The sequence below is a fragment of the Pseudophryne corroboree genome (genome assembly GCF_028390025.1).
Source record: "Pseudophryne corroboree isolate aPseCor3 chromosome 3 unlocalized genomic scaffold, aPseCor3.hap2 SUPER_3_unloc_26, whole genome shotgun sequence".
Lineage (NCBI taxonomy): Eukaryota > Metazoa > Chordata > Amphibia > Anura > Myobatrachidae > Pseudophryne > Pseudophryne corroboree.
This window is the reverse complement of record NW_026967515.1, coordinates 848037-920125: the sequence shown is the minus strand read 5'-3', so window position 1 is coordinate 920125 and position 72089 is coordinate 848037. Positions and strand designations below refer to the sequence as shown.

Sequence of the window (72089 nt, the reverse complement as noted above, 5' to 3'; positions counted from 1 at the left end):
CTCAGTGATACAAGTACTAGGCCTCATGGTGTCGGCTTTCGACATGATGGAGTATGCTCAATTTCATTCACGCCCTCTACAGATATTAATCCTCTCCAAGTGGGACGCCCGTCCTCAGCAGATCAGGTCTCACATGATCTCCTTGACTCCGGAAGTCCATCTGTCACTGAGCTGGTGGCTACAGGACCGACAGTTGAGCCGGGGCTGCCTTTTCTGGATCTCCAACTGGGTCCTGCTGACAACAGATGCCAAACTGAGAGGTTGGGGTGCTGTTTTGGAGCAACACTCTCTCCAGGGTTGGTGGACCAAGGAGGAATCTCTTCTCCCCATAAACATTCTGGAATTAAGGGCAGTGCATTAACACTTGCCCTGCCTCTGGTACAGAACAGTCCTGTTCAAGTACAGTTCAACAACACCACCATGGTGGCACACATAAATCATCAAGGTGGCACTCGAAGCCACATGGCAATGCTGGAAGTATCAAAAATCCTCCATTGGGCGGAACGCCATCTGCCAGCGTTATCGTCAGTGTTCATTCCCGGAGTCCTCAACTGGGAAGCGGATTTCCTCAGTCGTCAGGACATTCATGCAGAAGACTGGAGTCTTCATCTAGAGGTCTTTCAACTCCTAGTAGGGGCCTACCAGATGTGAACCTGATGGTGTCTATCACACAATCACGAGGTTCCGGTCTTCTGATCAAAGACAAGGGATCCTCAAGCAGCGTTCATGGACGCACTGGCAATTCCATGGAACTTTTAGCTGCCATATGTGTTCCCTCCAGTGTCACTCCTGCCCAGGGTACTATGGAAGTTCAAGCAAGAAAGAGGAATACTACTCCTAGTCCCTTCATGTGGTCCAGACGGAATTTGTTCTCAGACCTGCAGGGTCTATCAATAGAGTGCCCTCTTCTACTTCCTCAATGTCCATACCTCCTCATTCAGGGCCCTTGTGTCTACCCAGACCTGGCCAAACTGGCTTTGACGGCATGGCTCTTGAAGCTTCACTCCTGAGAGCCAAAGGATTCTATGAGGTGGTTATCCAAACCATGTTAAAGGCCCGTAAACCGTCTTTCATGCGGATTTATTATAAGGTCTGGAATTCTTACTTGGTGTGCTGCTAAGAATTACGATGAATGCAAGTTTAGTAGTCCCAGACTTCTGCCATTTTTGCAGCAAGGTCTGGATTTAGGACTTCATCTGGCCTCCCTTAAGGTTCACATATCTGCCTTGTTGGTGTTGTTTCAGAGGAATATTGCATTTCTCCCTGACGTTCATTCATTCACTCAGGGTGTGTTATGGATTCAGCCTCCCTATGTTCCCCCTGTGGCTCCATGGGATCTGTCTGTTGTCCTGAATGCCCTGCAAGAGTCTCCATTTGAACCTTGAGACAGTGGACCTTAAATGGCTCACAGCCAAGGTCTTGTTTTTATTGGCTATTGCCTCTGCTAGATGGGTTTTGGACATAGGAGCCTCGTCCTGTCGTGCACCCTTTCTGATATTTCATCGGGACCGTGCTGTTCTTCGAACTCACCCAGGTTATTTACCTAAGGTGGTGTCCTCTTTCTACCATAACCAAGAGATTGTGGTTCCAGCCATCAAGTCTTCTGGTTTGTCCTCCAAATAAAAGTCTTTGGATGTGGGATGGGCTCTCCATATCTATGTAGACAGGACTGCCTCTATCAGGAGGTAAGATACCCTGTTTGTACTGTTTGGTTTCCACAAACGTGGCTGGCCTGTAAATAAGCAGACCTTGGCCAGATGGATTAGAATGGTGATTGCACAAGCCTATGTGCAGGCTGGACTTCCAGTTCCTGCTGCTATCCAAGCTCATTCTACTCGGTCTGTTGGACCTTCTTGGGCGGCCGGTCATGGAGTGTTGTGCAAGGCAGCTACGTGGTCCTCAGTGAACACATTCATCAGGTTCTATGCCTTTGATACTTCCACCTCCCAGGATGCTTCCTTTGGATGCCAGTTTCTTATGCGCGCTACAGTGCGTCCCCTCCCATGAGGAACTGCTTTAGAACATCTTTGATGTTATTCCCTGTGGAATACCAGTTTACCCCACTGCAGAAGATTTATGGTAGACTTACCATGGTTAAATCTCTTTCTGCAAGGTACACTGGGTACCACAGAGCGTCCACCCTGACGCACATAGCTTCTTTGGGTTTATAGGACATTAGTCACTGGTCCCTTCTCCTGTCATCAGAATGTGGTTCTATGTGACTAACATCTACCATCTCTCTTACCTGCTAATGGTTAACAAACTGAGCTCCAGTGCCTCAAGGCGGGGCTATAGGAGGCGGTGCAGTGCATCCTGGGAACAGTCTAAAGCTTTAACCTGTTGGTGCCTCGGATCAAGATCCAACTTTACACCATGATGTTATTCCCTGTGGAATCCAGTGTACCTCGCAGAAAGATTTAACTATGGTAAGTCTACCATAAATCTCCTTATTATATTTAATATGTTAGAATACCAGTAACCAATGGAGGGACTGACAGATCTGATCTTCAGACAATGACCATCTAGCGAGGTAGATTAGCCTCGCAGCTGCATTAAAAATGGATTGTAGTGGTGAGAGCCTGTGTTTGGGAAGACCGGTCAGGAGACTATTACAATAATGAAAGCGGGAAATAATGAGAGCATGTATTACAGTTTTTGCTGTATCTTGTGTAAGATATGGTCATAGGTAATAACGTGTAACACATTATGGTGTGCTGCATAATGTGTATTGGGCATTACGGTGTGTAATAATGTGTAATGGGCATTACGATGTGAAATAATGTGTAATGGGCATTGCGGTGTGTAATAATGTGTAATGGACATTACGGTGTGCTGCATAATGTGTAATGGGCATTACAGTGTGTAATGGGCATAACAGTGTGCAGCATAATGTGTAATGGGCATTACAGTGTGTAATAATGTGTAATGGGCATTGCGGTGTGTAATAATGTGTAATGGACATTACGGTGTGCTGCATAATGTGTAATGGGCATTACAGTGTGCAGCATAATGTGTAATGGGTATACGTTGTGTAATAATGTGTAACGGGCATTACAGGTGTGTAATAATGTGTAATGGGCATTACGGATTTGTAATAATGTGTAATGGGTATTACGGTGTGTAATAATGTGTAATGGGCATTACAATGCTTAATAATGTGTAATGGGCATTATGGTGTGTAATAATGTGTAATGGGCATTACGTGTGTAATAATGTGTAATGGGCATTACGGTGTGTAATAATGTGTAATGGGCATTACGGTGTGTAATAATGTGTAATGGGCATTACGGATTTGTAATAATGTGTAATGGACATAACGGAGTGTAATAATGTGTAATGGGCATTACGGTGTGTAACATATGTGAGTCTAGATTCATCACACGTATCAATAACAACAACCAAAACTTAGAATTTACCACTGTATACAGAAAAACGAAGGTAGAATTTTTAGATGTAAACATATTCATCACAGTTAACAAAATACACACCAACACGTTCAACAAACCAGTGGAGGTCAATAGCTTCATGCTAACCTCCAGCTGCCACCACCCAAACTGGTTGAACAGTTCCCAGTAGGCCAATTAAAGAGACTCGGGAGGAACTGCTCCCGAATCAGCGATTATGAGACACAAGGACAAGAACTAAGTTTAAAATTTAGAGAGAAACAGTACGATACAGAAAAGGTACAGACAGCATATACCATGGGTAAGGGAAATGATAGGCCTCCCCCCTACAATACAAAAAGAGACCAGAACAGAAAACAGACAAAGAGATCCCTTTCATAACACAATACACAAAACAAGCAAATCAGATTAAAAAGATCATAAACAAACATTGGCCGATACTTCAAGATGACACACTAGCAGATATCATACCTCCAAAACCAAAAGTAGTGTTCCTGAAAGCACCAGACATTAAGAAGAAGCTGGTACACAGCCACGTACCACCAAAACACAACACAAGCTACTATAGATGGAACACATAAGAAGGGACTTCTACCACTATGGGACCTGCATGGGCTGCAAGACAACAAAAGCTAGAAGCACCACACTTACCCAAACAGTAATGTCTGTTTCACATTCCACAACATGTAACACACAGGATAACTTACCATGCCGCAGCAAGGTCACCATATATATGTTAGAATGTCCCTGCCAGCAACAATAAATAGGAAGGACTATATGACCACTCAAAATGAGAATAAACAAACAGATACAGAATATAAAAATAGGTTCAGAAGAACATCCACTTTCCTTACATTACAAAGAACATCACGAATCAGATCCCACACTACTCAAGGTCACAGGGCTGAAGGAGGGTAAGAAAACCTGGAGGGAGGTGACTACATACACACCATCAACAGGGAGGAACTGCGTATGATGGCCCTCATTCCGAGTTGTTTGCTTGCAAGGTGATTATAGCAGAGTTACACACGCTAAGCCGCCGCCTACTGGGAGTGAATCTAAACTTCTTAAATGTGCGACCGATGTATGCGCAATATTGCGATCACAAACGAGTTAGCAGTTTCTGAGTAACTCCAGACTTACTCTGCCTGTGCGATCAGTTCAGTGCTTTTCGGTCCCGGCTGACGTCATAAACACACCCAGCGTTCGGCCAAGCACTCCCACCGTTTCTCCGGACACGCCTGCGTTTTTTCCGGAAACGGTAGCGTTTTGAGTCACACGCCCTTAAAACGCCGTGCATCCGCCCAGTAACACCCATTTCCTGTCAATCACAATGCGAACGTCGGAGCGATGAAAAAGCCGTGAGTAAACTTACTTTCTTCATAGCAAAGTTACTTGGCGCAGTCGCAGTGCGAACATTGCGCATGCGCACTAAGAGAATTCTCACTGCGATGCGATGAAAATCTCCGAGCGAACAACTCGGAATGAGGGCCGATAATCCACATGGTGACCCGAACACCCAAAGGCCTAAACCAGGACAATGAAGTACAATCCATAATTTGTATATGAAGATAATATCTTTACATCCTGGGATCAAACACTCTCTCTAAGCCCAATAGGATCCAAGTAACTATATTTATAACAACTAGGTAACACCTTTCTGATAGGAATAATACATTTATACAGAATACAGGCACAAGATGAGACTATTTTATTCTATTCACACTTATTGGAGAAACATAATATAGTCTTCTGTTACATAGTCACATGCAATGTTCAACCCAGACTGCAAGAACAATGGGAATTTATGTGTAACATGTGACATCTAGTAGCAAACAGTTTAAGCCATTTACTTGTATCAAGAAATTTAACTTTTATCAAGAAATCTGCAACACTAAACTAACTGAACAACCAATCCACAGAAGGACCATTGATTGACATCTAGAAAAACCAATCACAATCCAAGTATGAATAACCAATCCACAGAAGAACCATTGATTGACATCTAGAAAACCCAATCACAATCCAAGTATGAATAACCAATCCACAGAAGAACCATTGATTGACATGTAGAAAAAACAATCACAATCCAAGTATGAATAACCAATCCACTAAAGAACTATTGATTGACATCTAGAAAAACCAATCACAATCTAAGAATGAACTACCGACAGTAAATGCTCCCACACACAAGATGGCTACTTAACCTCACTTATGCCAGAGATCAGTGAATCACACAGACTCCCAGAGGAAGGCCAGCAAGCTGAAACATGTTGGAGATACAGACACAGAGTCACCCAGAAGAACGGATATTAAGGACACTGATACCCCTAAGAAGCCCCGGTGATGGGTGCATAAAAATGGAACCAGGACAGCAAGGATAATTGCAAGCGGAAAGGACAGACTGATGGCATCCAAAGGAGAACAAAAGGTGAGTCTCTGCATTGAGGGGAGGGGGGTGTCCGGCAAAAGGTTCTGCAGAGCCCGAGCCAGCACAATCCCTCCCCATGCAGCAACGAGCCAGGTGCAGACGCAAGCTCCCGGGGGAGTCTGGAACAAGACCAACCGAGAATGCGGGCACGGAAGCCAGAGCGGAGTCAGCCCGGAGCCTCTGTGTTAATCCTGAACAATGTCCGAGTCCCACCGTCTGAGACGAATGGCCACAATGGGAGTGCTCAAGGTTACACAGACTTGTAGCCACTGTAGAGATACGGGACGCCGGTCTCTACCACCGATAGTGATCATTGGATATCTCATTCATCTCCGCATTAGATGCTGAGTGCACGGAACTTTCACATGAACTGAATGATTTTTGCACCACGGTACTTTATATATGTGATTCATACAATAGTGATTTCTGCATTAATACACTGTATATGTATGCCTACTCCATTTCATATAATCATAAGGAAAGGTTTCAGAACCGGTTCAGGATATTGCATTTCATTGGCAGATGTCAATCATTACACAACAAAGGCTTTAACAAGCCAGACTACCGGCATCAGACACCGAGGGGCGATAGCGCAGGGAGGATAATAAACCAACCTCATCCCAAGTGTTATCTCACGCACCTCAACAAGAGAGTCGTCATGTGCATGAGGTAGCATCAAGAACCAGACGCTTGTAGATCTTCTGATCCTCCTTCATCAGTCGCATTTCCGCCATGATGTAATTGCCAAACGATTGCTCCAAGTCTGGGGGCCTATTAAGAACCTCCTCAGTGAGAGTGAAAAACTGTTGTGAGATGGGCGGGGCAGACGTGGGTTTCCGGATGACCTCCACTGTTTTGGGGGTCATGGCTGTGGGGTTGGGTCATCCACTTCAGTTGCATCGCTCATGGAAGGCTCCACTTCCAGCTCCGGTGTAATATCCTGCAGTATAAAACAAAAATGAACTCCATGTAAAAATGTGTGTGTACAATACAATACAATACAAATGTGTGTGTACTTACCAGATCCAGACTCTCCGGTGTCCACAAGAGTGGGAGAATCCGGATACAGATTACACTGTGACTTTATCCTTGGCTCTTGTTCCAAAGTTATTTTCATGAGGTCATAATATCACAGTGTTGGCTTGTAAACCTCATCCATCCCGGCTCCTGAACATTGTGATTCCATGTACTTCTTGTGCTCCTACAAAAACACTGTTCGCTGTTCCGGGCTCTACTGTATCTGATCAGCTGGTCATATGCCCGATTCTTCTGTGTCCTGTTGGCATAGTCCACACTTATTACACACCAGAGGCACTCGTTCTCGTGATACAATTCAATGAATCCAGACCAGAATTTGTGATTTTCCTCTGCTGACACATCTGTGGGAAAAATATTATACACAATTTAACTACAAAGTACAAGTGTAATGTACACACCTGTGTCATACAACCTGTATAGTAACGCACAAACAGCAACTTCATTTATGAGCACGCAGCTGAAAATTAAAACAAATCTGCCATTACAGATTATTACACACCGTTATGCACATTACACATAATTACACATCATAATGCCCATTATACATTATTACACACCATAATGCCCGTTACACATTATTACATATCCGTAATGCCCATTATACATTATTACACACTGTAATTCCCATTATACATTATTACACACCGTAATGCCCATTACACATTATTACACACTGTTATGCCCATTACACATTATTACACACGTTATGCCCATTACACATTATTACACACCGCAATGCCCATTACACATTACTACTAGATATGAGCGGGTTGGGTTTCCTGAGAACTGAACCCCCAGAACTTCACGCTCTGAGTCCTGATCTGAGTCTGGCTCGGGACTTCCAGCCAGACTCTGAAACCAGAATGAGGCAAAACATCATCATCCCGCTGTCAGATTCTCGCGGGATTTGGATTCCATATAAACATCCACATGTCTGCCATTTTCACTCCAGACTTGGAGAGTGAGGGAGACAGACCTCTGTCTCCCTCTGTGGGTGGTGGCATCGGGTGCAGTTAGTGTGTGCTCTGTAGGGGTGCTGCTGCAGTCATGTGGTGTACCTGTGCTGTGTTAGGAGTGCTGTCCTGGCTGTCACTGGTGTTTCATGTGCTGCAGCTGTACATGGGGCAGGGGCACTGTCCAAATGTATGCTGGAAAATATAGGGGTGCTGCTGCTCAAATAACATTACACTGGCCCTGTATGTTGTAAAAATTCAGAGGTGTAGTTGTTAAAAATTAAAAGCACACTGCTGTATGCTGTAAAATATAGGGGTGCTGCTGTTAAAATAACATTACACTGGCCCTGTATACTGTAGAATATAGGGGTGTTGCTGTTCAAAAAACATTACACTGGTCCTGTATTTCATAAAAATTCAGGGGTGTAGTTGTTAAAAATTAAAAGCACACTCCTGTATGCTGTAAACTATAGGGGTGTTGCTGTTCAAATAACATTACACTGGCCCTGTATGCTGTAAGTATACAGGGGTGCTGTGAAAATAAAAGGGCACTGCTCTGTGCACTGTAATAATAAAGGGGTGCTGTCCTGTGAAATGGAGAACAATTTTGAGGACAAAATAGTGGCAGATCAGGAACCACTTCCAGTTCCTAGTACTAGAGCTGAAGTTGATGCTGCTACCAGTCATGACATTGACTATTTAATTCCATCAACTTCGTCTGCTAAGGCCGATGCCCAATGTCATAGAGGGCGTGTAAAATCTAAGAAGCAAAAATAAATAATCAGAAAAAAAAATACATTATCTGACGAGAAACGTAAAATTGGCAAAATTGGCAATATGCCATTCACGGCACGAAGTGGCAAGGTAAGGCTAAGGCCTTGGCCTATGTTCATGACTGGTGGCTCAGCTTCTCAAGAGAATGGAAGCCCTCCAGCCTCTTGAATAAAATTAAGCTTGTTAAAGCACAGGAAAAAACATCTGTGCGTACAGAGATATCGCAAATCCCCAAGGAGAGTCCAAGTGTGTCCGCGGTTGCAATTTCTAGGCCTGACCTTCCCAAGACTGTATGGAAAGAGGAGGCTCCTACCACCATTTGCACGCCCCCTACAGGTGCTGGGAGGAGCGCCACCAGTCCAGTTGCTGATATTGAGATTGAGGATGTCACTGTAGATGTACACCAGGATGGGCAGGATATTGGTGTAGCTGGCACTGAGAAGAAAGTTTATGATGAGGATTCTGATGGAGATGTGGTTGGTTTGAATAAGGCTCCCGTGTAGACAGTTGTTGTCCATTTGATGAGAAAGCACATTGGCATGCCTGGGCAAAATACAAGAAAGCCACCTCTTCGGTGTGGAATTATTTCTCCACAAATGTGGACAACAGGTGTCAAGGCGTGTGTTGCCTTTATCAATCTGTAATAAGTAGGGGTAAGGATGTTAACCACCTAGGAACATCCTCCCATATACGTCACCTGCAGCGCATTCATCAGAAGTCATTGTCAAGTTCAGAAACTTTGGGTGAGAGCGTAAGCAGTCCACTGACACCTAAATCCCTTCTTCCTCTTGTACCCAAGCTCCTGCAAGCCACATCACCAACTCCCTCAACGTCAATTTCCTACTCAGTCAGGAACGTCAGTAGTCCTGCAGGCCATGTTACTGGCATGACTGACGAGTACTCTCCAAACCGGGATTCCTCTGGAGGATCCTTCAGTGGTATGCCTACTGCTGCTGCTGCCACTGCTGGGAGTGGATCGTCATCCCGGGGGGGGAGTCAGAAGAAAACTTGTACTACTTCAACTAAGCAAATGACTGTCCAACAGTCCTTTGTGAGGAAAATGAAATATGACAGCAGTCACCCTGTTGTAAAGCGGATAACTGAGGCCATAACAACTATGCTGGTGGTAGACGTGCGTACAGTATCCACCATTAGTGCAGTGGGATTTAGACAGCTGATGACATTCTGTGTTCCCTGTACCAAATCCCGTCTAGATTCCACTTCACTGAGCAAGCGATTCCCAGACTGTACAGGGACATTAAGAAAAGTGTCCTCCGTGTCCTTAAAAACGTGGTTGTACCCAGTGTCCACTTAACCACAGACATGTGGACAAGTGGAGCAGGGCAGACTAAGGAATACATGACTGTGACAGCCCACTGAGTAGATTTTTTGCCTCCCGCAGCAACAATAGCAGCGGCACCAGCAGCAGCATCTCACAAATGCCAACTCGTTCCTGGGCAGGCTACGCTGTGTATCACCGGTTTCCATAAGAGGCACACAGCTGACAACCTCTTACGGAAACTGAGGGACATCATCGCACAATGGCTTTCCCCACTTAGACTCTCCTGGGGATTTGTGATATCTCACAACGCCGCCAATATTGTGCATGCATTACATCTGGGCAAATACCAGCACGTCCCATGTTTTGCACATACAATTAATTTGGTGGTGCAGAATTTAAAAAAAAACCGACAGGGGCAAGTAAGCGATGCTGTCAGTAGCCCGAAAAATTGCAGGACACTTTCGACATTCAGCCACTGCATGCTGAAGACTGGAGCGCCAGCAAACACTCCTGATCCTGCCCTGTCATCACCTGAAGCAAGAGGTGGTAACGAGGCGGAATTCAACACTTTATATGCTTCAGAGGATGGAGGAGCAGCAAAAGGCCATTCATGCCTATACGTCCACCTACGATACAGGCAAAGAAAGGGGAATACACATGACTCAAGCGCAATGGAGAATGATTTCCGTGTTTTGCAAGTTTCTCAAACCCTTCAAACTTGCCACACGTGAAGTCAGTTCAGACACTGCCAGCTTGAGTCAGGTCATTCCCCTCATCAGGCTTTTGTAGAAGCAGCTGGAGAAATTGAAGGAGGAGCAAAGACAGAGAAATTCCATTAAGTACGTAGGAATTGTGGATGAAGGGTTATATCTAAAGAAGCCTTAATGTGTGGCACACTCTTTTATGTTTATGTTTCATGAGTAAATGAAAACATAACTTTTATTATTTTTATTTAAGATAGATTTTTCAATAGGCATGACATAAGGCAATTGATTGTCAGCCGGGAAAGACAAAAGATTAAGGAAAGATATAAAATAATTTATAGACCAGCACTGCCTATGTATGGGTATATGGGTAGAGCAATAACTGATATAAGCAAGTGAAATATAAAAGGAATTTAAACACAGGTTTTATTTGTCAAATTTATGAGATCCTTTCACAACGGGATTGTGATCTCAGAAAAATCCTGTTTTACAGCTGCCCCCTGCAGAGCGTTACTACTGCATACAACCCAAGTGCTCCCTGCAGAGCGATACTACTGCATACAACCTAAGTGCTTCCTGCAGAGCGTTACTACTGCATACAACCTAAGTCCTCCCTGCAGAGCATTACTACTGCATACAACCTAAGTGCCCCCTGCAGAGCGTTACTACTGAATACAACCTAAGTTCTCCCTGCAGAGCGTTACTACTGCATACAACCTAAGTGCTCCCTGCAGGGCATTACTACTGCATACAACCTAAGTGATCCCTGCAGAACGTTACTATTGCATACAACCTAAGTGCTCCCTGCAGAGCATACAACCTTAGTGCTCCCTGCAGAGCGTTACTACTGCATACAACCTAAGTGCTCCCTGCAGAGCGTTACTACTGCATACAACCTAAGTGCTCCCTGCAGAGCGTTACTACTGCATACAACCTAAGTGCTCCCTGCAGAGCATTACTACTGCATACAACCTAAGTGCTTCCTGCAGAGCGTTACTACTGCATACAACCTAATTCCTCCCTGCAGAGCATTACTACTGCATACAACCTAAGTGCCCCCTGCAGAGCGTTACTACTGCATACAACCTAAGTGCTCCCTGCAGGGCGTTACTACTGCATACAACCTAAGTGATCCCTGCAGAACGTTACTATTGCATACAACCTAAGTGCTCCCTGCAGAGCATACAACCTTAGTGCTCCCTGCAGAGCGTTACTACTGCATACAACCTAAGTGCTCCCTGCAGAGCGTTACTACTGCATACAACCTAAGTGCTCCCTGCAGAGCGTTACTACTGCATACAACCTAAGTGCTCCCTGCAGAGCGTTACTACTGCATACAACTTAAGTGGCCTTTTTTGGTAACCACTATGTCTTACAATGACCACTACCTGTAGTGTATCACACGTTAAAACAGTGTAACTACCTATAATGTATCAATAACAATATTGTCACAGAAGTGATACAAATGTGTAGAATTGGATATGCATGCCTTAGAGAACTGTGCTGTGTTACAGGGTTACACATGATATGCTCAGTCACAGGAGAACATCTTTTATTACCAACAATATTGCTTTATTCAATGTGCATATCTTTGTGATGTGGTCAATTATCAATTTATATATGTACTGAATGGGTAACACATGTGATTGAGGATTCTGATCTGGTACAGGGTTTTACAATGATATACTTGTTATAGGAAAACATTTCCTCTCAATACCAATATTATTACATATGTGCTGAATTGTACATATATGTTTCTTTGTGCCTGTGAGAATGATCCCACTGTTATACATTATAGGTAGTAACACTGTCTTATCGTGTGATACGCTACAGGTAGTAACAAAGTGGTCATTGTAAGACATAGTGATTACCAGAAAAGGCCACTTAGGTTGTATGCAGTAGTAACGCTCTGCAGGGAGCACTTAGGTTGTGTGCAGTAGTAACGCTCTGCAGGGAACACTTAGATTGTAAGCAGTAGTAAGGCTCTGCAGGGAGCACTTAGGTTGTATGCAGTAGTAACGCTCTGCAGGAAACACTTAGGTTGTATGCAGTAACGCTCTGCAGGGAGCACTAAGGTTGTATGCAGTAGTAACGCTCTGCAGGGAGCACTTAGATTGTATGCAGTAGTAACGCTCTGCAGGGAGCACTTAGGTTATATGCAGTAGTAATGCCCTGCAGGGAGCACTTAGTTTGTATGCAGTAGTAACGCTCTGCAGGGAGCACTTAGGTTATATGCAGTAGTAATGCTCTGCAGGGAGCACTTAGTTTGTATGCAGTAGTGACGCTCTGCAGGGAGCACTTAGTTTGTATGCAGTAGTAACGCTCTGCAGGAAGCACTTAGGTTGTATGCAGTAGTAATGCTCTGCAGGGCTCTGCATTAAAACTGGGTTTTTTTAGACCACAATCCCATTGTGAAAGGATCTCATAAATGTGATTTAAAAAAAAGTATGTTTTATATTTCACTTTCTTATATCAATTATTGCTCTACCCATATACCCATACATAGGTAGTGCTGGTATATAAATTATTTCATATCCTTCATTCATTTTTTTGTCTCTCCAGGCTGACAATCAATTGCCTTATGTCATGCCTATTGACAAATCTATCTTAAATAAAAATAATGAAAGTTATGTTTTTTTTTTTTTTTTTTAATATTTATTTATTCGAATTTTCCATATACATCAGAGAGTAAACATTGCAGAACAATCAGACATTGTACAATAACCATTACAGCCCTGGTGGGCGTGAGATCACAATAAAGGTAACCATTAATAAAGGAAATATATGCGTAGGACACCGTCATTCCGCGTATCATTATATGTTCCCATGTGGTTTAGCAGGAGCCTGAATTGTGATCGCTCCATCGTCTGACCATCCATAACAGTTGAAATGTTACAGTATAAAACATAATATACCAATTGGACAGAAAAAAAAAAAGACAGAAGGGTGATGGTAAGACAAAGGGGAAAGGGAGGGGAGGGAGGGGGGAGAGAGGTATCCTAGACTTATGTTGTAAGGTACAGTCTATACCAGTGCAAGCGTATTAATCTACTTTTGTCGCCTTTTTGGTTGGATAGGCTCATAGTCGTTGAAAACTTTAGTTATATGTTGCTGAGTCTCCAAGTCAAGAGTATTTATGAATGGAGCCCATTTAGTAAAGAATGATCTGACTCCATGCGCAAGGTCCTGGCAAACATATTTCCTTTCATAATACAATAATTGTAAAAGTTTGCATTTAACGTCTCCCAGTCTAGGAGCAGTTTTTTTAATCCAGTGGAGCAATATACATTTCTTACACACCGCTAGTAGAGTGATTAATAAAGGTAAGATATTTTTCTTATTCCTGCCCAGGTCCCAATTGGAGAAATTAATACCCAGACAGGCAGCTGGGTCTGGACAGAGATGGAGATGAAGCATATCATTAGTAAATCGTATGACTTTACACCAAAACTGCCTAAGTTTGTAGCAATCCCACATACAATGCATAAAATCTGCTTTAACAGCTGTACATTTTCCACATTCACCAAGTTCTCCCTTGACCATATGTCTACGTTGATATGGGGTGATATATGCCCTATGTATAGTGCGAATATGTACCTCTTGCAAATAAGCAGATTTTAATATTTTCAGAGAGAGGGAGGAGGAAGCTGTCAAATCTAGTAATGTGGTCAGTAGAGGAATATCTGTTTTCCATTTTGATACCAATATCTCCCATTGTTTACGGCTATTAAAGGTAATAAGCAGGGCGTATAAATGTTTCACTTTATAGTTAGTGTTTAAAAGAAAGTAGAACAATTTCTCCAAAGAATCGATCTGGGCTATTGTGATTTGTGTTGTATGTAGTAGGAAGGGGGTTACTTTCTTTTTCATCAAGAAATGGCGGACTTGTAGGAACATGAATAGATGTGAGTTAGGTAACGAGAAGTGATTAGCTAACGTTTCAAAAGAAGCCAGATGGCCTCCCGGGTCAAAGACCTTGTAAGATAGATCCAGCCCCTTGGAACGCCACATTTTAAACCAAGGATTTGTTAGCGATGGGGAAAAGGAGGGATTACCCCATAAGGGGATGAAGGACGTAGTGTATGAGTCACTGTTGCAATGTTTATTAACTGCGATCCAAGTCTTGTGTGTATCTGCAAATAAGATATGAGTGCGTATTTCTGTGGGTATAAGGGAGGGTGGTGATTGTAGAAGGGCACTAGGTGAATAGGGTGCGAAAACTTCCATATCGAGAGATAGGTCAGTGTAATGAGATTTGGATAATATCCAATCTTGGATGTATCTAAAGATAACAGCGTGTGAATACATCTTTAAATCGGGATAACCCATCCCCCCCTCCTTCCTGGGCAGTATAAGTTTGGCCTTCGAAATCCTGGGGCGCTTGCCCTGCCAGAGAAATTTGGAAAATAAGGCATCTATTTTTTGCATGTCAGACTTTACCAACACAGTAGGCAACATCTGCATACAATAGAACAGCTTAGGGAAGAGAATTGAATGTATAACAGTTAGACGGCCCAGAAGGGATAGAGGAAGGTCTCTCCATGCCTCCATTTTCGTTGCTAATTTTGCTATTATAGGGTGAAAATTAGCCGAGTATAGCTTTTTTAAATCAGAACAAATTTGTATGCCCAAATATTTAATCTGTGACAATGCAATTGAAAAGGGGAAGGAAGGATCGGTCTGCAAGTCAGGGGGTATCTTACCCAGAGGTAGTATCTCTGATTTGGACAAATTGACTCGGTATCCTGAAACCAAGCCAAAAGAGTGTAGCAGATGTAGTAGAGCTGGCAAAGAGCGTTGAGGATTAGATAGAAAGATAAGAGTGTCATCTGCAAACAAGCTCACCCTCAGTTCCTCAGCTCCTACTCCTATACCAGTTATTAAAGGGGACGATCTTATTGCCACTGCTAATGGTTCTATTGCAATGGCAAACAAAAGGGGCGATAAAGGGCATCCTTGTCTCGTGCCTCTTTGTAGAGTGAATGCAGGAGAAAAGAGTCCATTGCAGACTACCTGGGAGTTAGGAGTAGAGTAGAACAGGCGGATAATATCAATGAATTGAGTAGGGAAGCCAAATTTTTCTAAAGTGCGGAACAGGTGAGGCCATAATACAAGATCGAAGGCCTTTTCCGCATCTAACGTGATTAGAATTGAAGGGGAAGAAGATGGGGTTACGACAGTAGCTTGATGTATTGCAGCTAGGACTCTTCGCACGTTCACTACTGAATGCCTCCCAGTTATAAACCCCGTTTGGTCTTTGTGGATTATAAGGGGCAAAATGGGTTTCAATCTTTCAGCTAAAATTTTTGTAAAAAGCTTATAATCAGAATTTAGCAGCGAAATAGGTCTGTATGACCCGGGGAGGGCTAGATTTCTGCCTGCTTTCGGTAAAATTTTAATAAAGGCATCCGAGAAGTGAAGAGGAAGAGACCCAGTACTGATTATATGATTAAAGCATGCAGCTAAGGGTTGGGCAACCTGTGAGTCCAACATCTTGTAAAATTCGTTAGTATAGCCGTCAGGTCCTGGGGACTTGGCAAGTTTCAATTGTTTTATAGCTAATAAGATTTCTGCAGTGGTAATGGGTGCAGTTAAGGATGAACAAAGAGAGTCAGGGAGCTGAGGAAGTGAGAGCGAGTCCCAATAGGCAAAGGGAAATTGAGAAGAGGGGGAGGGAAGAGGGGGGTCAGTAGTAGTAGGAGAGGAGGTTAGATCAGGATTCTCTGCTGGTACAGAATAGAGGGTTTCATAGAAGGACTTCATGACTTCTGCAATTTGTTTATCTGAAGTGGTGAGAGATCCATCCGCTTGTAACAGCGGGTGGACCACAGACTGGCCCCTTGAACCCTGTAACAGGTTAGTCAAAAGCCGTCCTGTTTTATTACCAAATTTATAAAACTTAGCGTTAACTTGAAAGTGGTGGTGATCACCACTTTTTTGTAATAATTCACTGAAATGCAATTTGGCTGATAGGTAGGAAGTTTTATGTTCTGGGGAAGGGGATAATTTATAGGTCTGAAAGGCATTAGATAGATTAGCTTGCAGTTCTAGGTAGGAGGCATTACGTTGTTTTTTAAGGGAAGACACATAGGCAATCAATTTACCCCTAATTACAGTCTTGGCAGCCTGCCAGAAGACTGTGGGATTGGAACTCGCATATGCCTCATTCTCACTCAGATACTCCCCCCACCAAGTCTCCAGTTGAGACTTCAGATATTGAGATTGCACTAAGTGGGAAGGGAATCTCCAAGTGGGAACAGAGCTCCCCGTCTTTCCAAAACTCACCACCATGTGAACCAAACCATGATCCGCTACAACAGGGGGCTCCATTTCCACCGATTCTATTCTCGGAAAAAGCTGTTCCGCTACCAGGATATAATCAATTCTTGACCACGTGTTATGAGTCAGAGAGAGGCATGAATATTCCCTCTCTATAGGGTGCGTAGCCCTCCAAGTGTCTATTAAGTTAAGTGTCTTAAGAAAAAAAGGTATACCAATTTTAGGCAGTGTCATTTCTCGTTTCGGAGGGGGAGTCCTGTCCAGGAAGGAAGATGAGAGTAAGTTAAAGTCACCGCAGACTACCAATGTGGCAGGATCCAAAACATGCAATCTTGCTATCAGGGAGGTGAAGAAGGTTTTGCTATATACATTTGGTGCATAGATATTGCATATATGAAAGACCACACCTCGGAAATCTAGCTTCACTATTAAAACCCTGCCCTCCGTATCAGAATCCATATTAGACACATTAATATTTAGGGATTTCTTAGCTAATATCACCACACCCCGTGATTTATTATTATAGGATGAAGAACCCAATACTCCCCAGCCCATCATGTTCAATTTTTTAACCTCTTCGGGCTGTAGATGTGTTTCTTGCAGGCAGATTACATCTATCATATGTTTATTTAAATATGTCAAGAGACGCCGCCTTTTGGCAGGAGTGTGTATACCCCGTACATTAAGAGACCCAACCTTAAGAGACATCATAACACAGGTAGGGAATCATCACTCTAAACACCAGCACTTTTAAACCTAGTCTAGGAAGGGATGGGGAGGGATCACACATGAGGGACAAGCAGACATTAAAAATAAAAACATATAAACCGATAAAGAACATAAGAAAAACAGATACAAGCCACCATGAGCAGCAACTATTCATCTTCCACTTAGACTTCCAGTGGGAATCCAGGCCTCGTGCAGCCAGTGCTCCGAGGGCTGAATTCTGTAGTAACGACAATGAAAATAAGACCCTACGGCTCGGTCTCCGCTCAGAACACCACCCCTTGTAACTATTAACCATTTGTCCCTATCTACTCAGGGCACGGACTTAAGCACATTGAAACTCAGGGATACAACATATTGCTTTAGATAACAACGTAAAGGAACAATAATGTGTCAGCATATGAGCAGTAAATTTTACTGGTGCGTTATTACTCAGGGGACAGTTTGTTTGTTGGTTTGTTTGATTTCTCGTTATCGCCCCTTATAGACAAATGCAGCCTGACTTGACTCAGTCATCTGGGGCCTGGGACAGATCCATATTATTTCTCCCCTCAGCTTCCTCTTTGAGAAATGCCTCCGCGTCAGCAGGTGTGGTAAACTCGGAAAATTCTGCACCAGTGTAGATGCGTAGGCGCGCCGGGAATAGCATCATGAATCTTCGGTTAGATTTAGCAAGCATGGAACAGATTGGGGAAAAGGCACGTCGCAGTCTCGATAGCTCGACAGAAAAGTCTTGGAAAATACGTAGAGAATGCCCTTCCCATAAAATAGGGTTATATTTGCGGGACGCCTTCCAAATCGCCAATGTATGCAGATAGTTCAATGTCTTAAAGATCACCACTCTTGGACGTTGAGAAGAGTCTCTGGCCAGATCTCCCAAACGGTGCACTCTTTCAATCACCATGTCAGCACAGTCCCTGTCTATCTTTAACAGAGCGGGGAGTGTAGTATGGACAAAGTGCTCTAAGGCGGCCCCTTTAAGTGTTTCAGGCAGGCCAATGATTCTTAAATTATTTCTTCTGGTTCTGTTTTCGATGCTATCTATCTTCTCTGATAGACGTTTATTATCTAGAACCAGAGCGGAGATAGTTTTCTGTAGCCCTGTTACATTGTCAGTGTTGTCACTAATGCGCTGCTCAGCTTCAGTCATCCTGCCAGCCAAGTTTTTTATCTGTGTTGTTATGTCCACCACAGCTTTTTGCAATAATGGCGCCATTGCCTCCTGCAACGCCAGTACCATGTCCTCATGTGCAGAGGAGTGTGTAGGTATACTAGATTTAGAGTCCCCCGTGCTAGCCGCCGCTGCAATGGGTTTTTTACTGACCGGAGTTCCAGGGGCTGTATCGGCGTCCGGCGCCATGTTGTGTTCCCCCCTGCGCTTCTCCTGTCTCGGTGGCTGTGGCGGAAGGAGCGTCTTCGGGGCGGCTGGTGACGCTAAAAATTTCTCCATAGTCTCCTCTGTCCGTCGAGGGGACCGGGAGCGGTGTTTCCCCGATGCTGACAGCGTGTTTGCGGTAAGGGGTCAGTGTTGAGAGCGGAGCCGCGAGGAGAAGCTGCTCACTCTCCCATGCCGGAACCGGAAGTCGAAAGTTATGTTTTTATTTATTCATGAAACATAAAGAAAAAAAAAAGTGCACCACACATTAAGGCTTCTTTAGATATAAGCCCACTAGCTGTTTCTTCTAAACCCCCCAAACCAGTCATTGCAATTTGCTTAATGGTGCACCTCCAACCAGATTAGCTAATCTTTGGTATTAACACTTTCGGATTATTACCTCTATCGGTTGGTTCATACATAGAAGGATCATAAAACAATTATCATTTGGGCCTGTGCATAGTCCCTCAGACTTAACGTCTTCCCTGGAAATACTTGTGGATGGAGACCTTCATTCGCTTTGCCAGGAGTCAAGGGTGGTCAATCTGTTGAAATCAGAGCACTGTATTTTGGCCACTGTGCTCGATCCTAGGTTTAAAGCCTATGTTGTATCTCTCTTTCCGGACACAAGTCTGCAGAGGTGGAAAGACCTGCTGGTGAGAAAATTGTCAACTCAAGCGGAACGTGACCCGTCAACAGCTCCTCCTTTATTTTCTCCAGCAACTGGGGCTGCGAGGAAAAGGATATCATTTCTGAGCCCACCCGCTGGACACAAAAGTAACAATACAAGTGACACAGTAACAGGAAATGGTTTCTGTCACCTTAGCGACAATTATCTGGAATTAAGATGATACACAGACACATAACGGATAACATTTCTGAGCCCACCCGCTGGACACAAAAGTAACAATACAAGTGACACATTAACAGGAAATGGTTTCTGTCACCTTTGCGACAATTATCTGGAATTAAGATGATACACAGACACATAACGGAAATCTTTTGTTTTTAAACAACTTTATTTCATATCTTTAATACACAGATTTTTCTCTATATTTTAAACTTAAAAAATACTTTACTCTGCACAACATGGATAAAATATCCTTTAAAGCACAGAAACAATTCAAGTTACATTATAGTATTGCAGGTAAGTAAAACAGATACATATCAGGAGAGCCAAAACCCTATGGGGGTCATTCAGACCCAGCCGCAATAGTGGCCAGCAGCAGTTTGCAGGTGGTGACAAAATGCACATGCGCAGTGGCCGCACAGACACACACATTGCGGCCGCATCCCTGAGGGGTAAATGCGGGTGAGCCGGGACCATATTCCAGGGGGCTGCGTGATGTCATGTCTGCGTTCATCTCTGAGTAACCCCCTATAAGCTTCCAGAGTGCACCTCATATCTCATCTTTTCCAAGTTACTACAAATGATATGAGATCGGTAGCAGCACTACTTTCAGGAATATTACACAGAACACACATAAAGGCTGACACAGCAAATAACAGTAACACATACAAGGGATTAATTAGAAATAAGGAAGAATAATCATCATTAAGTCTAATTATCAACTCGCTCTGTGCAGGACCCATACAACTCTTTACTGCCTCCAGCAGCCCCCGGTACTGTACTGCAGCCATCCACCCTGTCTCCCCTCCAGTACTGCCACCCACCCTGTCTCCCCCCACTACTGCCAGTCTTGTCTCACCCCACTACCGCCAGCACCGTCTCCCCCATACTACTGCCACCACCCTGTCTCCCCAGCTACTGCCATCCGCCCTGTCTCCCCCCTACTGCCACCCACCCTGTATACCCCCACTACTGCCACCGCCGTCTCCCCCCACTAGTGCCACAGCCATCTCCCCCATTACTACCATCCACCCTGTCTCCCCCCACTAGTGCCACCGCCGTCTCCCCACCACTGCCACCGCCCCATCTACACCAAATTCCACCCACCCTGCCTCACCCCACTACTGCTACCCACCCTGTCTCCCCCACTACTGCCACTGTCCTGTCTCCCCCCACTACTACCACCCGCCCTGTCTCCCCCCACTACTGCCACCTGCCCTGTCTCCCCCCACTATTGTCACCCACCCTGTCTCCCCCCACTACTGCCACCGCCCCGTCTCTTCCCACTACTGTCACCACCATCTCCACAACTATTGCCACCGCCCCATCTCTCCCCGCTACTGCCACCACCCCATCTCTCCCCGCAGTCCTTCATCTGCAGATGGAAGAAAGTAGGGCAGTAATGAGGCAGAAGCTGCTTCTGGTACCATGGACCCTGGTCATGTAGGACTGGGAGAGTCAGTAAGATTATGTAATAGAGTCACCATCTTATTGGAAGCTGGTGAAGGGAGCAGAGAATGGGTGTTATGTGGCAGGAACAGGCTGGTTAGGTAACAGTATGGCTGCTGCATTCTGTACAAGTTACAACCAGTGCAATTCTTTTGCTGGGAGACCCAGGTAGAGGCCACTGCAGTAGTCTATGCGTGATGATACAAGTGCATGTATGACTGTAGGTAGATCTTCTGAGGGAAATAAGTGCTGGAGTGTGGCTATGTTCCTCAGATGAGGATCTGATTGTGGCAGATACCGATATCTAAGTGTCACTCCACCATCCAGGACACCAAAATTCCACACATGATCAGCATTATGTAACTGTGAACCCCCAAGCCCAGTTGGTTTGCAAAGCTGAGCTGTAGCCCTGCTCTTTGTTGGTGAGCTTCTATCATAAGGACCTGTTTCGCTAGGACTGAGTCACAGCCTACTGGCATCACCCATACCTGGAGCTCAGCTAGACAACCATTTAGGATTGGTACTGGGTTCTCAGTACCCAGAGCAAAAGACAGGTCATCTGCATAGCAGTGGTAGATGAGGGCATGATATCTGATTATTTCACTCAGTGGTAACATGTATATTGCAAAAAGCATAGGAGATAGGATAAGAACCTTGAAGAACAACGCATGGCAATGATGAGTATACTCCAGAAGATTAAAATGGTTCCTCACCTGAGTGATGTCTATTATGTCCAACAAGAGATGATTTATTTCTCAGAGTATAGAAATGGCCTCCCACCTGTGTGACTTCGCTGATGTCTAACAAGATGTGATTTTTGTGTAAAACATTTCTCGCACTCAGCGCAAGAAAATGGCTTCTCACCTGTGTGACTTTGCTGATGTCTAACAAAATTTGATTTGTGTGCAAAACCTTTCCCACACTCAGAACATGGAAATGCCTTCTCACCTGTGTGACTTTGCTGATGGGCAACAAGTCGTGATTTGTGTGTAAAACATTTCCCGCACTCAGAGCAAGAAAATGGCTTCCCAGCTATGTAACTTCGGTGATGTATATCAAGATCTGATTTACATGCAAAACATTTCCCACACTTAGAACATGGAAAAGGCTTCTCACCTGTGTGACTTCTGTGATGTATAAGAAGATGTGATTTACTTACAAAACATTTTCCACACTCAGAACATGGAAATGGCTTCTCACCTGTGTGACTGCGCAGATGTGTAACAAGTTGTGATTTACTTACAAAACATTTCCCACACACAGAACATGGAAATGGCTTCTCACCTGTGTGACTTCTGTGATGTATAACAAGATGTGATTTACTTACAAAACATTTCCCACACTCAGAACATGGAAATGGCTTCTCACCTGTGTGACTTCTGTGATGTATAAAAAGAGCTGATTTGTGTGCAAAACATTTCCCACACTCAGAACATGGAAATTCCTTCTCACCTGTGTGACTTTGCTGATGGGTAACAAGTTTTGATTTTTGTGTAAAACATTTCCCACACTCAGAGCAAGAAAATGGCTTCTCACCTGTGTGACTTCTCTGATGTATAACAAGTTTGGCTTTCCAGGTAAAACTTTTCCCGCACTCAGAGCAAGAAAATGGCTTCTCACCTGTGTGCTTTCTTTGATGTCTAACAAGATATGATTTAAGTGCAAAACATTTCCCACACTCAGAACATGGAAATGGCTTCTCACCTGTGTGACTTCTCTGATGTAGAACAAGATAAGATTTCTGTGTAAAACATTTCCCACACTCAGAGCAAGAAAATGGCTTCGCATCTATGTGACTTCTGTTATGTCTAACAAGAACTGATTTGTGTGCAAAACATTTCCCACACTCAGAACATGAAAATGCCTTCTCACCTGTGTGACTTATGTTATGTATAACAAGATGTGATTTAGTTAAATAAGATTTCCCACACTCAGAGCAAGAAAATGGCTTCTCACCTGTGTGACTTCTCTGATGTCTAACAAGATGTGATTTTTGTGTAAAACATTTCCCACACTCAGAACATGGAAATGGCTTCTCACCTGTGTGACTTCTATGATGTATAACAAGTACTGATTTGCATGTAAAACATTTCCCACACTCAGAACATGGATATGACTTCTCACCTGTGTGACTTCGCTGATGTGTAATAAGGTCTGATTTCTTTGTAAAACATTTCGCACATTCAGAACATGGAAATGGCTTCTCACCTGTGTGACTTCTCTGATGTATAACAAGATGTGATTTGTATGCAAAACATTTCCCACACTCTGAACATATCAGTGGCCTTCCACCTGCCTTGCCTGTGTGTGGGTTAATAGGATTTGTGTTCTTTGTAAAACAGTTGGCATCTATAGAACATGGAAACACTGTATCTACTCTCAGAGCTGTAACAGATGCACTAATATCAGAGTGAGCAGGAGAACATTTCCCAGGATCAGAGGGACCAGCTGATAGAGCTGGATGTATAATTGGGGTAATAGGATTAGCTTCTGGAGAATCCTGTCTACTGTCATTATCTTTTATGTCACAATCCGGGGATAACAGATGTCCTTCTGAGATATTCCTGCTTGTGTGTCCATCTGCTGGAAATAAAATACATTATGGAAATGTGTCATTTTCTGTAACAATATTAATCTTGTAAACAATAGGAGAAGACGACTCTCTGGGACACTTAATTGTAAATGTGTGTATAATAAAACATAACTTTTAATGAAGGCTTTATAATATTGTGTCTCAGACGATCATTGTGTCCATCTTCCGGAGAACATCACAATAACAAATGTAATATTATAATAAGACTTAGATATATCTCTCTCTTGTACTGGTAACTAACCATGAAGTATAAATGGAGATGTAGTCACTCGCCAAGTCCTATGTCAGCACCAATGTAAAACAATGGATGGGGAACATATCGTATGAATTGGAGATTCTAGATGAACAATAACATCAGTCATATGAGCTGATGGATCAGAGAAATGTCTCCTAACGTTACTCCTGGAAGCATTGGTAAGGTAGCATTCCTTTATGTGTGTGCTCATACGCTGGTAAGCCTGTACATGTGTTACTCACCCTTATATAAGGTATATTGCTACAGCAGAGTAGGTGTGGAACAAGATATTTTACATGCAATACACCATATGATATCCTGTAATCATCATCATCTGCTAGGTTATAATCTACTTTCTCTTACGTCCTAGAGGATGCTTGAGTCCATTTAGTACCATGGGGTATAGATGGGTCCTTTGGGAGCCACTGGCACTATAAAAGTTTAATAGTGTGGGCTGGCCCCTCCCTCGTTGCCCCTCCTACCAGACTCAGTTTAGAAAATGTGCCCGGAGGAGCCGGTCACAGCTAGGGGAGCTCCTAGGAGTTTTTTTTAGCTTTTTATTTTCTAGAGATAGGTTACAAGAAGGCTGCTGGCAACAGCCTCCCTGCTTCATGGGACTTAGGGGGAAGGGGGGGAGGGGGGGTTGAAACTAACTTCCTGAAGAGTAGTGATGTGCACCGGAAATTTTTCGGGTTTTGTGTCTTGGTTTTGGATTCGGTTCTGCGGACGCATTTTGGCAAAACCTCCCTCAATTTTTTTTTTCGGATTCGGGTGTGTTTTGGATTTGTTTTTGTTTTTTTCCAAAAAAAACTCAAAAACAGCTTAAATGTTATGAGCCACGGCAGTGGCTCATTCCTGTTTTATTATTTTGGTTATGTATTTTATGTTATACTTCTGTTTCTGTTCCCCGTGGGTGTCATGGGGTGTTCGGAGCCCACCCTTAAGGAGAGGGTACTGTTATGAACCACAGGTAGTGGTTCATTCCTGTTTTCCGTTTATGTATTTTATGTTATAGTTCTCTAGCAGGCCAGGCTTTCCCTTTGCTCTGGGTTAGAAGACTCTTGTTTGCTGCCGGTGGCGAGTCTGTGTAATTGCAGCCTGTTTCCATGTGTTTGGCCTCACCTGTCTGTTAATTGCACCTGTCAGTTTGGTGTCGTGTAGCAGGGCAGCTGCACAACATAATTAATTAGGGCTCCCTGTTATATTCTGGCTCAGTGCAATACACAGACGCCGGTGCTAGTTCCTGCTAGTTCCTGAGTTTCTGTCTAGCTGCTTCCAGCCTTGATCCAGTGTCTGTTCCAGTGTCTGATCCAGTGTCCTGCCGTGAAGCGCTCCTGTCCAGAAGTCCTGTGGCTTTGTCTGTGCCTGGTCGAGTATCTGGCTTCTTGGTGTCCACCGGTCTGTCGTTTGGGATTCTGCCTGTCCTCCAGTTCTGAGAGTCTGTGCCGGCAGCATTGGAGGTTCCTGTCCGTTTGCCAGTATCCGTACCGGTTCCGTGAATAGCGGCTCTGCCGCGTCCGTCGGCCTAGGCCGCTGTATTCTTTAGTTATATTTGTTACTAGTGTTTTGCAGAGGGTTCTGCATATGCTGTCACCGCCGGTACACAACAGTATTGTGTCGGCGTGTGGACAGCATTTCCTTTGTTGTTGTTTATCCTGGCGGCTGTGCCGCATATATGTTTAGCTTTAAGTCTCTTTGTAGCCCCTAGCTCTCTGTTTGGTTTACTTAGAGGTCCCCTTGTTATCATCCCATCTCGGTTTACGCGTTGTCTCACATTAAGACCTGGGGGCATCAGAGTTGGGCAGACATAATCCGCCCTTCAAACGCGGCTGCCGTGGGCCCAAGAAACCATAGTCTCGCAGGCATAAACTGACCATGCGGGTGAAACAACAGAGGTAGGTTGATAGGGGTTACCATTACACCTTGCCATCATTTCAGCGTCACGTTCTTGTGGTCTGGACTTTCTACGGAATACCTCTTTGTTCAGAGCACCAAGAACGTAACATTAAATCATAGAATTTGGGGGTTATTTTGATCCTATAGTATTATTAACCTCAATAACCATAATTTCCACTAATTTCCAGTCTATTCTGAACACCTCACAATATTATTTTTAGTCCTAAAATTTGCACCGAGGTCGCTGGATGGCTAAGCTAAGCGACCTAAGTGGCCGACACAAACACCTGGCCCATCTAGGAGTGGCACTGCAGTGTCAGACAGGATGGCCGATTTAAAAAATAGTCCTCAAACAGCACATGATGCAAAGAAAAAAAGAGGTGCACCAAGGTCGCTGGATGGCTAAGCTAAGCGACTCAAGTGGCCGACACAAACACCTGGCCCACCTAAGAGTGGCACTGCAGTTTTCTAGCGAGAGGATGAGTGCTTCCATCCTCATGTGAATCTGAACCACTAGCCATGAACATAGGCCGTTCCTTGACACTCCGTGTCGTAAATGGCATATTGGGAAGTTTACGCTCCTCATGAGATGCTTTTGATTTAGATTTTTGGGTAATTTTACTGAACTTTTGTAGTATACTTGACGACACAGAGGTAGAGCAATGGACTACTGTACCATACTGCTATATATATATATATACTGGTGGTCAGCAAAATTCTGCACTGTCCTCCTACTATATAATACTGCGCACAACTAAAATGCACCACATGTATGGATGGATAGTATACTTGACGACACAGAGGTAGGTAGAGCAGTGGACTACTGTACCGTACTGCTATATATTATATACTGGTGGTCAGCAAAATTCTGCACTGTCCTCCTACTATATATACTGCGCACAACTAAAATGCACCACAGGTATGGATGGATAGTATACTTGACGACACAGAGGTTGGTAGAGCAGTGGACTACTGTACCGTACTGCTATATATTATATACTGGTGGTCAGCAAAATTCTGCACTGTCCTACTATATAATACTGCGCACAACTAAAATGCACCACAAGTATGGATGGATAGTATACTTGACGACACAGAGGTAGGTAGAGCAGTGGACTACTGTACCGTATTGCTATATATTATATACTGGTGGTCAGCAAAATTCTGTACTGTCCTCCAATACTACAATGCAGCACAGATATGGAGCGTTTTTCAGGCAGAGAACGTAGATATTGATACTGAACACAGAAACTGAGAGAACGCTGCACGTCCTCTCCCTATCATCTCCAATGCACGAGTGAAAATGGCGGCGACGCGCGGCTCCTTATATAGAATCCGAATCTCGCAAGAATCTGACAGCGGGATGATGACGTTCGGGCACGCTCGGGTTAACCGGGCAAGGCGGGAGGATCCGAGTCTGCCTCGGAACCGTGTAAAATGGGTGAAGTTTGGGGGGGTTCAGATTCCGAGAAACCAAACCCGCTCATCACTACTGAAGAGTTAATGGTTCTCTACTCCGCTGACAGGACACTGAGCTCCTGAGGTTGCTGATCGCAAGCCCACGAAGCAACTGCTCTCTCCCGCAGCACGGCCGCCAACCTCTAACAAAGCCAGAAGACAGTGGTGAGTACAGCGCCGGCGTCCCGGTTAGCGGGTTGCCGGCGCGAGGGTGGAAGCACAGCTCTGACAGGCTGCGCTCCAGGAAGGCTCAGCAACACACAGTGTAGGAGCTTTGAGGAGCGTCCTGAGCCAGTGCAGATAAACCCTACACTGGTCACGCAGATAACAGGGGCTAATATACCTGTTAGCGCTAAAATCCTCAGGCCAGTATAAACAATTAGTGCAGGAAACCGTGCGCCATTACAAGGGGCGGGGCTTCCTCTCAGCGGATCCAGCACTCACCAGCGCCATTTTCTCCCGGCAGATCATAGGAACTAGGACACTGACAGGGAGCGCTGACCTCCCTATTAAGGTCAGTCAGTCAGCGCCAGGCTTTTATCATAATAACTGCCTACAGGGGCGCTGTGTGGCTGGCTCCTTATACTCTGTGACTCTCTGAAGGTACTCTGGGGGAAACTGTGTCTGACATTTTCCTGTGTGTGTGTGTATCTATCCACATTACCATGTCTAAGGACTCTGTGTCCTGTGCTGCAGAGTGTGTATCTTCTCCTGAGGAGTCTATTCCATGTACTCAGGACTGCAATGTGCTGTCTCAGCCTTCTGAATCCGAACCCCCATGGGTGGATTCTTTAAGGGAAATGATATCCCAGATTTCAACAAGGATGTCACACACAGAGAAAGAAACACAGTTTTTGAGACAATCTGTAGTGGGTTTGAAGTATTCAGCTCCCACTACTTCATCTAAAACCCCACCTACATAGCTAATGCAGCTAATGATTGAAGCCATTAGGGATGTTTTGCATATTTCTGAGAAGGTTCCGGAACAAGTAGAGGAATCTTATTTTACAGTAAATAAGAAGTCCTCGTTTACCTTCCCTGCTTCTAAGGAGTTAAAACTCCTTGTTTGAAAAATCTTGGGAAAACCCAGAGAAAAATTCCAGATCCCTAAAAGAATTCTCATTGCTTTGCCTTTCCCTGAAGAGAATAGGAAGAAGTGGGAAAACCCACCTATAGTAGATGCTTCTGTATCTAGGCTGTCTGAAAAGGTGGTTTTACCTATCCCTGGTTCAACCGCCATAAAGTTGCCGGCTGACCGCAAGATTAAGACTACGCTCAAATCACTATACACTGCTAAAAGCATGGCTTTAAGGCCCACTATTGCTTGTGCATGGATTTCTAAAGCCATAGCAAAGTGGTCAGGCACCTTACTAGAGAACTTAGATACTATGGATAGGAGTGACATTAACTTGTTTTTTCATCACATACAGGATTCTGCAGGTTTCATGGTTGAGGCCATGAAGGACATTGGCCTGCTACTTCCATGGCTGTCTCGGCACGCAGAGGACTCAGGATACGCCAATGGACTGCGGATGCAGTATCCAAGAAAAGTGTGGAGAACCTGCCATTCAAGGTCAGGCACTGTTTGGGGACGCATTGGATTTGTTGATTTCCACGGCGACTGCGGGTAAGACAACATTTCTTCCCTCTGCAGCAGCCCCAGGTAGAAAATATTATCCTACACCTACACTGCAGTCCTTTTGGACCTCAAAATTTAAAAAATCCAAACCCCCTCCCACCTTCTTTAGAGGAGGTCGGGGAAGATCCAAAAAACCTGCACCAACAGGTTCCCAGGGACAGAATCCATGTTCTGCTTCCTCCAAATATTCAGCATGATGGTGGACCTCTCAGCCTGGAGATCAGACAGGTGGGAGCGAAACTAAAAGATTTCAGTCACGTCTGGGCATCATCATGCCTTGACCCCTGGGTGATGGATATTGTTACCCAGGGGTACAGACTGGAGTTTCAGGTACTCCCACCTCACAGATTCTTCAAATCAGGCTTACCGGGTTTGCAGACAGAAAGTGCTATTCTACAGGAAGCCATTAAAAAACTGGTACGAACAAATGTTATTATTCCAGTTCCGCCTCACCCAAAAACCAAGGGTTACTCAAACTTGTTTGTGGTACCAAAACCAAATGGTTCGGTAAGGCCTATATTGAACCTGAAGGCGTTAAACCCCTACTTAAGGGTTTTCCAATTCAAGATGGAGTCTCTGAAAGCGGTGATCTCAGGTCTGGAGAAGGGGGAATTCCTAGTACCCCTGGATATCAAGGATGCGTACCTTCACATTCCGATCTGGCCACCTCACCAGGCCTATCTACGGTTTGCACTACAGGACTGTCACTATCCGTTCCAAACATTGCCATCTGGCCTCTTCACAGCACTGAGGGTGTTCACCATGGTCATGGCAGAGATGATGCTACTCCTACGCAAACAGAGAGTGAACATAATTCCATATCTGGATGATCTGCTGATAGAGGCATCTTCCAAGGAGAAGCTGTTGCAGAGTATTGCGCTCTCAACTCAACTACTCTGGGATCATGGGTGGATCCTGAACCTTCCAAAGTCACATTTGGAACCGACAAGGAGACTGACCTTCCTGGGGATGATACTCAACATGGAAGTGCAGAGGGTGTTTCTACCGGTGGAGAAAGCTTTGGTGATCCAATCAATGGTCCGGGATGTCTTGAAACCTCCCCGGGTATCGGTTCATCGGTGCATTTGACTTCTGGGGAAGATGGTATCCTCCTACGAGGCTCTACAATACGGAAGATTCCATGCACGCTTCATCCAGCTGGATCTCCTGGACAACTGGTCTGGATTGTATCTTCACATGCACCAATGGATATGCCTGTCACCGAATGCCAGGATTTCACTACTCTGGTGGCTGCAAACTTCTCACCTGATTGAGGGCCGCAGGTTCAGGATTCAGAATTGGATTCTTCTAACCACGGATGCAAGCCTCAAAGGTTGGGGAGCAGTCACCCAGGGGGAAAACTTCCAAGGAAAATGGTCAAGCCGGGAACTGGTCCTTCCAATAAACATTCTGGAACTAAGAGCCATATACAATGGCCTTCTAAAAGTGGCTCATCTTCTGCAATATCGAGTCATGCAGGTTCAGTCGGTCAACATCACAGAGGTGTCCTACATAAAACAGGCAGGGTGGAACGAAGAGCAGGGCTGCAATGTCAGAGGTACAAGAATCCTCCTCTGGGTAGAACGACACGTGCTGGCACTGTAGGCATTCATTCCTCAGCAGACACGATCTCCTTCCAGGAGAATGGGGCCTCCACCCAGAGGTATTCACAGAGGTAACACGCAGATGGGGTGTACCTCAGATAGACATGATGGCCTCTCGCCTCAACAAGATGCTTAGGAGGTACTGTTCCAGGTCACGATACCCACAGGTAGTGGCTGTGGACACCCTGGTGACGCCGTGGGTGTTCCAGTCAGTATATGTGTTCCCTCCACTTCCACTCATCCCAAGGATTCTAAAACTAATAAAAAGATAAACAGTTCCGGTGATCCTCATTGCTCTTGACTGGCCAAGGAAGGCTTAGCACGCGGATCTTCCGAGGCCTCTTCCTCTTCGCGAGGACCTTTTACTGCAGGGGCCATTTGCCTATCACGACTTACCGCGGCTCCGTTGGACGGCATGGAGGTTGAATGCCAGATCTTAGCTCGGAAGGGCATTCCGAATAAAGTTTTTCCTACTCTGATCCAAGCTAGGAAGGGGGTAACGTCTAAGCATTACCATCGGATTTGGAAAAAGTATGTGTTTTGGTGTGAATCCAAGAAGTTTCCTACGGTGGAGTTTCAACGGGGAAATTTTCTCCTCTTTCTGCAAGCGGGTGTGGATGTTGGCCTACGTTTGGGCTCCATCAAGTTCCAGATTTCAGCATTGTCTATTTTCTTCCAGAAACAATTGGCTGCTATCCCTGAGGTTCAGACTTTCTTGAAAGGAATTCTGCACATCCAACCACCCTTTGTGCCTCTTAAGGCACCTCGGGATCTTAATGTGGTGCTGCAGTTCCTGATTGGTTCGAACCTTTACAGGAGGTGGACGTAAAGTTTCTTACTTGGAAGGCGGTCACGTTGTTGGCCTTGGCTTCTGCCAGACATCTGTCAGAATTGGGGGCATTTTCGCACAAGAGCCCCTACTTGATTTTCCATGAGGATAGAGCGGAGTTCAGAATGCGTCAGCAATTTCTCCCTAAGATTGTGTCGGCTTTTCATATCAACCAACCTATTGTGGGGCCAGTGGCTACTGACACCTCAATTACCTCAAAGTCCGTGGATGTCGTGCGGGCTTTGAAAATCTATGTGAACAGTACTACTCATCACAGGAAGTCGTACGCACTATTTGTACTTTATGATCCCAACAATATTGGGTGTCCTGCTTCTAAGCAGACAATTTCACGCTGGATCAGGCTTACTATCCAGGATGCTTATTCCACAGCAGGATTGCCAATTCCAAAATCTGTTCAGGCCCACTCTACCCGTAAAGTGGGTTCTTCCTGGGCAGCTGCCCAGGGTGTCCCGGCTATTCAGCTTTGCCGAGCAGCTACTTGGTCAGGGTCGAACACGTTTGCTAGGTTTTACAAGTTCTATACTGTGGCCTCTGAGGACCTCAAGTTTGGTCAATCAGTTCTGCAGGAACTCTCACTCCTGCACTGGGAGCTTTGGTACATCCCCATGATACTAAATGGATCCCAGCATCCTCTAGGATGTAAGAGAAAATAGGATTTTAATTACCTACCGATAAATCCTATTCTCGTAGTCCGTAGAGGATGTTGGGTGCCCGCCATGTGCTTCGTATTACTGCATTGTTACTTGGTTTAGTATTGTTGGTTCAGCCGTTGGTTAGTTTGGCTTTTTGTTATGTGTGAGCTGGTGTGTCTCTCACCACTATCTGTGTATTTCCTTCTCTCGAAGTATGTCCGTCTCCTCGGGCACAGTTTCTAGACTGAGTCTGGTAGGAGGGGCATAGAGGTAGGGACCAGCCTACACTGTTAAACTCTTAAAGTGTCAGTGGGTCCCAAAGAACCCATCTAGACCCCATGGTACTAAATGGACCACAGCATCCCCAACAGACTACGAGAAAAATAAGAATTTACTTACCGATAATTCTATTTCTCGTAGTCCGTAGTGGATGCTGGGGACTCCGTAAGGACCATGGGGAATAGCGGCTCCGCAGGAGTCTGGGCACATCTAAAGAAAGCTTTAGGACCATCTGGTGTGCACTGGCTCCTCCCCCTATGACCCCCCTCCAAGCCTCAGTTAGGATACTGTGCCCGGACGAGCGTACACAATAAGGAAGGATTTTGAATCCCGGGTAAGACTCATACCAGCCACACCAATCACACTGTACAACTTGTGATCTGAACCCAGTTAACAGCATGATAATAGAGGAGCCTCTAGAAAAGATGGCTCACTACAGCAATAACCCGAATTTTTTTTTTTTTTTGGTAACAATAATTATGTACCAGTATTGCAGACAATCCGCACTTGGGATGGGCGCCCAGCATCCACTACGGACTACGAGAAATAGAATTATCGGTAAGTAAATTCTTATTTTCTCTGACGTCCTAGTGGATGCTGGGGACTCCGTAAGGACCATGGGGATTATACCAAAGCTCCCAAACGGGCGGGAGAGTGCGGATGACTCTGCAGCACCAAATGAGAGAACTCCCAGTCCTCCTCAGCCAGGGTATCAATTTTGTAGAATTTACAAACGTATTTGCTCCTGACCAAGTAGCTGCTCGGCAAAGTTGTAAAGCCGAGACCCCTCGGGCAGCCGCCCAAGATGAGCCCACCTTCCTTGTGGAGTGGGCATTTACAGATTTTTGGCTGTGGCAGGCCTGCCACAGAATGTGCAAGCTGAATTGTATTACAAATCCAACGAGCAATAGTCTGCTTAGAAGCAGGAGCACCCAGCCTGTTGGGTGCATACAGGATAAACAGCGAGTCAGATTTCCTGACTCCCGCCGTCCTGGAAACATATATTTTCAGGGCCCTGACAACGTCTAGCAACTTGGAGTCCTCCAAGTCCCTAGTAGCCGCAGGCACCACAATAGGTTGGATCAGGTGAACGCTGAAACCACCTTAAGGAGAAACTGAGGACGAGTCCTCAATTCCGCCCTGTCCGAATGGAAAATCAGATAAGGGCTTTTACAGGATAAAGCCCCCAATTCTGACACGCGCCTGGCCCAGGCCAGGGCCAACAGCATGACCACTTTCCCTGTGAGATATTTTAACTCCACAGATTTAAGTGGGTCAAACCAATGTGTCTTTTGGAACCCAAAACTACATTGAGATCCCAAAGTGCCACTGGAGGCACAAAAGGAGGCTGTATATGCAGTACCCCTTTTACAAACGTCTGAACTTCAGGGACTGAAGCTAGTTCTTTTTGGAAGAAAATTGACAGAGCCGAAATTTGAACCTTAATGGACCCCAATTTCAGGCCCATAGACACTCCTGTTTGCAGGAAATGTAGGAATCGACTCGGTTGAATTTCCTCCGTCGGGCCTTACTGGCCTCGCACCACGCAACATATTTTCGCCAAATGCGGTGATAATGTTTTGCGGTTACATCCTTCCTGGCTTTGATCAGGATAGGGATGACTTCATCCGGAATGCCTTTTTTCCTTCAGGATCCGGCGTTCAACCGCCACGCCGTCAAACGCAGCAGCGGTAAGTCTTGGAACAGACAGGGTCCTTGCTGGAGCAGGTCCCTTCTTAGAGGTAGAGGCCACGGATCCTCCGTGAGCATCTCTTGAAGTTCCGGTTACCAAGTCCTTCTTGGCCAATCCGGAGCCACGAATATAGTGCTTACTCCTCTCCATCTTATCAATCTCAGTACCTTGGGTATGAGAGGCAGAGGAGGGAACACATACACTGACTGGTACACCCATGGTGTTACCAGAGCGTCTACAGCTATTGCCTGAGGGTCCCTTGACCTGGCGCAATACCTGTCGAGTTTTTCCCAACGGTTTATAATCATGTGGAAGACTTCTGGGTGAAGTCCCCACTCTCCCGGGTGGAGGTTGTGCTGAGGAAATCTGCTTCCCAGTTTTCCACTCCCGGAATGAATATTGCTGACAGTGCTATCACATGATTTTCCGCCCAGCGAAGAATCCTTGCAGCTTCTGCCATTGCCCTCCTGCTTCTTGTGCCACCCTGTCTGTTTACGTGGGTGACTGCCGTAATGTTGTCCAACTGGATCAACACCGGCTGACCTTGAAGCAGAGGTTCTTGCTAAGCTTAGAGCATTGTAAATGGCCCTTAGCTTCAGGATATTTATGTGAAGAGATGTCTCCAGGCTTGACCATAAGCCCTGGATATTCCTTCCCTGTGTGACTGCTCCCCAGCCTCGCAGGCTGGCATCCGTGGTCACCAGGACCCAGTCCTGAATGCCGAATCTGCGCCCTCTAGAAGATGAGCACTCTGCAACCACCACAGGAGGGATACCCTTGTCCTTGGTGACAGGGTTATCCGCTGATGCATCTGAAGATGCGACCCGGACCCTTTGTCCAGTAAGTCCCACTGGAAAGTTCTGCCGAATGGGATTGCTTCGTAGGAAGCCACCATTTTTACCCAGAACCCTTGTGCATTGATGCACTGAGACTTGGCTCGGTTTTAGGAGGTTCCTGACTAGCTCGGATAACTCCCTGGCTTTCTCTTCCGGGAGAAACACCTTTGTTCTGGACTGTGTCCAGGATCATCCCTAGGAACAGAAGACAAGTCGTCGGAACCAGCTGCGATTTTGGAATATTGAGAATCCAATCGTGCTGCCGCAACACTACCTGAGATAGTGCTACACCGACCTCCAACTGTTCCCTGGATCTTACCCTTATCAGGGAATCGTCCAAGTAAGGGATAACTAAAATTCCCTTCCTTCGAAGGAATATCATCATTACGGCCATTACCTTGGTAAAGACCCGGGGTGCCGTGGACCATCCCTACGGCAGCGTCTGAACTGATAGTTACAGTTCTGTACCATAACCTGAGGTACCTTGGTGAGAACGGTAAATTTTGACATGAAGGTAAGCATCCTTGATGTCCCGAGACATCATGTAGTCCCCTTCTTCCAGGTTCGCAATCACTGCTCTGAGTGACTCAATCTTGAATTTGAACCTCTGTATGTAAGTGTTCAAAGATTTTAGATTTTAGATTTAGAATCGGTCTCACCGAGCCGTCTGGCTTCGGTACCACAATAGTGTGGGATAATACCCCGTTCCCTGTTGCAGGAGGGGTACCTTGATTATCACCTGCTGGGAATACAGCTTGTGAATGGCTTCCAAAACTGCCTCCCTGTCAGAGGGAGACGTCGGTAAAACCGACTTTTGGAAACGGCGAGGGGGAGACGTCTCGAATTCCAATTTGTACCCCTGAGATATTACCTGAAGGATCCAGGGGTCTACCTGCGAGTGAGCCCACTGCGCACTGAAATTCATTGAGAACGGGCCCCCACCGTGCCTGAGCTTGTAAAGCCCTAGCGTCATACTGAGGGCTTGGCAGAGGCGGGAAAGGGTTTCTGTTCCTGGGAACTGGCTGATCTCTGCAGCCTTTTTCCTCTCCCTCTGTCACGAGCAGAAAAGAGGAACCTTTTGTCCGCTTGCCAACAAAGGACTGCGCCTGATAATACGGCGTCTTATTTTGAGAGGCGACCTGGGGTACAAACGTGGATATCCCAGCTGTTGCCGTGGCCCCCAGGTCTGAAAGACCGACCCCAAATGTCCCCTTTTTAAGGCAATACTTCCAAATGCCGTTTGGAATCCGCATCACCTGACCACTTTACTGGTAGAATTGGACAACGCACTTATACTTGATGCCAGTCGGCAAATATTCCGCTGTGCATCATGCATATATAGAAATGCATCTTTTAAATGCTCTATAGGCAATAATATACTGTCCTTATCTAGGATATCAATATTTCCAGTCAGGGAATCCGACCACGCCAACCCAGCACTGCACATCCAGGCTGAGGCGATTGCTGGTCGCAGTATAACACCATTATGTGTGTAAATACATTTTAGGATACCCTCCTGCTTTTATCAGCAGGATCCTTAAGGGCGGCCATCTCAGGAGAGGGTAGAGCCCTTGTTCTTACAAGCGTGTGAGCGCCTTATCCCCCCTAGGGGGTGTTTCCCAACGCACCCTAACCTCTGGCGGGAAAAGGTATGCTGCCAATAACTTTTTAGAAAATATCAATTGTTATCGGGAGGAAACCCACGCATCATCACACACCTCATTTTATTTCTCAGATTCAGGAAAACTACAGGTAGTTTTTCCTCACCAAACATAATACCCCTTTTTGGTGGTACTCATATTATCAGAAATGTGTAAACATTTTCCATTGCCTCAATCATGTAACGTGTGGCCCTATTGGAAATCACGGTTGTCTCTTCACCGTCGACACAGGAGTCAGTATCCGTGTCGGCGTCTGTATCTGCCATCTGAGGTAACGGGCGCTTTAGAGCCCCTGACGGCCTATGAGACGTCTGGACATGCACAAGCTGAGTAGCCGGCTGTCTCATGTCAACCACTGTCTTTTATACAGAGCTGACACTGTCACGTAATTTTCAACAGTACATTCACTCAGGTGTCGACCCCCTAGGGGGTGACATCACTATTACAGACAATCTGCTCCGTCTCCACATCATTTTTCTCCTCATACATCTCGACACAAACGTACAGACACAGCACACACACAGGGAATGCTCTGATAGAGGACAGGACCCCACTAGCCCTTTGGGGAGACAGAGGGAGAGTTTGCCAGCACACACCAGAGCGCTATATATATATATATATATATATATATATATATACAGGGATAACCTTATATAAGTGTTTTTCCCCTTATAGCTGCTGTATGTTTTAATACTGCGCCTAATTAGTGCCCCCCTCTCTTTTTTTAACCCTTTCTGTAGTGTAGTGACTGCAGGGGAGAGCCAGGGAGCTTCCCTCCAACTGAGCTGTGAGGGAAAATGGCGCCAGTGTGCTGAGGAGATAGGCTCCGCCCCTTTTCCGGCTGCCTTATCTCCCGTTTTTCTGTATATTCTGGCAGGGGTTAAATGCATCCATATAGCCCAGGAGCTATATGTGATGTATTTTTTGCCATGTAAGGTATTTTTATGTTTTATTGCGTCTCAGTATTATGGTATATATATATATATATATATATATATATATATATATATATATATATATACCCCCCCAGCGCCCTGCACCCTCAGTGACCGGAGTATGAAGTGTGCTGAGAGCAATGGCGCACAGCTGCGGTGCTGTGCGCTACCTTATTGAAGACAGGAACGTCATCTGCCGCCGATTTTTCCGGACCTCTTCGCTCTTCTGGCTCTGTAAGGGGGCCGGCGGCGCGGCTCCGGGACCCATCCAGGCTGAACCTGTGATCGTCCCTCTGGAGCTAATGTCCAGTAGCCAAGAAGCCCAATCCACTCTGCACGCAGGTGAGTTCGCTTCTTCTCCCCTTAGTCCCTCGATGCAGTGAGCCTGTTGCCAGCAGGTCTCACTGAAAATAACAAACCTAATCTAAAACTTTCACCAAGAAGCTCAGGAGAGCCCCTAGTGTGCACCCTTCTCGTTCGGGCACAGAGATCTAACTGAGGCTTGGAGGGGGGTCATAGGGGGAGGAGCCAGTGCACACCAGGTGGTCCTAAAGCTTTCTTTAGATGTGCCCAGACTCCTGCGGAGCCGCTATTCCCCATGGTCCTTACCGAGTCCCCAGCATCCACTAGGACGTCAGAGAAAGGATATACTGGTAGGTAATTCAAATCCTATTTTTACATCCCTATCATCATTCTCTCTCCATAGTAATAAGGATGGTGTGTGTACGGTAAGTATGATACAGAGAATTACATATCAGTATCTATACAGCTGCCGCCATACTTCTGCTTCTCATACGTGTGCTACTGGCAGCAGTGAACATCTGAGTGAGAGTGCAGGGAAGACAGCAGAGTCTGATGAGAAAGAGATTGGATCTGCCTTTGCAGGAATGTACCACACCTGTCCCCTCTGTTAGTATATAAAATAATAAATAAGAGGAGCGTGGTCCATCCAGACGTGCTTTCTGGAGATCTCCTCACTAAGTGGCTTCTTATCTACCCTACCTGATAGCTCTCACTGCCCTAAAACCACTCGCTCCGCTCACTCCGGGCACTGTTCACTGCCGCAGCCTAGTGACGCCTATGAAGCCATGGGCTGTATTCTGGGGCTATGTGCGCTCAGTCTTTCCTGCACGCTCCGGATACCTGACTTGAAGGCGCTTTTGGCTCAGACGGGAGTACTTGCTCTCCAGGTAACACAGGTGCGTAGCTCCCGCTATTGCTGGGGACAGAACAGGCTGCCCACAGTCACTGGAGTCCAGCGGTGATATTGGGGAGGGAGATGACTGCCAGTTTGCATCCTGGTGCGTGTCCATCACATGCTTTGCCTTCAATAAGGTTTAATATAAATAAGTGTCCTGACGGCTGGACCGGGGTCACTACACTAAATTGAAGCATTTGCCTGGAAGTGAAACTACCTTCTATTTATATAGTACCACTATAATCTACTTCCCTGGAGGAAAAAAAGACAAGGCTGAGATTTGAACTTTTATGGAGCCTAAAAGTAGGCCCACATCCACAACAGCCTGCAGGAAGTGCAAGAAATGTCCCAGATGAAAATCCACAGCAGAATACTGTTGACCCTCACACCAAGAGACACATTTCTTCCATATGCGATGGTAATGTTTCGATGCGACCATCTGGCCAGCTTGGAGCATAGTTGAGATAACCTTGCCTGGAATCTCTTTCCTGGCAAAAATCCTCCCAATATACTTCCATTGCATCAAACGTAGCCGTGGTAAGTCTGGATAGACGAACGGCCCTTGTGTAAGACGATCATCCTGAATTGGCAGAGGCCAGGGGCCTACGAGTAATAAGGCTAGAATGTCTACATACCAGGCCCTGCGGGGCCAGTCTGGGGCAATCAGAATTGCTTGAACCCTGTCCCCTTAAGTCCTTTGAGAACTCTTGGAATTACAGGAACTGGAGGGTACAAGTACATCAACCGGTAAATCCACAGTGTCGCCAGAGCGTCAACTGCTGCAGCCTGTGGATCCCTCGTCCCAGAACAGTAACGCAGTAGCCTCTTGGTGAGCTGAGAAACCAACAAGTCAATTTGCGGGTAGCCCCTCCAATGAAATATCTGCTGAAAAACTTGCGGGTAGAGGCCCCATTCCCCCAGGTGCAGATAGTGTCTACTGAGGAAGTCTGCTCCCAAATTGTCTACTCCCAGAATTAATATGGCAGAAATGGCCTTGGGATTCCGCTCCATCCAGAGGAGTATCTGTGACACCTCCCTCATTGCAGTTCTGCTGTTTGGACCTCCTTGTCGGTTTATGTATGCCACAGTTGGTGCATTTTCTAACCATACCTGTATGGCCTGATACTGAAGGATATAAAAGAGGTCAGCAGAAGGGCATTGTAAATCGCCCTGAGTTTCAAAACTTTTATCGGAAGGGAAGCCTCTTGGTCAGACCACCTTCATTGGAACCGAGCCCCTAGGGTCACTGCACCCCAACCATGGAGGCTTGCATCCGTTGTCAACAGAATCCAATCCTGAATTCTGAAGTGTCGACCCTCCAGGAGGGAGATCAGCAACCACCATAAGAGGGAAATCCTGGCCTTTGGTGAAAGGCATGTCATCTGGCGTATGTGCAGATGTGACCCAGACCATTTGTCCAGCAGATCCAGCTGGATTAGTCATGCATGGAATCTTCCTTACCGAAATGCGTCGTAGGAGGCCATTATCTTTCCCAGTAAGCTTATGCAAAGATGTACAGAGATTTTGTTCAGATTCAAAATGGAACATACCATCGTCTGAATTATCTTTGCCTCGTTCATAGGAAGGAACACCTTCTGAGACACCGTGTCCAATATCATTACCAGGAACTGAAGCCTCTGCGTAGGTCCTAGGTGGAATTTCTGCAGATTGAGAATCCACCCATAATCCGTGAGTAGTCGTGTTTGAAGGCTGATCTTTTCCATCAAGGGCTCTGAATATAGCCATTATGAGGAGATCGTCCAAGTATGGAATGATTTTCACTTCCTGCTTGCGGAGTTGTAGCAACATCTCTGCCATCACCCCTGATAACACCCTCAGTGCCGTTGATAGGCCGAAAGGCAAGGCCTGGACCTGGTAGTGACTGTCCTGCAGTGCAAACCTGAGGTAAGTCTGAAGAGGCGACCATATTGGGATGTGAAGATATGCATCCTTAATAGCCAGAGAAACCAGGAATTCCCCTTTTTCCATGTCACGCTTGGCTTGAGTTGGGGATCTGACGACTGATAATTGACTGAGGGAGCAGCTATCGGCAAAGGAAGGAAATAAGGTGGCTGAATGTAGTTCTTACTCATGGATTGAAGACTTAGGCCCGAAGATGTAGAGGGGTAGGCAATGAGGACAATGACCGAGAATGATACACTGAAGAAAGAGGAATTCAGTTTTAATGAGACCTCAATCATACACAACGACTAGGAGAGAAGTCTGAGAGAATTCTGAAAGATGGAAGGTTCATGACTTGATGCTGAAGAACACTGAATGAAGAAGTGACTTGCGATTTGTAAACGATGCTGAAGAACGCTGAATGAAGAGATGACTTGCGATTTGTAAACGATGCTGAAGAATACTGAATGAAGAGATGACTTGTGATTTTTAAACAATGCTGAAGAGAGGATCGCTGTGAGCACCATCAGCAAATGGAGACCCTCTACCTGATAGAGGGCCCAGTGGTTAAACCACAAGAGCAGGTGGACTGGGAGCAAAGGACTGCAATAACAGAACTGACCACCAGGCGGACACAACAGACCCAGGATACCAGAGGTTAACCTGGGAGCGCAGAGCACCTTACAGCAGCAAGTAACTTGAAGTACTGGCAACTTAGCTAAGCATCAACCCTTCTTTATAAGGGAAGCCTGTACCGGACTAACTGGACGCGAACTGGGATACCTATTGACTTGGATTGGTCTCCAACATGGTGGCTCCCTGCACAGAGGACACATGTGGTACCAGCACACAGCCACTACCTCTGGCCTCAGCCTCCCAGACTCCGCACTCCAGCAACAGGACACATGGAAACAGACACCTCCGGCTGCCATGCTCCGCTCCCCAGGACCCGGACCCCTTGCTGCTGTAGCTCCTATCCATCGCAGCGACACCAGCCAGCTAAGAGGAAGGCCGCAGGGACCAGAACCGGTGGTAAGACTCCGGATACTGACAGTACCCCCCCCCCCCTTTTAGGGTGGTCTCCGAACACCCACGCTGCTTAGTGGGATTCTTGGCATGAAAGGCACAACTCAGTCTTGGAGAGCATGAACATCCTCTGCAGCCACCCAAGATCTTTCCTCCGGACCATATCCTCTCCAATCTATGAGATACTGGAGACGACCATACCTCTTGTGGAAGTCAAGAAACTTATGAACCCCGAATTACTCATTTTGAGCAGCTTGAACCTTGAGAGGTTAAGGGAAAGCTGCACGAAAATAATTTAGTACAAGAGGCTTTAGCAGAGAAATGTGAAAGGCATTGGGAATTTTCAAATAATGAGGCAGTTTCACCTTGTAAGAAACAGGATTCAACACTCTTAATAGGATACGGACCGATGAATCTTGGAGCAAACTTTTTGGTAGGAACTTTGAGTCTGAGTTCTCTGGTGGTTATCCAAACACGATCTCCCACTTTGAGACTAGGAACAGCCCTATGTTTCCGATCAGCGTAGGTCTTTTATTTCTGGGAAGTCTTACGTAGCGCCTTATAAGTTTGTCTCCAAATCTTAGTGAACAGACAAAGAGCGGATTCAGCAGCAGAAACCTTAAGAGGTGGGAGAGATTAGAAGGAAGGAACTCGTGGATGAAAAATATAGTTATTGAAGAAAGGAGTGGAATTGGTAGAAGAATAATATAGGTTATTGTATACAAACTCAGCAAATGGGAGGTAATCCATCCAGTCTTCCTGAGCAGGGGACATGAACGTCTGTAAGAAAGTTTCCAGATCTTGGTCGACTCTTTCAGTCTGTCCGTCAGTCTGGGGATGGTAGGCTGAAGAGAAGTTCAACTTGATTCCTAGGACAGAGCCGAGAGCTTTCCAGAACTTGGCGAGGAATTGAGGACCCCGATCAGAAACTATTTCCTGTGGAAGGCCATGCAAATGAAAAATCTATGAGAAAAACAATTTGGATAGCTGAGGAGCAGAGGGAAGACCGGTGAGGGGTATGAAGTGAGCCATCTTCGAAAATCATTCCACAATGACCCAAATGGTGTTGTGCCTTCTGGAGACTGGCAAATCGGTTATGAAATCCATAGAGATGCGAGTCCAAGGCTTTTGAGGTGTTGGAAGTGGATGAAGAAGACCCGAGGAAGATGTTCGTGGACTTTTATGTTGAACACACTTGGTAAGGGCTGCTACAAATTCAAAGACATCCGTTTTAAGATGAGGCCAACAGTAGAATTGCTGAATGAACTTGAGAGTCTTAAGACCACCGGCATGACCCATGAAAGATGAAGAATGAGCCCACGTAAGCAATTTCCTGTAAAATTTTGGTGCTACAAAAGTTCTCCCTGGAGGAGGTAGAGGAACGGTACGAGTTGAAGCAAATGAAGCCAGATTCAGAATAAATTGTTTCTCAGAGGAGTTGAGTGAATCATCCGTTTGAAAAGAACAAGAAAGTGCATCTGCTCTTCAATTTAAGGTTCCTGGGTGGTTAAAGAGTTTGAAGGAGAACTGAGAGAAGAAGAGAGCTCACCTGGCTTGCCATGGGTTTAAACAACGAGTTTAAACAATGGGTTTAAACCATCATGGCAGAACTTGGAGGAGAAAACGGAATGGGAGAAGATTCTGAATGATCAGGACTGGGGCTCAATGTTAGTTGATTAGGGAAGAAGAAAAGGTCTCAAGTCAGTTTGAGAGGTTTACTGTTGAGGACGAGGTTTAGCTTTCTTATGAGATAATTTTCCAGTTCTGCCCATTCTTCAGCATAACATTACGGAGATTAGAGAACAAGGTCAGGAGGCCAGTAGCAACATAGCCTAAGTATTGAAATGTGGAAATAGGGAGGCATCAGTGAGCATAGACCCCCAGTGGCCATCGGTTACAGAAACATTGTGAGGTCAGTTGTTTATGGGTAATAGCAAGAAGGTGCCATCCTTGAGCGGTAAAGTAATTGATAGGAGCCAGCAACTGGAGTCTGCTACTGTCCTGGACACGCTGTAGCTATACTGATGCCCCAAGAGCTCTAATTGGATCTTACGGGGATTGAGGGGAGCAGGAGGGAAAAAAAACCCCAGCAGCAGTCAAACAGTATGGAGGATGTAGTCAGCACAGTCTGCCACCAGAGGGAGTCGACAGAGCAGGAGTGGATGCCAGGCAATAATAATAATAAAAGCAGTTCAGACGACCACTTACTGCCCAGGTAGGGCCACAGCGGCAGAAGTCCCTGCCAGAAATCACTGAGGCTGTAGTGAAGGGCACTGATCATGGGCTGGTAGTGTCTGTAGCTCCCAGAGAAGCAGCTGGTTTCAGGAGGGCATGTGGCTATATTGCCAGTTTTCAAGATGGCACTTCAGGCAGGGAAGCCCAGATCAGAAGAAACTGGCCGGCTATGGCGGGTGAACCAGGTCAGTAATAAGGCAGGAGAGGGTACTAGGATGCAGTGGCACAGGGTAGCGTATCTTGCTGCGTAGGAACCCCACGTGTATGTCCTCTATAATTCACAGCTCTGCCAGATTCCACCGTAGCACCATGTGTTAGGAGGAGAGGGGGAGATGCCGGGACACTGCTGGAGTGATGACAGGCAAGTGCTCCATGTATTCCCCGGTGCCACGACTCAGGGCTTCAACGGCTGGACAGTAGGAGAAGGCAGGCTGCGGGCGAGTGAGCTGACTAACCTGACGCATCCCTGCTGAGGCCACCAATCCCCATAGTATGCACCGTATCAGATGCCGGGAGAGCAGCTCCGCTCTGTGTCTCCAGCCGCGGTCACCGCTGATCCCCAGTCAGCCTCTCCACACGACTCCAACAGCACGGCTAGGCACAAGAGTGGACAGGGCGCACAGCCCTTGGTGAGTAGCAGTGCTACCTCGCTGAGGTCCAATCCGTGGTGGGATCACTGCACAACTTCAGTCCGCGGCTTCGGATCCGGGAGTACGCCGCAACCTGCAAAAGCCAAATGAATGGCTCGGCAACGTACAAAACACACAGAGGGGCAAGAAAGGGCCCGAAAGAGCCCGTAGGACAGCTGTAAAAGGCAGAAAGGACCTATATAAGCAGGTGCTCCTTTATCCTGTTTCCTGCTGCCTTTCCAGTCAGCCCCCCCCCCCCCCACCCCCGTGACATCATTTATTGATGTTGAAAACAAAAGTAATGTAGATTTTCGCACCAATCTAAGACCCGCTAATCTACTTTGGGAGCCACCTCCATTTAAAAAAAAAAAAACAGTCCCCAGCTGGACGAGGATAATTAGAATTTCATTTCTTGGAATTCTAACTTCCTACTGGGCGTAAACAAAAAATTTCCATCTGCTGTTTTGGGACGTTTAAATACAGTTGCCTTCGTTTTTAACACAGGCTCTGCTGCCTCTTCTAAGGATAGAATGGCTTACATAGCACTAATTAGCTCAGATATGTCCACTGAACTGAGAACTTCCGAAATGCAATGAGTCCTCATCCTCCAACGAATCCTCATCTAAAACATGTGTAGACTATGAAGATGTTGTATCATGTCTATGTGATTTACTTACCACCAGCCTTTCAGCCTGCTTTTTTGAGAGGCTGACAATTCCCTAGGTGTATAAACCTTAGAATGAATGTTGCATGTAAGGGTTAATAGGGAAACCTATTACTGGTATAGGAGCTGGTATAAACTGCTCAGCTACATTGGATAATGTCTGTGCAAAGTAGCCCATGAAGGTTCACCAGAACCTGTGCCTGCCTCACTGTACACGTGGGTAAGCATTGTCGCGACCCCACGGGGAGTTGTTGGAGCGACTCTAAGGTGCGTATAAGATGCTTTTTAGAAAGATCACTCCAAAAAAATAGTAATACTATAAAAATAAAAATAGGATTTTAATACCTACCGGTAAATCCTTTTCTCCTAGTCCGTAGAGGATGCTGGGGTCACTTCAGAATCATAGGGTATAGACTGATCCACAGGAGACATGGGCACTTTAAGACTTTTCTAGAGTGTGAACTGGCTCCTCCCTCTATGCCCCTCCTCCAGACCTCAGTATAGGAACTGTGCCCAGGGAGACTGACATTTCGAGGAAAGGATTTATTGTAAAGTTAATGGTGAGAGTCATACCAGCGCACACTTCAACAATGCCGTACAACAGGGCATTCAACGTTACGGCATGCAACATGCTGAAAAGAAATGTAACGCAACTCTTGTGTAACAACAACTAACAACTGCAGGTAAAGTACGCACTGGGCCGGGCGCCCAGCATCCTCTACGGACTAGGAGAAAAGGATTTACTGGTAGGTATTAAAATCCTATTTTCTCATACATCCTAGAGGATGCTGGGGTCACTTCAGAACCATGGGGTTATAACAAAGCTACAGAACGGGCAGGAAAGTGCGGATGACCCTGCAACACTGATTGACCAAACTTGAGGTCATCATCGGCCAAGGTATCAAACCTGTAAAACTTGGCAAACGTGTTTGCCCCCGACCAAGTAGCCGCTCGACAAAGTTGCAACGCCGAGACACCCCGGGCAGCTGCCCAGGAAGAGCCCACCTTTCTAGTAGAATGGGCAGTCACCGAATTCGGTAACGGCAATCCTGCCGTGGAATGAGCGTGCTGAATCGTACCTCTGATCCAGCGCGCAATGGTCTGCTTAGAAGCAGGATACCCAATCTTGTTGGGAGCATACAGGACAAACAGAGCCTCTGTTTTCCAAATTTGAGCTGTCCTTGCTACATAAATTTTCAAAGCCCTGACCACATCTAGGGACTTTGATGCAGAGAAGGTGTCACACAATAGGCTGGTTTATATGGAAAGAGGAAACCACCTTCGGAAGAAATTGCTGCCAAGTTCTTAACTGCGCCCTATCTTCATGGAAGATCAAGTAAGGGCTCTTGTGAGACAAGGCCGCTAACTCAGACACCCGCCTTGTGGATGCTAAGGCCAACAGTATGACCACTTTCCAAGTAAGAAATTTTAACTCTATCTCCTGTAGAGGTTCAAACCAATGTGATTGAAGGAACTGCAACACCATGTTAAGATCCCACGGTGCCACTGGAGGCACAAATGGAAGTTGATTGTGCAAAACCCCTTTCACGAACGTCTGAACTTCTTGAAGGGAGGCCAATTGTTTCTGAAAGAAAATTGATAAGGCCGAAATCTGGACCTTAATGGAGCCCAATTTCAGACCCGCATCCACACCCGACTGTAGAAATAGGAGAAAAACGTCCCAAGTGAAACTCTTCCACTGGAGCCTTCTTGGATTCACACCAAGATACATATTTTCTCCAAATACGGTGGTAATGTTTAGACGTTACTCCTTTCCTGGCCTGAATGAAAGTTGGAATGACTTCTTCTGGAATACCCTTTCGGGCTAAGATCTGGCGTTCAACAGCCATGCCGTCAAACGTAGCCTCGATAAGCCTTGATACACGCATGGCCCCTGCTGCAGCAGGTCCTCGCGAAGAGGAAGAGGTTGAGGATCTTCTATGAGTAACTCTTAAAGATATGGATACCAAACCCTCCTTGGCCAGTCTGGGACAATGAGGATCGCCCGAACCCTTGTTCTTCTTACAATCTTGAGAACTTTTGGAATCAGTGGAAGTGGAGGGAAGACATACACCGACTGAAACATCCACTGTGTCACCAGTGCATCCACTGCTATTGCTTGAGGGTCACTCGACCTGGAATAATATCTCTGAAGCTTCTTGTTGATGCGAGATGCCATCATGTCTACTTGAGGGACTCACCAAAGATCTGCCACCTCTGCGAAGACGTGTGGGTGGAGGCCCCATTCTCCTGGATGGAGATCGTGTCTGCTGAGGAAGTCTGCTTCCCAGTTGTCCACTCCGGAATGAAAATTGCAGAGAGCGCTTGCATGTTTTTCCGCCCAGAGGAGGATTCTTGTCGCCTCTGCCATCGCCGCTCTGCTTTTCATTCTGCCCTGACTGTTTATGTACGCCACTGCTGTTACATTGTCGGAATGGATCTGTACGGGTAAATCTTGAAGAAAATGCTCTGCTTGTAGAAGGACGTTGTAAATGGCTCTCAACTCCAGAACGTTTATGTGAAGACAAGTTTCCTGACTTGACCATCTTCCTTGGAAGCTTACTCCGTGTGACTGCCCCCCAGCCTCGGAGACTTGCATCCGTGGTTAACAGGACCCAGTCCTGAATCCCGAACCTGTGACCCTGCAGTAGGTGAGCACTGTGTAGCCACCACAGGAGCGAAATTCTGGCTTTTGATGACAGGATTATCCTCTGGTGCATGTGTAGATGGGATCCAGACCACTTGTCCAACAGATCCCACTGGAATACCCTGGTATGGAATAGTCCAAACTGCAAGGCCTCGAAGGCCGCTACCATCTTTCCCAACAACCAAATGCATTGATGAATTGACACTCTTGTCGGTTTCAAAATTTGTTTGACCATTTTCTGGATTTCCAGAGCCTTTTCCACTGGAAGAAATACCCTCTGTACTTCTGTGTCCAGTATCATTCCCTGAAAGGATAACTTTGTTGTAGGTTCCAATTGTGATTTTGGAATGTTTATGATCCAACTGTGTTGTTGAAGCACTGTCGGGGAGAGTGCAATGTTCTGCACCAACCGTTCCCTGGACCTCGCTTTTATTAGGAGATCATCCAGGTAAGGAATTAGAATGACTCCTTTCTGACGAAGGAGGACCATCATCTCCGCCATCACCTTGGTGAAGACCCTCGGTGCCGTGGAGAGTCCAAACGGCAACGTCTGAAATTGGTAATGACAATCCTGTACAGCGAATCTCAGATAAGCTTGATGCGGAGGATAAATGGGAACATGTAAGTAGGCATCTTTTATGTCCACGGATACCATGAAATCCCCTTCCTCCAGACAGGAGATCACTGCTCTCAGATTCTTGAATTTGAACCTTTTCAGGTATAGATTCAGAGATTTTAGGTCCAGGATCGGTCTGACCGAGCCGTCTGGCTTCGGAACTACAAAGAGGCTTGAATAAAAACCTTCTCCCTGTTGTGAGAGGGGAACCAGGACAATGACGTGATCCTGGCACAATTTTTGTATTGCTGCAGTTACCACCTTCCTGTCAGGGAGAGAAACTGGTAAGGCCGATTTGAAAAAGCGGCGCAGGGGAACGCCTTGAAACTCCAGTTTGTACCCGTGGGACACAATTTGTAAGACCCACGGGTCTAGGCCAGAATGAACCCAGAACTGACTGAAAAGCTGCAGACGTGCCCCCACCCGAGCGGACTCCCGCAAGGGAGCCCCAGCGTCATGTTGTAGACTTGGCAGAAGCAGGTGATTTCTGCTCCTGTGATCCTGGGGACGCTGAGGACCTTTTTCCTCGTCCCCTTCCTCTACCTGCCAAGAAAGGGGCACCTTTAGCCTTTTTGTATCTATTGGGCCAAAAGCACTGCATCTGAAAGTGATGAGGTTTCTTTGCCGGCGTAGGAGCATAAGGCAAAAAAGTTGATTTACCTGCGGTAGCCGCAGAAACTAAAGCATCTAGCCCATCACCAAACAAGGCCTCTCCATTATACGGGAGAGACTCCATATTTCTTTTGGAATCTGCGTCAGCATTCCACTGGCGAATCCACAACGCCCTCCGTGCCGAGACTGCCATGGTAGATGCTCTTGATTCCAAGTGCCCAATATCTCTCATAGCTTCACGCATGTATGCTGCGTCTTTTATATGACCCAACGTAAGGAGAACCTCATCTCTATCTATTGTGTCAATTTCAGAAGAGTTATCTGACCACTTTTCAATATCACTACTCACCCACACACAGGCAATGTTAGGCCATGAGTAGTCTCCCATTGGCCACATAAAAACTTTAATGAAGTCTCCAACTTGCGTTCTGCCGGCTCCTTGAGAGCAGCCATCCCAGGTGCAGGGAGAATCACCTTTTTTGTTAACCGTGACAGGGCCCTGTCTAAAACAGGGGGTGACTCCCACTTTGTCCTGTCCTCTACCGGGAAAGGATAAGTAGCCTGAATTCTTTTGGGGATCTGAAATTTCTTTTCAGGGTTTGCCCAGACACCCTCAAAGAGAGTGTTCAGTTCATGAGAAGGAGGAAACGTTACATTAGTTTTCTTTTCTTTATAGAGGTAAACCTTCTGCTGAGGTAATGAAGGGGTCTCCATAACCTCTAACACCTTCTTTATAGCCACAATCATGTACTGAATGTTTTTAGCTAATTTTGGATCTATTGCCCTGGAATCACCAGTGTCGACACAGGAATCAGCGTCCGTGTCGGTCTGTATAACCTGAGCAAATGACCTCTTATGGGACCCAGAGGGATCCCCTGTGGATGAAAACACAGAGTTTTGACAAATCACATCTTCCACAGACTTTCTCCAGGTTTCTGCATGAGACTCAGACTTATCCAATCTCTTACTGATATGACTCACACTATCACGTAACTCTTTCACCCATGCAGGCTCATGGTGTGCCGGTAGCGCCATCACATTACAACTCTGTGTCCCCATAATGGCTTCCTCAGGGGAAGAGCTCCCTGCCTCAGACATGTCACACACGTGTACACCACACCACAGACACTCCGGGGCTTATAGGGGACAGACCCACAGTAAAATCTGTCAGAGGGATACAGAAGGAATTGCCAGCTCACAACTCAGCGACAGTAATAAATTGTCTGTGAAACACAAAATGCCAACAGAGCTGCAGCGCTTTTATAATTACACAATGTACATAGCACCAAATTTCACTGCGCGCCCCCCCTGTTTTGCACCCTGATACTTGTTTCAGCAGTGGAGGAGTACCAGCGGTCTTCTCTGCAGCCTGGAGGGAGAGAAAATGGCGCTGAGCAGTGTGCTGTCTGTCTGAGGAAGAAGCCCCGCCCCCGTAATGGCGCGCTTTCACTCAGACTTAGAGAGACTCATGTTTATACTGGCGGGGGTAGGACTGTGCCGCAGCAACTTATTCCCACTAATCTGCCAGTCCTATAAGGGTTCATGCTGCACAGGGCGCCCCCCCCCCCCTACACCCTGCAGTGCCTGTGTGTGTGGGAGCATGGCGCGCAGCATTCCCGCCCGCTGCTCGGTACCTTTCTAGCCGTCCCGATGTTGAAGAGTCTTTTCCTCTTACTCACCTGTCTTCTGACTTCTGGCGCTGTAAGGGGGGTGACAGCAGGCTGTGGGAGTGAGCACATAGCCGCAGCTAGCGTTCAGTACCCCTCAGGAGCTAATGGTGTCCTGTCAGCTTAGAAGCAGAGCCATGAAACTCACAGAAGTTGGTTCCTACTTCCTCTCCTAGGTCCTACGAAGCAGGGAGGCTGTTGCCAGCAGTGCTCCCTGAAAATGAAAAACCTAACATAAGTCTTTTCAGAGAAACTCAGTAGAGCTCCTCAGAGTGCATCCAGTCTGCCTGGGCACAGATTCTAAACTGAGGTCTGGAGGAGTGGCATAGAGGGAGGAGCCAGTTCACAGCCTTGAAAAGTCTTAAAGTGCCCATGTCTCCTGCGGAACAGTCTATACCCCATGGTTCTGAAGTGACCCCAGCATCCTCTAGGACGTATGAAAAACTTATGGCTGCTAAAAACAGCAGCCCTCTGACAATGGTCTGGCTCCTGCCGCAACAAACAAAAAACTGAAGTGCACATGCGTGTAGATGGTGACACTAAAACTACTGGATGATCATTGTGAAGGTCTGAGGTATTGGTACAATGCAAATTTGTTGAGATATTGTTTCTTTTTCAGATGGAACCATGGGTCGTGCACATGATGCGACTGGCAAAAGGGAGCCATTGGTTGTGGCCTAGACCGGCATTTGTTTGTTGGTGATCCCTTGTAGACAGTGAGTAGTATCCATCTACATTGGAAGAAGCATGGACACCAAGAATCTCAGCGGCGGAACAGTGGGCGAAAGTAGATCACGACAAATCGGGACCACAGGCATTTAGGTCGCCTAGCAACCACCAATCGTTCCAAACGCATCAGGAACTGCACCAACAGTACAATGCCGGACCCAGCCAAGCAGTCCCAGATCTGGTGACTTGGAGGGCCACGTGAGATGTGGCACGTCAGACTGGTGCTCTGAAAACCAATAGAAGCCTTTCGGCAACTATTCCGCCGCTGAGAGTACACCTAAAGTCTAAAACTAATGTGATAGCTGTTTTTATGGTAATTATTTTGAGCAATAGAGTAGGACCTGCAGTATAGTGGGGTCCCTTGTCGGGAGCTGCAGGCTTAAATGCACTGAGCAATACATGAACTATAAATCCACTTTTTATTATGGTTAGCTAAAATAGTGAGTGCAAGACACATTTATGTATGTAGTAAGACTACTGGGAGACCTTAGATTGAGCAATATTGGATGTGGCCATTACATTCCCTAAAGTCATAACCTCAGAACTGCACAGAGCAGGAACTATTATTCACAAGTAATTAGAAATGTGTTCATCATGAACAAGTCCACAATTACCGTCTGAAGGTTACACAATTATTTCAGGTCTACACAACTGATATTTGAGGATAAAGCCTTTAACAGAAAACACCCCTGAATAAGTCACTATTGGAGAAACGCGCTGATCACGCGCAATTTGTATTTAGAGTGAATTGGAGTGGATAAGAACAAGCCTGCCCATGCAAGGGTGACAACAAGTGCAAAATGCTTGTCTTATGATTATACAGATATGTACTTGTGATAAGCTTTTACTCTGTTTTACTTGAAGTTCTAGATTCAAATGTAATTTTATTTCTGAATCTTATGCAAATTGTATTTGGTGACCTCAGGTCTACTGTATAGCAGGAAATATTTCATACCTGCATCATCTAACAAAATGCATATAAATTAGGCACTCCACAAAAAACAATTCTAATTATATTATATACATACATGGTACATTTACATACATACACATTTATATATAATCACTAATAATACATTTCTGCTTGTTACTTTTAATAACATTATAGTGATGTGTGTAATAACTCTCTAAATGTGATATTTGTCATGGATAGCCTTGTGTTATAAACACCCAACTGAGAACAGGGCTGATGGCGAAGGAGGGTGTAGGATAAGAGATTGCTGTAGTGACTGAGCAATGAGAATATGTGACTTCTGTAATAAGTGTTTATTACTCACCTGTGCTGATATCTGTATGGATCTCCTCCTCCTTACACTGCTGATCACCCCTCACATACGTCTCTTCTTCTGCCTTCATATCAGTCACATACGTCTCTTCTTCTCCCTCTATATCTTCTGCCTTTACATCAGTCACATACGTCTCTTCTTCTCCCTCTATATCTTCTACCTTTATATCAGTCACATACGTCTCTTCTTCTCCCTCTATATCTTCTACCTTCATATCAGTCACATACGTCTCTTCTCCCTTTATATCTTCTGCCTTTATATCAGTCACATACGTCTCTTCTTCTCCCTCTATATCTTCTGCCTTTATATCAGTCACATACGTCTCTTCTTCTCCCTCTGTATCTTCTGCCTTTATATCAGTCACATACGTCTCTTCTTCTCCCTCTATATCTTCTGCCTTTATATCAGTCACATACGTCTCTTCTTCTCCCTCTATATCTTCTGCCTTTATATCAGTCACATACGTCTCTTCTTCTCCCTCTATATCTTCTGCCTTTATATCAGTCACATACGTCTCTTCTTCTCCCTCTATATCTTCTGCCTTTATATCAGTCACATACGTTTCTTCTTCTCCCTCTATATCTTCTGCCTTTATATCAGTCACATACGTCTCTTCTTCTCCCTCTGTATCTTCTGCCTTTATATCAGTCACATACGTCTCTTCTTCTCCGTCTAGATCTTCTGCCTTTATATCAGTCACATACGTCTCTTTTTCTCCCTCTATATCTTGTATTTTAGTATTAGTAAGACGTTCTACCTAAAAAACAAACACACTATTATAATATTTGCGTACAGTCAGATTAAACTGAGGTGAAACAGTATAATATCAGTGTATAATAAACACACAGCTTCTCTACAGATCATATAGTGACAGTCACTTTGGTATATTGGTGAGACCCTAAATCCCACCTACCTGATCCTCCTGTGGGATTCTGTGATTCTCCTCTGTACAGTCCTGGGAATACAGAGGACGGGAACATCTCTCTGGGGTATCTCTGTTACTGGGTCCATCTGTAGGAGACACACAGTGACTGAGTACAGTGTATATATGTGATTATCAGATGATGTGTGTATATAGGGGACCCCCATACCTGCTCTCCCCTGTACAATACATGACAGTCTCCTCTTACCCAGTGATGTGAGGGGCCGGTGATTCTCCATCATCCCGTCCTTGTACAGACCCCTGTGTTCCTCTATATACTCCCCCTCCTGCATGGAGACATAGACCGTGACATCCTGACACCTTATAGACACCTGACACACACTGTGATACAGTCATCACCCAGACACGTCCCCTGGTGTTACTGTATAATGTCCCATTCCCAGCAGTCACCTCTCCAGTCATCACCCAGACACATCCCCCGGTGTTACTGTATAATGCCCCATTCCCAGCAGTCACCTCTCCAGTCACCACCCAGACACATCCCCCGGTGTTACTGTATAATGCCCCATTCCCAGCAGTCACCTCTCCAGTCATCACCCAGACACGTCCCCTAGTGTTACTGTATAATGTCCCATTCCCAGCAGTCACCTCTCCAGTCCTCACCCAGACATGTCCCCTGGTGCTACTGTATAATACCCCATTCCCAGCAGTCACCTGTCCAGTCATGACCCAGACACATCCACCGGTATTACTGTATAATACCCCATTCCCAGCAGTCACCTCTCCAGTCACCATCCAGACACATCCCCTGCTGTTACTATATAATGCACCATTCCCAGCAGTCACCTGTCCAGTCATCACCCAGACACATCCCCTAGTGTTACTGTATAATGTCCCATTTCCAGCAGCCACCTCTCCAGTCATCACCCAGACACGTCCCCCGGTGTTACTGTATAATGTCCCATTCCCAGCAGTCACCTCTCCAGTCATCACCCAGAAACACACGACCGGTGTTACTGTATAATGTCCCATTCCCAGCAGCCACCTCTCCAGTCATCACCCAGACACGTCCCCCGGTGTTACTGTATAATGCCCCATTCCCAGCAGTCACCTCTCCAGTCATCACCCAGACACGTCTCCTGGTGTTACTGTATAATGCCCCATTTCCAGCAGTCACCTCTCCAGTCATCACCCAGACACGTCCCCCGGTGTTACTGTATAATGTCTCATTCCCGGCAGTCACCTCTCCAGTCATCACCCAGACACGTCCCCTGGTGTTACTGTATAATGCCCCATTCCCAGCAGTCACCTCTCCAGTCATAACCAGGAAAAGTCCCCTGGTGTTACTGTATAATGCCCCATTCCCAGCAGTCACCTCTCCAGTCATCACCCAGACACATCCCCTGGTGTTACTGTATAATGTCACATTCCCAGCAGTCACCTCTCCAGTCATCACCCAGACACGTCCCCCGGTGTTACTGTAAAATGTCCCATTCCCGGCAGTCACCTCTCCAGTCATCACCCAGACACATCCCCTGGTGTTAATGTATAATGCCCCATTCCCAGCAGTCACCTCTCCAGTCATCACCCAGACACATCCCCTGGTGTTACTGTATAATGCCCCTTTCCCAGCAGTCACCTCTCCAGTCATCACCCAGACACATCCCCTGGTGTTACTGTATAATGTCACATTCCCAGCAGTCACCTCTCCAGTCATCACCCAGACACGTCCCCCGGTGTTACTGTAAAATGTCCCATTCCCGGCAGTCACCTCTCCAGTCATCACCCAGACACATCCCCTGGTGTTAATGTATAATGCCCCATTCCCTGCAGTCACCTCTCCAGTCATCACCCAGACACATCCCCTGGTGTTACTGTATAATGTCCCATTCCCGGCAGTCACCTCTCCAGTCATCACCCAGACACGTCCCCTGGTGTTACTGTATAATGTCAAGGGGTCAGCTTGCTGGGGGTAGCTTGCGTAGAATTTAATAAGTGTGGAATTAAGAAGTGTGTTATCCGAACAGTTAAAAAAACAGTTGAACAAACCCTGAGCACCATCAAGGAAAGGTAATTTACTTAAACAACTTATTCCTACACCACTTAACCCAACATTATCTCACAAACGACCACAGCATGTTCATCAAACTACTGATTCTTATTTCAATTCATGGAATTCTCACCAAATGTAACATATTCTACACTCACCCTAAAACTCACCCCTCTGATGTACATTACAGCTTCTATTCTCCACTCCCCTCTTCTAACCACTCATGAGCTTTATACTTACTTCTCTGCAAGTACTTTGACAACCACAATTGGCCACCAGAATAAACACTCGTGAACATCCACCAATATTTATCTCACTCTTCTGCTTTTATTAGCTGGTGCCATATCACCAAATCCAGGCCCCAACCACCTGTCCCTCTCACACTCAGCTGTCTCAAAACAACATAGAACTCCATCTAACCTCATAAATATCACGTCTCCCATCCCCCTCCAAGTCACAAAAATTTGGCTTATGGAATGCACGCTCTGTTTGTAACATATTACCATCCATCCATGACCTCTTCATATCTCACAACTTTAATCTGCCGACTATAACAGAAACATGGCTCACACAATCAGACACGGCCTTCCCTGCAGCACTGTCACACGGTGGTTTCCACTTCTCACACACACACACACACACACACACACACACACACACACACACACACACACACACACACACACACACACACAGGCCTGGTAATAGTAAAGGTGGTGGGGTTGGAATATTACTGTCCCAATTTTTCACATACACTGTTGTACCTCAGGTTCCATCACTCGCATTCACATAATTTGAAGTTCACTCTATCAGGATCCCCCCCCCCCCCCTTCTCTCTGCGTGTTGCAGCTATCTATTGCCCTCATGGGCAACTCAAACAACAATTTCTAGAAGATTTTTCTGCCTGGCTCCCTCACTTCCTCTCCTCTGACATCTCCACCATCATTATGGGTCGATTTCAATATAGCTCTTGACAGTCCACAATCTGTTCATGCCTCCAAACTCCTCTCTCTAACCTCCTCTCTGGGCCTTACCCAATGGTCTGACACCTCTACACACCAGGAAGGCCACTGCCTTGATCTTGTGTTCACCAGGCTCTGCTCAGTTTCTGAATTCATTAACACTCCTTTCCCTCTCTCTGATCACAACCTGATCACCTTCACAATCTCTTCTATTACTCTAAATTCTATGACGCTAAAACCTAGCAAGCCTCCTCTAACCTGCAGAAATACTAACAATATACATTTTCTACAACTTTCCACTTCTCTACAACAACTGCTCTCACCAATCTGTACATTTACCCACACCTGACACTGTTGTATCCCACCTGCACAAGACCCTAGAGTGTGCGCTTGATGAAGTGGCTCCAGCTACCCATCAAACGCCACGTAGGCTTAGATGCCAACCATGGCACTCTAAATCAACAAGACACCTACAAAAACTGTCACGTAAAGTAGAACGTCAGTGGCGTAAATCTCAGAATCCAAGTGACTTCCTCACATATAAGACCACCTACCACTCCTATCATCAGGCCCTGGACACTGCCAAACAAACATATTTCCAATCTCTCATGTCTTCTCATGCCACCAACCCCAAGCGACTTTTTAATACATATAAATCACTTCTTTACCCTCCCTCACCTCCCCCACTAGCTACTATCAGTGCACAAGAACATGCCTCCTACTTCAAGGATAAGAGTGATAAAATCCGAGATGAAATGGTACGCTCTTCCTCAGCCAGTGACCTGCTCAATTCCCTACCTGAACCCTCTGGCACTTTCTCTTCATTTGATCTCCCAAGTGAAGATGAAGTATCAACACTCTTTCCATCCTCCTACTCCACTACCTCTCCTCTTGATCCTATACCCTCACAGGTCAGTAAAACTTTGTCTCCTGTGCTTATCCCAACCTTAACTAACATCTGTAATCTCTCTCTCTCTACTGGTATCTTTCCTTCTCTGTTTAAGCATGCAGTGATTACTCCCATTACTAAACAAACACAACTCTGACCCAAACACACTCTCTAACTACCGTCCCATTTCTCAGCTACCAGGTCCCTTCAAGCTACTTGAGAGACTTGCCTACACTCACCTTACACACATTCTTAACTCCCACAACTTATTGGACCCACTTCAGTCAGGCTTTCATGCCCAACACTCCACAGACACTGCACTGACCAAAGATCTGCTAGATCTAAAGCCCATTACACACTACTCATTCTTCTAGATCTCTCTGCTGCTTATGACACTGTTGACCACTCTCTTCTCATACAAATACTACAATCCCTAGGTCTTCAGGACACAGCCCTCTCCTGGTTCTCATCCTACCTATCCAATCGCTCTTTCAGTGTTCACTTCTCTGATTCTACCTCTTCTTCTCTACCTCTTCTTCTCTACATATATCAGTTGGAGTACCGCAAGGCTCAGTCTTGGGTCCTCTGCTGTTCTCAGTCTGTACCTCATCTCATTGCTGGGTGATCATATCATACAACCCATTAAGAAACTGGCAAGCTGGTGGACCATTATGCAACAGGTAGCATCTATCCTTGTGTATCAATGCCTATTCCCCCATATATTGTAAGCATGCAAGCAGGGCCTTCCTACCTCTATGTCTGTCTGGTTTTACCCAGTTTTGTTCTATTACTGTTATTTTAATTGTAAAGCTCAACGGAATATGCTGCGCTATATAAGAAACTGCTAATAAATAAATATTAAAATAAATACAACACAGGCCGCTGCCCCTGTATACTATGACAACACAGGAAGCTACCCCTGTATAGTATGACAATACAGTCCACTCCCCCTGTATACTATGACAGCACAGGAAGCTACGCCTGTATATTATGACAACACAGGCCGCTCCCCCTGTATACTATGACAGTACAGGATGCTAACCCTGTATATTATGACAACACAGGCCGCTCCCTCTGTATATTATGACAACACAGGCCGCTCCCCTGTATACTATGACAGCACAGGATGCTACCCATGTATATTATAGCAACACAGGCCGCTCCCCTTGTATACCATGACAGCACAGGATGCTACCCATGTATATTATAGCAACACAGGCCGCTCCCCTTGTATACTATGACAGCACAGGATGCTACCCCTGTATATTATGACAACACACGCCACTCCTTCTGTATAGAAAGCCAATACTTGCCACTCACCCTATATAATAATAGTAACAAGACACCACAGGCCCCTCCGCCTGTATATTATGACAACGCAGGTCGCTCCCCTTGTATACTATGACAGTACAGGAAGCTACCCCTGTATATTATGACAACACAGGCCACTCCTTCTGTATAGAAAGACAATCCATGCCGCTCAACCTATATAATAATAGAAACGAGACACCACAGGCCCCTCCTCCTGTATATTATGACCACAGGTCACTCCCCTTGTATACTATGACAGTACAGGATGCTACCCCTGTATATTATGACAACACAGGCCCCTCCTTCTTTATAGAAAGACAATACATGTCGCTCACCCTATATAATAATAGGAACAAGACACCACAGGCCCCTCCGCCTGTATATTATGGCAACACAGGTCGCTCCTCCTGTATACTATGACAGTACAGGACGCTACCCCTGTATATTATGCCACTACCCCTGTATACAATGACGGAACAGGATGCTAGCCCTGTATGTTATGACAACACAGGCCGCTCCCACTGTACACTATGACAGCACAGGATGCTACCCCTATATATTATGACAACACAGACCACTCCCCCTGTATACTATGACAGCACATGATGCTACCCCTGTATATTATGTTAACACAGGCCACTACCCCTGTATACTATGACAACACAGGCTGCTACCTCTGTATATTATAGAAACACAGGCCGCTCCCCCTGTATACTATGACAGTACAGGATGCTACCCCTGTATACTATGACAGCACAGGCCGCTCCCCCTGTATACAATGACGGCACAGGATGATATCCCTCTATATTATGACAATACAGGCCGCTCCCCCTGTATACTATGAAAGCACAGGATGCTACCCCTGTATATTACAGCAACACAGGCCGCTCCCCCTGTATACTATGACAGCACAGGATGCTACCCCTGTATACTAAGACAGCACAGGCCACTCCTTCTGTATAACAAGACACCACAGGCTGCTACCCTGTATACTATGACAGCACAGGCCGCTCCCCCTGTATACAATGACGGCACAGGATACTTCCCCTGTATATTATGACAATACAGGCCGCTCCTTCTGTATAGAAAGCCAATACATGCTGCTCACCCTATATAATAATAGTAACAAGACACCACAGGCCCCTCCGCCTGTATATTATGACAACACAGGTCGCTCCTCCTGTATACTATGACAGTACAGGACGCTGCCCCTGTATATTATGCTACTACCCCTGTATACAATGACGTCACGGGATACTACCCCTGTATATTATGACAACCCAGGCCGCTCCACCTGTATACTATGACAGCAGATGATGCTACCTCTGTATATTATGTAAAGACAGGCCACTTCCCCTGTATACTATGACAGCACATGATGCTACCCCTGTATATTATGTTAATACAGACCGCTCCCCCTGTATACTATGACAGCACAGGATGCTACCCCTGTATATTATGAGAACACAGGCCGCTCCTCCTGTATACTATGACAACACAGGCTGCTACCCCTGTATATTTTAGCAACACAGGCCGCTCCCCCTGTATACTATGACAGCACAGGATGCTACCCCTGTATACAATGACAGCACAGGCCACTCCTTCTGTATAGAAAGCCAATACATGCTGCTCACCCTATATAATAATAGTAACAAGACACCACAGGCCCCTCCCCCTGTATACTATGACAGTACAGGCCAGCCCCCTGTATTCAATGACGGCACAGAATGATAACCCTGTATATTATTACAATACAGGCCACTACTCCTGTATACTATGACAGTACAGGACGCTGCCCCTGTATATTATGCTGCTACCCCTGTATACAATGATGGCACAGGATACTACCCCTGTATATTATGACAACACAGGCCGCTCCACCTGTATACTATGACAACAGATGATGCTACCCCTGTATATTATGTAAAGACAGGCCACTCCCCCTGTATACTATGACAGCACATGATGCTACCCCTGTATATTATGTTAATACAGACCGCTCCCCGTATACTATGACAGCACATGATGCTACCCCTGTATATTATGAAAACACAGGCCGCTCCTCCTGTATACTATGACAACACAGGCTGCTACCCCTGTATATTTTAGCAACACAGGCCGCTTCCCCTGTATACAATGACAGCACAGGCCACTCCTCCTGTATAGAAAGCCAATACATGCTGCTCTCCCTATATAATAATAGTAACAAGACACCACAGGCCCCTCCCCCTGTATACTATGACAGAACAGGCCGCTCCCCCTGTATTCAATGACGGCACAGAATGATACCCCTGCATATTATGACAATACAGGCCGCTCCCCCTTTATACTATGACAGCACAGGATGCAACCACTGTATATTATGACAACACAGGCCGCTCCTCCTGTATACTATGACAGCACAGGATGCTACCCCTGTATACTATGACAGCACAGGCCACTCCTTCTGTATAGAAAGCCAATACATGATGCTCACCCTATATAATAACAGTAACAAGTCACCACAGGTTGCTCCCCCTGTATACTATGACAGCACAGGCCGCTCCCCCTGTATACTATGACAGCACAGGCCGCTCCCCCTGTATACAATGACAGCACAGGATGCTACCCCTGTATATTATGACAATACAGGCCGCTCCCCCTGTATACTATGACAGCACAGGAAGCTACGCCTGTATATTATGACAACACAGGCCGCTCCCCCTGTATACTATGACAGTACAGGATGCTAACCCTGTATATTATGACAATACAGGCCGCTCCCCCTGTATACTATGACAGCACAGGATGCTATATATTATTATTATGACAACATATGCTGCTCCACTGAATATTAATACAACACAGGCCGCTCACTCTGTATAGTACAATGCCAAAGGACACAACACCTGTAATGTTCCGTTTATGGAAATACAATAACGGAGGAGTCAGCGCCACCTGTATCACGGTAACCGCAAGGTCTGCTGCACCTGTATTACGGCAACGGCGTGGTCTGCGCCACCTGTATTACGGTAACTCCGGGATCTACGCCGCTTGTATTACGGTAACGCCGGGGTTTGCACCACCTGTATTACGGTAACGGCGGGGTCTGCACCACCTGTATTACGGTAACGGCGGGGTCTGCACCTCCTGTATTACGGTAACGGCGGGGTCTGCACCTCCTGTATTACGGTAACGGTGGGGTCTGCGCCACAGTATTACAGTAACGGCGGGGTCTGCGCCACTGTATTACGGTAATGGCGGGGACGGCGCCACCTTAATTACAGTAACGGCAAGGATTGCGCCACCTGTATTACGGTAATGGCGGGGTCTGCGCCACAGTATTACGGTAACAGCGGGATCTCCACCACCTGTATTACGGTAACGGCGGGGTCTGCGCCCCCTGTATTACGGTAACGGCGGGGTCTGCGCCACCTGTATTACAGTAATAGGCCACTAGAGTGTCAGCCACCTGTACAGGGATAATGCAGCACCAGAGGCTGCTCCAGCTGCACTATAACAAGGCACCAGAGGCTGCTCCCCCTGTAGTACAGAACCTGACACCAGAGCTGCTCAGCCTATAGAATAATAATAATAATATCATTACCTGCTGCCAGACACAGCAATGGCTGCTCTCTGCTCCTGCTGCCTTGTGGGAATGATAGAAGGAAGGCGGAGCTCAGACCAGGGCAAAATGGCCGCCGCTCCTGACGTCACTACACGGCCAGGGAACCTATTGCTGCTGCAGTTGATGCCGGACTGGTCTACCAGAAAATGGCCGCCGGCCTTCTGCACTGAGGACTTTTAAGGTTTTTGTCATTACTGGGGGCGGAGCTGCGGGCGGGGTGAAGGAGGGGAGGGGCCAATAACCAGGAAGCAGATTTTGCCAATCATGCCCTACTTCCTGCCTGTGCGTTCCACCTTACTTCCGGATTGTGCGTTCCACATACTGGAAGTGAGTTTTCATCGACTGCTGCAGTTTTCCAGTGTCCGTTGAGATCAGGTAATGGCGTCTTACTATACAGGGGGAGCAGCCTGTGGTGTCCTGATATTATTATTATACAGGGGGAGCAGCCTGTGGTGTCCTGTTATTATTACTATACAGTGGGAGCAGCCTGTGGTGTCCTGTTATTATTACTATACAGTGGGAGCAGCCTGTGGTGTCCTGTTATTATTACTATACAGGGGGAGCAGCCTCTGGTGTCCTGTTATTATTACTATACAGGGGGAGCGGCCTGTGGTGTCCTGATATTAGGAGCAGCCTGTGGTGTCCTGATATTATTATTATTATACAGGGAGAGCAGCCTGTGGTGTCCTGTTATTATACAGGAGGAGCAGCCTGTGGTGTCCTGTTGTTATTATTATTATTATTATTATTATTATTTTACAGGAGGAGCAACCTGTGGTGTCCTGTTATTATTACTATACAGTGGGAGCAGCCTGTGGTGTCCTATTATTATTATTATACAGGAGGAGCAGCCTTTGGTGTCCTGTTATTGTTGTTGTTATTATTATTATTATTATTATTATCATTATAATAATACAGGGGGAGCAGCCTGTGGTGTCCTGTTATTATTATTATTATACAGAGGGAGCGGCGTGTGGTGTCCTGTTTTTATTATTCTACAGGTGGAGCGGCCTGTTGTGTCCTATTTTTATTATACATGGGGAGCGACTTGTAGTGTCCTATTATATTTTTTCTGGTGGAGCAGCCTGTTGTGTGATTTTATTATTAATATAAAGGGAGCAGAATGTGGTGTGCTGTTGTTTTTAGTGTTATACAGGGGGAGCAGGTTTTTGTGTACAGTTATTATTATACAGGGACAGCATCTTGTGGTGTTCTGGTATTATTATTATACATTGGGAGTGATGGTGATTTCCTACAATACAGGAGGAATGGTCTGTGGTGTTCTGCTTTTAAATACATCTGTTATTATTTTTATACTGGGGTGCAGCCTTTAGTGTCGTTATTATTATTACTACAGGTTGAGTATCCCATATCCAAATATTCGGAAATACAGACTTTTTTGAGTGAGAGTGAGATAGTGAAACCTTTGTTTTTTGATGTACACAAACTTTGTTCAATGCACAAAGTTATAAAACAATATTGGCTAAAATGACCTTCAGGCTGTGTGTATAAGGTGTATATGTAACATAAATGCATTCTGTGCTTAGACTTGGGTCCCATCACCATGATATCTCATTATTGTATGCAATTATTCCAAAATACGGAATAATCCGATATCCAAAATACCTCTGGTCCCAAGCATTTTGGATAAGGGATACTGTGGGGATTGAAAATATTGCTCAATATCTAGGATGTATTATAGCAGAGACCGTAATATCCCTGGCATGTGTAACAGATGATAATTGGAGCAGTATGAAGCAAATGTATATCAGACTCCTGGGAGTGTCACAGTGACATAACATATCTATAATAATAATACAGGAACATGACTGGGGAGGTGAGGGGATCTGGGAGTGTCACTATGACATCACTTATATCTATAGTTATAATACAGGGACATGACTGGGGAGGTGAGGGCATCTGGGAATATCACAATGACATCACTTATATCTATAATAATACAGGGACATGACTGGGGAGGTGAGGGGATCTGGGAGTGTCACAGTGACATCACTTATATCTATAGTAATAATACAGAGACATGACTGGGGAGGTGAGGGGATCTGGGAGCGTCACATTTACATTACTTATATCTATAGTAATAATACAGGAACATGACTGGGGAGGTGATGGGATCTGGGACCATCACAGTGACATCACTTATATCTATAGTTATAGTACAGGTACATGACTGGGGAGGTGAAGGGATTTGGGAGTGTCACTATGACATCACTTATATCTATAGCTATAATACAGAGATATCACTGGGGAGGTGAGGGGATCTGTGAGCATCACAGTGACATCACATATCTCTAGTAATAATACAGGGACGTGTCTGGGGAAGTGAGGGGATCTGGGAGTATTTGCAGCGATATTGATGTATCCCCCATTTCGCAGGGTTACACAGTAGTGAAGAAGATCTCTGGTGAGTGTGAGACACCCAGCAGCCATCCTCGTGTGTCAGGCGGACTAAGCAGGACCCACAGCCCCACCACAGTGCCTCCACCTCACTCACTAATACATGAGAGACACAGTGACCAGAAGATCCTGGAACTCACCAACAAGATCATTCAGCTCCTGATAGGAGAGGTGACTGCTGGGAATGGGGCATTATACAGTAATACCGGGGGATGTGTCTGGGTGATGACTGGAGAGGTGACTGCTGGGAATGGGCCATTATACAGTAACACCGGGGGATGTGTCTGGGTGATGACTGGAGAGGTGACTGCTGGGAATGGGACATTATACAGTAACACCAGGGGACGTGTCTGGGTGATGACTGGAGAGGTGACTGCTGGGAATGGGACATTATTCAGTAACACTAGGGGATGTGTCTGGGTGATGACTGGAGATGTGACTGCTGGGAATGGGGCATTATACAGTAACACCAGGGGATGTGTCTGGGTGATGACTGGAGAGGTGACTGCTGGGAATGGGGCATTATACAGTAACACCAGGGGATGTGTGTGGTGATGACTGGAGCGGTGACTGCTGGGAATGGGGCATTATACAGTAACACCGGGGGATGTGTCTGGGTGATGACTGGAGAGGTGACTGCTGGGAATGGGACATTATACAGTAACACCAGGTAATGTGTCTGGGTGATGACTGGAGAGGTGACTGCTGGGAATGGGGCATTACACAGTTACACCAGGGGACGTGTCTGGGTGATAACTGGAGAGGTAACTGCTGGGATTGGGACATTATACAGTAACACTAGGGGACGTGTCTGGTGATGACTGGAGAGGTGACTGCTGGGAATGGGGCATTATACAGTAACACCAGGGGACGTGTCTGGGTGATGACCGGAGAGGTGACTGCTGGGAATGGGGCATTATACAGTAACACCAGGGGAGGTGTCTGGGTGATAACTGGAGAGGTAACTGCTGGGATTGGGACATTATAAAGTAACACTAGGGGACGTGTCTGGTGATGACTGGAGAGGTGACTGCTGGGATTGGGGCATTATACAGTAACACCAGGGGACGTGTCTGGATGATGACTGGAGAGGTGACTGCTGGGAATGGGGCATTATACAGTAACACCAGGGGATGTGTCTGGGTGATGACTGTAGAGGTGACTGCTGGGAATGGGGCATTATACAGTAATACCAGGGGAAGTGTCTGGGTGATGACTGGAGAGGTGACTGCTGGGAATGGGACATTATACAGTAACGCCAGGGGACGTGTCTGGGTGATGACTGGAGAGGTGACTGCTGGGAATGGGACATTATACAGTAACACCAGGGGATGTGTCTGGGTGATGACTGGGGAGGTGACTGCTGGGAATAAGGCATTATACAGTAACATAAGGGGATATGTCTGGGTGATGACTGGAGAGATGAATGCTGGGAATGGGGCATTATACAGTAACACCAGGGGACGTGTCTGGGTGATGACTGGAGAGGTGACTGCTGGGAATGGGGCATTATACAGTAACACTGTGGGATGTGTCTGGATGATGACTGGAGAGGTGACTGCTGGGAATTGGGCATTATACAGTAACACCAGGGGATGTGTCTGGGTGATGACTGGAGAGGGGACTGCTGGGAATGGGGCATTATACAGTAACACCAGGGGATGTGTCTGGATGATGACTGGAGAGGTGACTGCTGGGAATTGGGCATTATACAGTAACACCAGGGGATGTGTCTGGGTGATGACTGGAGAGGTGTCTGCTAGGAATGGTGCATTATACAGTAACACCGGAGTATGTGTCTGAGTGATGACTGGAGAGGTGACTGCTGGGAATGGGACATTATACAGTAACACCAGGGGATGTGTCTGGGTGATGACTGGAGAGGTGACTGCTGGGAATGGGGCATTATACAGTAACACCGGGGGTTGTCTGGGTGATGACTGGAGAGGTGACTGCTGGGAATGGGGCATTATACAGTAACACCAGGGGATGTGTCTGGGTGATGACTGTATCACTGTGTGTGTCAGGTTCCTATAAGGTGTCAGGATGTCACTGTCTATGTCTCCATGCAGGAGAGGGAGTATATAGAGGAACACAGGGGTCTATACAAGGACGTGATGATGGAGAATCACCGTCCCCTCACATCACTGGGTAAGAGGAGACTGTCATGTATTGTACAGGGGAGAGCAGGTATGGGGGCCCCTATATACACACACATCATCTGATAATCACATATATACACTGTACTCAGTCACTGTGTGTCTCTTACAGATGGGCCCAGTAACAGAGATACCCCAGAGAGATGTTCCCGTCCTCTGTATTCCCAGGATTGTACAGAGGAGAATCACAGGATCCCACAGGAGGATCAGGTAGGTGGGATTTAGGGTCTCCCCAATATACCAAAGTGACTGTCACTATATGATCTGTAGAGGAGCTGTGTGTCTTATACACTGATATTATACTGTTTCACCTCAGTTTAATCACTATGTAAATGCCATTGTATTTTCTGCTGCGGGGTATACTGGGCTCCACAAGGATTCACATCGGGTGTAGAGTAGGATCTTGATCCGAGGCACCAACAGGCTCAGAGCTTTTGACTGTTCCCAAGATGCACAGCGCCGCCTCCTCTATAGCCCCGCCTCTATAGCCCCGCCTCCGTGCACAGGAGCTCAGTCAGTAGGTTGGAGTCTTGCAGTAAGCAGGCACATAACAGGGGTGCTGCATTAGGCAGCCTATTGATGGGTTTATTGTAAAGGAAAAGACTGAAGATTCTTCTGACAGAGTAACAGGGCTGCAGCCGGCAACATCTCACAGACGTCCCCGACTGCAGCTCCATCACTTCCAGCGGCGCTGTATACTCCCGAGCCCTGGTTGCCGGGTCACTGCAGCGGAGGCTCCGGTTCTTTCACAGCATCAGTCACACACTCGCCGCCGTCCTCCCGGATCGTGGGGGCCGCAGGTACGGGGGAGGTAAGGGGTCTCTCTGGCCGCACTTTACCGCGATCCAGCGATCTAGTAAAGGGTATTTCTCTGATGTCCTAGTGGATGCTGGGAACTCCGTAAGGACCATGGGGAATAGCGGCTCCGCAGGAGACTGGGCACAAAAGTAAAGATTTAGGACTACCTGGTGTGCACTGGCTCCTCCCCCTATGACCCTCCTCCAAGCCTCAGTTAGATTTTTGTGCCCGGCCGAGAAGGGTGCACACTAGGGGCTCTCCTGAGCTTCTTAGTGAAAGTTTAGTTTTAGTTTTTTTTATTTTCAGTGAGACCTGCTGGCAACAGGCTCACTGCATCGAGGGACTAAGGGGAGAAGAAGCGAACTCACCTGCGTGCAGAGTGGATTGGACTTCTTAGGCTACTGGACACCATTAGCTCCAGAGGGACCGAACACAGGCCCAGCCTCGGAGTCCGGTCCCAGAGCCGCGCCGCCGGCCCCCTTACAGAGCCAGAAGCAAGAAGAGGTCCGGAAAATCGGCGGCAGAAGACATCCTGTCTTCACCAAGGTAGCGCACAGCACTGCAGCTGTGCGCCATTGCTCCTCAGCACACTTCACACTTCGGTCACTGAGGGTGCAGGGCGCTAGGGGGGGGCGCCCTGAGCAGCAATAAAAACACCTTGGCTGGCGAAAATATATCACATATAGCCCCAGGGCTATATGGATGAATTTTAACCCCTGCCAGATTCCACAGAAAAACGGGAGAAAAGGCCGCCGAGAAGGGGGCGGAGCCTATCTCCTCAGCACACTGGCGCCATTTTCCCTCACAGCTCCGTTGGAGGGAAGCTCCCTGGCTCTCCCCTGCAGTTACTACGCTACAGAAAAGGGTTAAAAAATAGAGGGGGGCACTAATTAGGCGCAGTATTAATAAAACAGCAGCTATAAGGGGAAAAACACTTCCATAAGGTTATCCCTGTATATATATAGCGCTCTGGTGTGTGCTGGCATACTCTCCCTCTGTCTCCCCAAAGGGCTAGTGGGGTCCTGTCCTCTATCAGAGCATTCCCTGTGTGTGTGCTGTGTGTCGGTACGTTGTGTCGACATGTATGAGGAGGAAAATGGTGTGGAGGCGGAGCAATTGCCTGTAATGGAGATGTCACCCCCTAGGGAGTCGACACCTGAGTGGCTGAGCTTATGGAAGGAATTACGTGACAGTGTCAGCTCTTTACAAAAGATTGATGACATGAGACAGCCGGCTACTCAGCCTGTGCCTGTCCAGGCGTCTCAAAAGCCATCAGGGGCTCTAAAACGCCCGTTACCTCAGATGGCAGATACAGACGCCGACACGGATACTGACTCCAGTGTCGACGATTAAGAGATAATGTGACTTCCAGTAGGGCCACACGTTACATGATTGAGGCTATGGAAAATGTTTTACATATTTCTGATAATACCACTACCACTAAAAAGGGTATTAGGTTGGGTGAGAAAAAGCTGCCTGTAGTTTTTCTTGCATCTGAGGAATAAAATGAAGTGTGTGATGATGCGTGGGTTTCCCCCGATAAAAACTGTTAATTCCTAAAAAGTTATTAGCATCATATCCCTTCCCGCTAGAGGATAGGGCACGTTGGGAAACACCCCCTAGGGTGGATAAAGCGCTCACACGCTTGTCTAAACAGGTGGCACTACCGTCCCCGGATACGGCCGTCCTTAAAAAAGCAGAAAAATATCCTAAAATGTATATACACTCACACAGGTGTTATACTGCGACCAGCAATCGCCTCAGCCTGAATGTGCAGTGCTGGGGTGGCTTGGTCGGATTCCCTGACTAACAATATTGATACCCTAGATAGGGACAGTATATTACTGACTATAGAGCATTTAAAAGATGCATTTCTATATATGCGTGATGCACAGAGGGATATTTGCCGACTGGCATCAAGAGTAAGTGCGCTGTCCATTTCTGCCAGAAGATTATGGACGAGGCAGTGGTCAGGTGATGCTGATTCCAAAAGGCATATGGAAGCATTGCCTTATAAAAGGGAGGAGTTATTTGGGGTAGGTCTAACAGACCTGGTGGCCACGGCAATGGCTGGGAAATCCACATTTTTACCCCAGGTAGCCTCTCAACATAAGAAAATGCCGTATTATCAGGCGCAGTCCTTTCGGCCCCATAAGGGCAAGCGGGCAAAAGGCTCCTCATTTCTGCCCCGTGGCAGAGGGAGAGGAAAACGGCTGCAGCAAACAGCCAGTTCCCAGGAACAGAAGCCTCTCCCGTTTCTGCCAAGTCCTCAGCATGACGCTGGGACTTTACAAGCGGATTCAGGCACGGTGGGGGCCCGTCTCAAAAATTTCAGCGTGCAGTGGGCTCACTCACAGGTGGACCCCTGGATCCTTCACCCAGCAGGTGATAATCAAGGTACCCCTCCTACAACAAGGAGAGGGGTATTATTCCACGCTGTTTGTGGTACCGAAGCCGGACGGCTCGGTGAGACCTATTTTAAATCTGAAATCCTTGAACACTTACATACAAAGGTTCAAATTCAAGATGGAGTCACTCAGAGCGGTGATTGCGAACCTGGAAGAAGGGAATTATATGGTGTCTCTGGACATCAAGGAGGCTTACCTCCATGTCCCAATTTACCCTTTTCACCAAGGGTACCTCAGGTTTGTGGTACAGAACTGTCACTATCAGTTTCAGACGCTGCCGTTTGGATTGTCCACGGCACCCCGGGTCTTTACCAAGGTAATGGCCGAAATGATGATACTCCTTCGAAAGGAAGGGAGTTTTTAGTTATCCCTTACTTGGACGATCTCCTGATAAGGGCAAGATCCAGGGAACAGTTGGAAGTCGGGGTAGCACTATCTCAGGTAGTGTTGCAGCAGCATGGTTGGATTCTCAGTATTCCAAAATCGCAGCTGATCCCGACGACACGTCTTCTATTCCTAGGGATGATCCTGGACACAGTCCAGAAAAAGGTGTTTCTCCCGAAAGAGAAAGCCAGGGGGTTATCCGAACTAGTCAGAAACCTCCTAAAACCAGGCCAAGTGTAAGTGCATCAGTGCACAAGGGTCCTGGGAAAAATGGTGGCTTCCTACGAAGCAATTCCATTCGGCAGATTCCACGCAAGAACTTTCCAGTGGGACCTGCTGGACAAATGGTCCGGATCGCATCTTCAGATGCATCAGCGGATAACCCTGTCACCAAGGACAAGGGTATCCCTCCTGTGGTGGTTGCAGAGTGCTCATCTTCTAGAGGGCCGCAGATTCGGCATTCAGGACTGGGTCCTGGTGACCACGGATGCCAGCCTGCGAGGCTGGGGAGCAGTCACACAGGGAAGAAATTTCCAGGGCTTATGGTCAAGCCTGGAGACATCACTTCACTTAAATATCCTGGAGCTATGGGCCATTTACAATGCCCTAAGCCAAGCAAGACCTCTGCTTCAAGGTCAGCCGGTGCTGATCCAGTCGGACAACGTCACGGCAGTCGCCCACGTAAACAGACAGGGCGGCACAAGAAGCAGGAGAGCAATGGCAGAAGCTGCAAGGATTTTTCGCTGGGCGGAAAATCATGTGATAGCATTGTCAGCAGTATTCATTCCGGGAGTGGACAACTGGGAAGCAGACTTCCTCAGCAGGCACGATCTCCACCCGGGAAAGTGGGGACCTCACCCAGAAGTCTTCCACATGATTGTAAACCGTTGGAGAAACCAAAGGTGGACATGATGGCGTCCCGCCTAAACAAAACAAATTTGGACAGTTATTGCGCCAGGTCAAGGGACCCTCAGGCGTTAATTGTGGACGCTCTGGTAACACCGTGGGTGTACCAGTCAGTGTATGTGTTCCCTCTTTTTTCCTCTCAGATCAAAAGTACTGAGAATTATAAGACGGAGGGGAGTAAGAATTATACTCGTGGCTCCGGATTGACCAAGAAGGACTTGGTACTCGGAACTTCAAGAGATGCTCACGGAGGACCCGTGACCTCTACCTCTAAGAAGGGACCTGATCCAGCAAGGACCCTGTCTATTACAAGACTTACCGCGGCTGCGTTTGACGGCAGGGCGGTTGAACGCCGGATCCTGAAGGAAAAGGGGCATTCCAGAAGAAGTCATCCCTACCCTGATCAATGCCAGGAAGGATGTAACCGCAAACATTATCACCGCATGTGGCGAAAATATGTTGCGGGGTGCAAGGCCAGTAAGGCCCCGAGGGAGGAATTTCAACTAGGTCGATTCCTGCATTTACTG

The 72089-nt window shown here is 46.4% G+C and overlaps 2 protein-coding genes across 2 annotated transcripts in view; one reads left to right on the top strand and one right to left on the bottom strand.

Moving 5' to 3' along the window:
* Positions 1-21157: 21157 nt before the first annotated feature.
* Positions 21158-53212, bottom strand: LOC134983837 (oocyte zinc finger protein XlCOF6-like). Its single transcript, XM_063949460.1, has 2 exons — positions 52779-53212; positions 21158-23845 (listed from the first exon to the last, which is right to left on the bottom strand). The coding sequence occupies exons 1-2, from the start codon at positions 52999-53001 to the stop codon at positions 22014-22016; spliced, it is 2055 nt and encodes a 684-aa protein (XP_063805530.1). The 5' UTR covers positions 53002-53212; the 3' UTR covers positions 21158-22013.
* Positions 53213-64889: 11677 nt separating this feature from the next.
* Positions 64890-72089, top strand: part of LOC134983833 (uncharacterized) — a 14736-nt gene continuing 7536 nt past the window's right edge. Inside the window, exons 1-3 of the mRNA XM_063949457.1 lie at positions 64890-65078; positions 66980-67058; positions 67179-67280. Of these exons, the coding sequence (XP_063805527.1) occupies positions 67025-67058; positions 67179-67280 (136 nt within the window). The 5' untranslated portion in view covers positions 64890-65078; positions 66980-67024. The remainder of the gene's footprint in view (positions 65079-66979; positions 67059-67178; positions 67281-72089) is intronic.

What these genes read in the sequence shown, in the direction of transcription:
- LOC134983837 (XM_063949460.1), bottom strand. Translation starts at nt 53,001, where the DNA reads ATGAAGGTAGAAGATATAGAGGGAGAAGAAGAGACGTATGTGACTGAT. An exon ending in CCATACAGATATCAGCACAG is followed by an intron (nt 23,846 to 52,778) that starts GTGAGTAATAAA and finishes TATTTCCAGCAG; the next exon opens with ATGGACACACAAGCAGGAAT.